Source organism: Cibotium barometz, chromosome 55 (assembly GCF_041138505.1).
Source record: "Cibotium barometz isolate CiBa-2024 chromosome 55, ASM4113850v1, whole genome shotgun sequence".
NCBI lineage: Eukaryota > Viridiplantae > Streptophyta > Polypodiopsida > Cyatheales > Cibotiaceae > Cibotium > Cibotium barometz.
The window spans coordinates 4,945,735-5,017,823 of NC_141100.1; the positions used below are offsets into that span (position 1 = coordinate 4,945,735).

At 41.2% G+C, this 72,089-nt stretch overlaps 1 pseudogene; it reads right to left on the reverse strand.

The window, feature by feature from the left end:
- Positions 1-41,139: 41,139 nt before the first annotated feature.
- LOC147607276 (zeaxanthin 7,8(7',8')-cleavage dioxygenase, chromoplastic pseudogene) lies at positions 41,140-43,184 on the reverse strand (annotated as a pseudogene).
- Positions 43,185-72,089: the final 28,905 nt, after the last annotated feature.

Consider the following 72,089-nt stretch of genomic DNA (forward strand, 5'->3'; position numbering starts at 1 on the left):
TGTCACCCATACAAGGAAAAAAAGATTTCCTCTTTTATTTGGCTTTCTCTACATGGTGGCCTTGCCATCAACCTAGTCATTTGTGAGCTAGCACAACTTGTCCAAGATGTGTAGGAGCTTCAGAGACAAATTACCATTGCTTATGGGAGTGTAAGAAGGCATAGAGGATTTGGAGTGCAATAGCATACCTTTTTGGAAGGATGAGGAGGGATGCCTAAATTTGCTTTGGTGGTATTGTTCGGTTTACACAATTGGGCCCACAAATCATGTTTATAAAGGGAACGACAAAGATATGATCATGCACACTTTCCTACTACACCATTCCCACATCCTAATGGTACCCACTAAAAAATAGAGTTGGAATGCTTGATTATGTAAGATGTGTCCTTAAAAAAAATAAGAAAATGGAAAAATGAAGGTAGAGAGAAGAAGGGCATGCTCACGTGTGCTCATATGGAGCACAAATATTTAGTACCTAGAATCCCTCATTGGTTCCCACAATAATCATTTCCATTCATCTCTCTCTCTCTCTCTCTCTCTCTCTCTCTCTCTCTCTCGTGTTTGCTCATTCTCTCTCGCATTCACTCACTCTCTCTCTCACACATACAAACACACACACACACGCACATTTGCGCATGTGCACAAACGCACACACATGCACACACATTGTATTACATGTAACAATGATATTGTAGAACTATACACCTTATTTTTTTAATCTTTTCTTCTCCTACTTAACGAGATGCCTTAAATTTAGCAGCAACACAACAACATTATGTAGATAAGATGAATTTCACTACAAGAGAATCATTGTTTTTCGACGCTTAGATTCCACGCCTGGTCACGGCATCGAAATGTGTGTCGAAATATGTGTGGAAAAAGGCATCGAAATGTACATCGAAATACTCGTGGAAAAAGTCATCGGAATAAGCATCGAAATAACAGTCAAAATTTTTCTTTAAAAAAATAAATAAATTTATATCTAATATTTCCTAGTTCCCATCTTGGGGTGTGTTTTAGCCTTCTCTTTCTACCTCTTTGCAAGCATATGTGTCTGAGAGAGAGAGAGAGAGAGAGAGAGAGAGAGAGAGAGAGATAGAGAGAGAGAGAGAGAGAGAGAGAGAGAGAGATGATCAGAGAGAAAGAGATAGATAACGAGAGAGAGAGAGGAGGGTATAACTTCCATCATGCTCTTTGAAGGATAAAAAATGCTAGCTCCTCCTCCTCATCACTAAGGTGCAATTAAGAAAGTGCTCTATTCTACAATGAAATTGAAGTTCATCATCAACTTGCTCGTCCTCAACGAGATCCATTGCTTCAAATAAATCTATTTCTAGACGCATCATTGTTGTCACTTGGTGGAACCGGTTGTCTTGTAGTAGTAGAAGGTAATTCATCCATGTCATCATCCTCTTCTACCTCTAGCATGAGAGTTGTCGATGCATCATGATTATACTCAGCTTGAATCTCTTCTTCTTTTGGATTATCTCTAGTGTCTTTTTCTTGTTCAAGATGTATTTGCTCAATGAGTACACCTTTATCCAATCCTAATCCAGTGTGAGCCTCACCTACTTCCTCAACTAGTATGTCTTCTTCTTGTTCTTCTTGTTGTTCAATAGGTGTTAGTGGTGTATGCTTAACCATCACATGATCTGGGGGGAGTTCCTTAGCATTTTGCAAACAGTCAATTGCTATTTTTAACTCTTCAAATATTTATTTTCCACATGGATTTATTTGGATCACAAACAACCATTTATGATCTATCGAGTGTCTTCCACAAAGATGACTTGCTAACAGTGCTCTCGTAGCACAAATGTGTCCCTTTGGTCAGTCCATATCTTTATGTGGTCTACTTGAAGAAATCCACAATTGTCTTTGCGTACAGTTACTTGCGCCCCTTGAGTTACCAACTTGAATCGTTTCACATCAAAAATGAACATATCAAACTTTCTAAATCCAACCTTGATAATATCTTGGATTGTTTCACAATAATCTAGCATGCTACTTCAGTGTGTTGCCATTACTTGCACTTGAACAGCTTTCTTGCATGAAATTAGCCTTCACACCACAATCAAATGTTCTATTTTTATCTATTCCTTCTACTCGAAAGTGACGTCCGCGTGACGAAATTGCCCCAAACTTACGATAGTACAAGCACAATAAATAAGTACTTTTATTGTATAAATTCACGAAAGCACAACATAAAAGACAATGCGTAGATATCTCTAACTCACATACATGGAAATCACAACCATATGCAAGCTCCTCCTCCTCATCACTTATTGATTCACCATTACGTTTAGCTTGTAGTATGGTTTGCTCGAGCCATTTATTAGAAGGAAAGTCTGGAAGAAGTGCAAGTTCTGTTGGGTACGGTAGTGTGCGGGTTGTTTGACTCCTTCCAAAACTCAAACGAGCTTGATCCCTTTAAGCATTCACCAAGTTATATCTCTCGATCCATTTCTCCATAGCATGTGAGTTTAAGATGTAAAATTTATCGATCTTCTCGTGCAATGCTACATCCATTGTTCTCTCACAAGGCCTTTCCCTTGTGGCTCTTCCCCAACCGTCGATCTTCTTCTTGTGTCCATAATCTTGGCATATCGGGATTAGACATACTGAGAAATTTAGTTATATATACAAGTGATTCTTGAACAAGCCATTATGTTGCCATAATACCTTCAGGAGATGAGCTCTTTGATGAACAAATCTTTTAAGTGTCTTCATAAATCTCTCCAAGAAAAACATCCATCGGCTATGGACTACCCCAGCCCACAGCAACTTCATCAACACATGAACTAGCAAGTGTAATTGAATGGTTAAAATACTTGTTGGAAAGTATTTCTCATCCATTGTAACAGCCTCCATTGAGTTTAACAATGTTGTTTCCAATGTGTCTCTACTAATCTCTTTCCTTGATATCCAAGGTACCACTGCACCAATTTTGTAAATTGTTGCTCTAATGTCATCGTTAAGGCAATCCTTGATGGCTATAGGAAGCACGAATTGCAAGAATTTGTGCCAATCATGACTCTTCAAGCCACTTTGTAGTAGATGCTCCCTTCAAGCAATGTATGCATCCTATAGGGGTACCAAACTCACTAATGCACTTCTTTATATGCCATTGCTCGTCCTTTGTAATGACCCAAGGTGTTTTTTATAGCTTCACCTTTCCATCTGCTCTATTTTGGGCCCATAAGTGGTGCATGTATTCAACCTCGTGGTGCATGCATTCAACCTCTTGTAAATACTCTCGTTGTGCCTTGCTCTCCTTTGCTCCTGTGATGGTTTTCCAAAGCACCTTAGCTATATTCTTGAAAATGTGCATTGGGTCAAGAAGATGGTTCACTAGAAGGTCATTCTAGTATGGAAGTTGATGGAAAATAGACAGACGCTTCATTCCTGGAGGTGTACAGGTTGGATCCAGCTCCCATAAGGTCCTCCAATCACTTCTCTTCCATATGCAAGGAGACCTCCCTAGAAATCCCTCACACAAAGGATGGTCCACTCAAAGATACTTCTTGTGGCCCTCATATACTATCTTTTTCATAGACTTTGAGTATCGAGCCTCAAGTTGCGGCCCACATAATGGACATCCATTATACCCTGACACTAAAAGCCCTATAGAACATCAAAAAAGATTGTAGTACGTAAGTTTGGATGATAATCATGACTTAATATAATATGTTAACAAGCTATAGTTTTACCTAAGCACTCTCCATAGCCAGGCCAATCATGCATAGTCCACATAAGTATTCCTCTCAATGTTAGCACACGTTGTCCAATCCTTTTGGAAATATCATGAACTTCAATGCCCTCCCATAGAACAGGAAGCTCCTCAACTAAAGGGGCTAAATACACATCCATGTTCTTCACCTTGTACTTTCCAGGAGCTATCAAAGACAATAAAAGATGCCCTTTTTTTATCGCTAGCCATGGTGGTGGAAGATTATAGTTAGCTAGACAAACATGCCATGTACTCCATGAACTTCATTCCTGGAGGTGTACAGGTTGGATCTAGCTCCCATAAGGTCCTCCAATCACTTCTCTTCCATATGCAAGGAGACCTCCCATAAATCCCTCACACAAAGGATGGTCCACTCAGAGATACTTCTTATGGCCCTCGTATACTACCTTCTTCATAGACTTTGAGTATCGAGCCTCAAGTTGCAGCCCGCATAATGGACATCCATTATACCCTGACACTGAAAGCCCTTAGAACATAAAAAAAGATTGTAGTAGGTAAGTCTGGATGATAATCATGACTTAATATAATATGTTAACAAGCTACAGTTTTACCTGAGCACTCTCCATATCCAGGCCAATCATGCATAGTCCACATAAGTATTCCTCTCAATGTTAGCACACGTTATCCAATCCTCTTGGAAATATCATGAACTTCAATGCCCTCCCATAGAACAGGAAGCTCCTCAACTAAAGGGGCTAAATACACATCCATGTTCTTCACCTTGTATTTTCCAGGAGCTATCAAAGACAATAAAAGATGCCCTTTTTTATTATCGCTAGCCATGGTGGAAGATTATAGTTAGCTAGACAAACATGCCATGTACTCCATGATGAACTTCGTAGACCAAATGGATTCACTCCATCCATCGCTATTCTGAGTCGAATATGGTGAGCCTCCTCCTGAAAGGCTACCCACTTCTCTTCAATGTGCTTCCATAAAGGAGAATCTGCGAGACGATGGGCACACACATAACACCATCCGTGGACCTAGTATTATGGTGCCAAGTCATCAATCCTGCAAAACAATGGATTTGCACTTGAACATTGTTTTAATCCGAGGGATGATGGGAAAGTGTCGTAAAATTTTTTCTCGTACCCTTTCTCCTTGCACATCTTGTATCTCGATGTACCATAATGTAGACATTGTAGTACATTGTTATAAAGATTACAATGATTTGGACAAGCATGGTGTGTGTTGTAGTCCATGCCAATCGAGTGCAACATTGCTTAATAGTCAGGCTAAGAAAATGCATATAAAGGTACTACATAACTCGCTAATTGCATATGATATCATCACTTATGCAAAAAGTTTTTATGGCGCAGGTTTTTATAGTAAAATAGAACTTGTCTTTTTTCTACGTTTTTTTTCGTGCGCATGTGTTTTGCTTGCTTCCTCACTAGGTAAGCCTCCTTTTCCCTGTTGAGATATCGAGCTCGTCTAGTGAGGCGGTGGCCACTGATGACCCGCCTGGGAGATAGGCCCCACACTTACACCACTGGCATGGTTGGTGAGATCTTGGGTGATATGCAGCCAGTGGGATGACAGGCTGTGTGACTGCCATTCTAGAGACTGGCATAGTTATAGCGCCAGCTCATTTAGTCGGGTTCACACTATAGAGAACCCGTGTATGTATTTGGTTGAGTACCTTTCATATTGTGTGTACTCTCATTCTTGTATATGGTGTGTTGAGTGTTGAGTAGAGATGAAGAAGATTTTCAGCCTCTCACCTTGTGTGTTCTCTATTAGGGTTTTGTGAGTGTGTGTGTGTGCTTGCAAGAGCTCAAACTCTCTTCCCCCCTGCATCTTTTCATGGTATCAGAGCCTGGTTCGTGCTAAGGGCTAAGCTGCAAGCAAGAGAACCACAAGAAGTGGTACAAGGGTAAGAGCTTCAACTACTCTTCCCTATTGTGTTGGTGACTACACCCTTGTCGGGAGCTCTACGGGAGGCACCGGCAAACGGTCTCTGATTGAGGAGCTTTCTTCGCGGGAGTAAAGCTAAAGGGCAACTATACTGTCCTATTGGATAGCTATCGGACAGAATTTTATGGGCCGAAAATGCGTTTCGGGCGCGTCTAGACCTCCGTTTTTTCAGAAAAAAGCAGGCGATTTCGAGCACTACGGGTAAGTCATCGATTCTCTGCAGAACTCTGTTTTAAGAACTATAGGAAGACAGATTAACTGTGTAGACACTGTGGGTGCTGCAAAGAGATCTACAGTTGCTATTGGGTGTATGTATGCACATTGAAGTCACTGGTTGTGACATTTGAGAGTACTACAGTACCGTTGTGCAGGAAATACAGCATTTGTGCAGGAAAAACCAGAGTGCAGTTTTTGGTAAAATTGTGTGTTTGGCAAGACGTCTAATGATGGCATAACACAGATTGTGGCTGAGAAGCTGGATAAGAATAACTTCCATGCTTGGAGGTTCAAGTTGACGAATTTCCTGATGGGAAAAGGCTATTGGGACTACATAGAAGGTGAGCATGAAGAGGCACCGGAGATACTAGATATAAATCTGACTGCTGCAGATGTGAAAGAGTTTAAAGACTAGAACCAAGGAGCCAAGAAGGTTATGTATTGGCTCTCCATTAGTATACAGGACACCATGATTGGGCACATTCAGGATGCCAAGTCCCCCAAGGAGGCGTGGGACACCTTGGTAAAGCTTTATGAAACAAATACCAAGGCACACAAGATACAGTTGAATGACTATGCGTTGAAGATAAAGGGTATTGTGGAATCCCTTGCATCTATTGGTGTGTCAGTAGTAGATGATGATGATAAGGTGGAGGTCTGTCTACGTGGTCTCGGGCCACAATACAAGGCGTTCAAGACATCTATTCAGACTCGGGAAAACATTCCCAACTTTACAGATTTGGTGTCTATGCTGATTATCGAAGAGAAGAGCTTGGGTGAAGACCAACAGTCTTCACAAAGCAAAAACAGTTCAGAGCAACATGCCTTCTACATGAGTTCAAGAAGAGGTAGAGGAGGCCGTGGACGCGGTCAAGGAGGTGGCCGAACAGGTAATCAGAATTATGGTCAGCAGCAGCAACAACAACAGTCCAAGAATCAACAACAACAACAACAACACGCAGGTGGAAGAGGCAAATTCAGAGGCAGGGGGAGTCAAAGAGGCCGTGGAAATTGGCAAAGGCAATATAATGATGCACGTGAATGCTATTATTGTGGTAATCCTGGACATGTGCAGGCAGAATGTTATAAGAAGCAGGCTGACATGCAAAATGGGAAAGTGCAGCAAAACAACTATGCATCCTCAAGCAGAAATAATGAGGATAATGAAAGGTTGTTTGTTATGCAGCATGTCGTGAATGCCATGTCTGAAAATGTTGATGCAGCACAAAAAGATAATGTATGGTATGTGGATTCAGGTGCTTTGAATCACATGACGAGTCATGGGGAGTGGTTCAAGGAGATGAAAAACCTGGAAAGATCAGGTTTCGTGGAAACAGGGGATGACACTGCTCATCCAATTGCCCACGTTGGAGATGTGCCATTGTCTATGCAGGATGGCAAAGTGAAGTACCTTGCAGATGTACATGTATCGAACATAACAAAGAATCTGGTTTCAGTTGGTCAGATGATTGAGCAGGGTTTGCAGGTTCGGTTTAACCCTGATGGATGTTATGTTGAAGATTTTAAAGACAAGTGCAGGTTGGTTGCAAAAGGCAACAGAGTGGGCAGAATGTTTACGTTGGATGTAGACATGCCTGAGATGAGTGCTGCGGTGTTTGCAAATGGTTCAGGAATTGTTGCAGACACAGACATATGGCATAAAAGAATTGGACATATGAATGTGCAGAGATTGAAGTCTATGCAGACAAAAGGAATTGTGACAGGGCTGCCAAAATTTAAAGTGGAAGGTATGCATAAAATCTGTGAAGCATGCCAATTTGGGAAGCAAACAAAGCATGTGTTTCCACGTAACAGATATGTGAGTAGAAATGCACTAGATGTTGTGCATTCAGATGTATGGGGTCCTACGAAGACCATATCTATGGGAGGCTACAGGTATTATGTGACTTTCATTCATGACCACACAAGGAAAGTGTGGGTATATTTCATGAAGGAGAAGAGTGAGGTGTTCACTCACTTTCAGAATTTCAGAGTTTTGGTTGAAAAGCAAACAGGGAAATATGTAAAGTGCCTAAGGTCAGATGGAGGGGGAGATTACTTCTCCAATGAGTTCTCTGAATTTTTGAAGAAGAATGGTATTCGGAGACAGTTTACATGCAGATACACTCCACGCCAGCAAAATGGAGTTGCTGAGCAGAAAAACAGGCACATTGCTGAGATTACACGAGCATTGATGGAAGAGAAGAGTATGCCGCATTGCTATTGGGCTGAGGTTGTTTCTACAATAGTATACATTATGAATAGGACTCCAACTGCAGCCATACATGATGTAACTCCAGAGGAGAGGTTTACTGGCAGAAAACCAGATTTGTCTCATCTGAAAGTCTTTGGATGCATTGCATATGTGCATGTGCCAGATGAGCTGAGAACTAAGCTGGATCCAAAAGCTGAAAAATGTGTGTTTATTGGATACTCCCTTGAGCAAAAGGGATACAGGTGTTATAACCCTGCTACACATGAGTTGAGGGTAAGCAGGGATGTTGTCTTTGATGAGATGAGCAGCTGGTATGCTGCTGAAAAAGAAGCTGTTTGGGGCTGATGTGAGTGGAAGTGTGGTTGCACAGAATGCAGGTCAGCAATCACAGTCTTTGAGTGGACCAGGAGAGTCCTCATCTAGTGGGTCTATTGATAGACCATGGAGTGGCAGGCTGCGTCATAATACCAGTCCTGCAAATGTGATTAGTACATCATGTAAAGGAAAAGAGAAAGTGGTTGAGCCCCTTGGTATGCCTGACATTTTTGCAGGGCATTCTCATGTTGATGGAGAGTTTAGTGGCTCAGATATGAGCCTTGATGAGGAGCTTGGGATCTCAGCTATGAGAACACCTGGTGTAAAGAAGGCTATGGAAGCCATGAATGAAAAGCTGCGAAGATCTGGGAGAGTGAAGAACCCTATGCAGAGGTTTACTTATGATGGTTATGTGGCACATCACTATGCATATATAGCAACGGTTGTGCAGGTTGTTGAGCCCACATGCATTGATGAGGCTGTTGGAAATGTGTGTTGGGAGAAAGCTATGGATGAGGAGATGGATGCACTATATGGAAATGAAACTTGGGATTTAGTGCAATTGCCTGAAGGCAAGAAAGCCATTGGATGCAAGTGGATATACAAAGTTAAACATAACAGTGATGGAAGCATAAACAGGCACAAGGCTAGCCAAAGGATATGCGCAGACATATGGGATTGATTATGAGGAAACTTTCAGCCCAGTTGCCAAGATGGCAACAGTGAGAGTTGTGATAGTAGTGGCTGCGTCAAAGCAATGGTCTTTACATCAGATGGATGTAAAGAATGCATTCTTGCATGGGGATTTGCAAGAAGAGGTGTATATGTTGCAGCCACCTGGTTATGAGGATGTGAGTCACCCCGAGCATGTTTGCAGGTTGAAGAAAGCTTGTATGGCTTAAAACAAGCACCAAGAGCATGGTCTGATAAGATTTATGAATATCTTGTCACTATTGGCTTTCATGTAGCCAATGCAGATTTCTCATTGTATGTGAGACATGGTGATAGAGGGGTTGTGCTTGTTGTCATCTATGTAGATGACTTGATCATTATGGGGAACCATGATGCAGAGATCTTTGATGTAAAGATCTTGCTTAGATAGAAGTTCGAGATGAAGGATCTGGGGGAGCTCAGATATTTCTTGGGCATTGAGGTGATTAGGTCACCACATGGTATTGGATTACTGCAGAGACAGTATGGCTTGGACATGTCCTGATAGGCTGTAAGCCTATTTCTGTGCCATTGGATCAGAATGGCAAGTTGAGTGCAGATTCAGGAGAGATCTTGGAGGATCCTACTATGTACAGGAGCATAGTAGGAAGTTTGATCTACATGACGATCACCAGACCAGATTTGAGGTATGCTGTTGGGTTGGTGAGTCAGTTTATGCAGGTTCCACAGAAATCGCATTTGGATGTAGTGAGATGCATACTGAGGTATGTGAAGTCTACTTTGCATTGTGGACTATTCTATGAGACTGGGACAGAGATATGTGTACATGGGTACACAGATGCTGATTGGGCTGGTAGTATCTCAGATAGAAGATCTACCAGTGGATTCATGTTTTCTTTGGGGAGTGCTGCTGTGACTTGGAGTAGCAAGAAGCAGCCTACGGTTGCTCTATCCAGTATAGAGGCCAAGTACAGAGGAGCTGCTATGGCAGCATGTGAGGTAGCTTGGTTGAGAAAGCTACTTGCATATTTGGGTCTATCAGTGGATAGACAAGTTGTCATTTTCTGTGACAACATTAGCAGTATACAGTTGGCCAGGAACCCAGTCTTTCATGCTCGTACGAAGCACATATAGGTTCACTACCACTTCATCAGAGAGAAGGTCTTAGCAGGAGACCTTGACCTTGTTTATGTCAGCACAGAGGATCAGGTAGCTGACATCTTCACCAAAGCATTGGGTACAGAGAAGCTCCGCAGATTCAGAGCTTCGCTTGGTGTACATGAGATGGAGTTGAGCTCGAGGGGGAGTGTTGAGATATCGAGCTCGTCTAGTGAGGCGGTGGCCATTGATGACCCGCCTGGGGAATAGGCCCCACACTTACACCACTGGCATGGTTGGTGAGATCTTGGATGATATGCGGCCAGTGGGATGACAGGCTGTGTGACAGCGCACTTTCATTTGTAGTGATGATGCTAGATACCAAAATAGCGGAAATCCACGAGAATGTATTGCGCTACTTACCAGTAGGTGGTACTGGCATAGTTATAGCGCCAGCTCATTTAGTCGGGTTCACACTATAGAGAATCCATGCATGTATTTGGTTGAGTACCTTTTATATTGTGTGTACTCTCATTCTTGTATATGGTGTGTTGAGTGTTGAGTAGGGATGAATAAGATTTTTAGACTCTCACCTTGTGTGTTCTCTATTAGGGTTTTGTGAGTGTGTGTGTGTGTGCTTGTAAGAGCTCAAGCTCTCTTCCCCCCTGCATCTTTTCATTCCCTCACTCCCATCTCCTTCTTTGCCCTCCCTCCTCTCCCCTCCCCTCCCCTCCCCTCCCTTCCTCTTTCCTCTCCTCTTCTCTTGGTGGTTAAATTGGTGTGTGTGTGTGTGTTGAAGGATAAACCTCCTTGTGTATCCATGCTATTCACACTTTTAGGGTTTTGTATTACTAATTCTTTTCTCAACTTTTTGTTTTGTTTTATAGGTTTTTTAATCTTCTCTTTCAACTTCATCAAAAAGAGGTAAATTCTTTTCTTTTTTTCCTCTCTTTTTGATTTTGTATGTATGAATTAGGTTCTTAGGGCTTTTGTATGTATGCATTACTAATCCTTTCCTCATCCTTTTGTTGGTTTTGTAGGTCTTCTAATCTTCTCTTTCAACATCACCAAAAAGAGGTAAGTGCTTTCCTCTCTTTCCTATCTTTTTATCCTCTCTTATAGGGATAGCAGCCCTCCTAGCGTATTCGACTTGGACTCGGGAAAACTTCTCTCTCTGTTCTTCACAACCCTCAAGTACCGCAGCACCCTTGTCTCCAAAGCCTACACCACTGCACCTTCCACTGCCCACCACCACAGATATCTACCACCTTGGAGTGCCAGTGCATCCACCAATGCAAGACTTCAACACCGACCACCTCATGGAGTGCAAATGATGTCCTCAATGTGAGGCTTTGTCACCAACCATGCTTCAGCTCTCCGACCACGTCTCTGATTCTTTGACGGCCTTTTACTCAAAGTTACCTCACTTTAGAGGGTCTTTTTTATAGGATTTCATTCACCATCATACATACACTCATTCATATATTTCATGCTATGTTTATTTGCTCTGATCTCTCCCACATCTGGTCCTTTTGTCCTAGGCCAATGTACCACATGGTTTACCACCACCACTTGATCGACCTTGATATGACCAAGTAGTGAAGTGGTTGACTTATAACAAAAGTTATTGCAATAATAAATTCTCCACTCCCTTACATCAAGCTCATTATCTTGTGATCATTCCACACAGTTGTATTTTCTTACACACCATTGTTGACCATTGAACATTTTTTTAATGCTATTCCTGTGGATCTCTATCATCACTACCATGTGTGATTTCTCTTGTGATCCTAATCTACTCTCCCAAAAAATAACTTTATTCTACACTATTCCATGTGTGTGTGCACCCAATGCTTATTTGAATGGATTTATAATGAGAGATGAGTCCTTTTTGTGTTGAAATTATTGAATCAAATTAATGTACGATTATAAGGGTATCATTATCTAATCTTTATCATGGCATATTTCACTTGCCTTTGAACCTCCCTAGTTTCATTTGCCTTTGAGCGTAAAAGACATGTTAAAAAAATCCTTAAGTGCACTACCCTTTCAATAACAAAGGATCACATAGGAGCTATGCCAAACAAAAAGGATGAGGTAGAGACTTTCTTGTCTTATTGAAGGTAGAGATTTTATATTGTTTTAGAATAAATGAGCATACATAGACATTTCGATGAACCAAAATTCATGGATCTTTCGTTTCCCACTTGATATATTGTTATTCTAAAAAGTTATAGATGGTTAGTGTAGAGCTTGTTTTATTTTTTATCTCATTTGTTCTTGATTAAAATTAGACCTTTCGGAGTCTATCACTAAGTCATTCAATCTCTCTCTCTCTCTCTCTCTCTCTCTCTCACACACACACACACACACACACACACACACACAAACACTACAAGAGGCGGGGCCATTTATCCATGTTTTTTTCGATGGTTTAGAACTAGGCTTAAAATCCTCTAAACATTGAAATATGTGTTGAAGAAAGCGTCGAAATGGAAACATTGAAATAGTCGCCGAAATAAGCGTCGAAATAAGTTATTTTACCATGCATTTTTTGACAATTATTTTGACTGGCATTTCGACTCTGATTCTGACTGATATTTCAACTAGCATTTTGACACTTATTTGGACTATCATTTCGATGCTATTTTTGACAGATGACGGATGTAGGAAACTTTTGATGCTATTTTTGACGGATGCAAGAAACTTTTTTGACGCTTATTTTGACGTGTGCAGGTATTAAATTTTTTTTGGCGCATAATGGTGCATCCATAGCTGTAGTCTTGTAGCTGGATGCACCATTATGCCAAATTTATAGAGTACCAATGGCAACTGTATTTTGATCTAAAGAACAAAGTCAATTTATTAAAAAAGTTAGAGTGCCATAATTCACAAAGTAGGTACACAATTCACACAAGTGCAAACAATAGCCAAATTATATTGTAAGATGTGAAATTTACATACCAAGTTCTGACGAGATAAGCCAAAATTTGCATACAATCTATACAAGCTGAAACAAAGATGTGAGCTGACCAAAATGTGTATGTACAAGGGGAAAGAGACATGGGCAAGGCCACTCTATGCGGAGCCCTCACTCTCAGGAGGCATTGGTCCCTGCAAAAACCATACAAGACGCTTTTTTTGGTATACCAAAACAATGATCTAACATGATAAGGTATACAAATCATAAGGTTAAGGCTTGCCGCACTTACCATATCTGCAATGCATTCCCAATTGAGGTTGGCGCCTTCTCGCTCAAGCTTCTCCAAAATAAAGTATTTGTTATGGGGACAAGCAATGTCCTCCTCTTCTCCCATTTGTCGAACGACCAACCACTTGATTCTAAAAGTACCAAAACAACAAGATAAGCATTAATACTTACAAAGTCGACATAACATTAAATGAAACATACAAGATAAATGTTGATACTTACAAAGTAAACATGGAATGCGTCCCAACTGTCGCTTCCAAGGTGAGAGCTTCCTACGCTCTTTATTCGGGCTTTGGCCGCATCCTCTTGTTGCTTGTCTCTTGCCCTACATTATCCAAAACCACATTGCCATTGACAATGGTGTAGAATTTTTCTCCATCCATGGTGGATGTGGACTGTGTGTCGAAACATCGCGATGATCGCGTGCATGGAGTGCTTTTGGTGCTAGATGGGGAAGGACACTCACATTGGTGCGTAGACCCATCCGTGCCCCCACTTGGACAACAACTGCCTCCACCTCCACTACTCGAGCATTGTCCTCGGACGAGCGACCTGAGGGAGGGGTTCTAGCAGCTCTTTGTGGGGTTTGTTTTACAGGTGAACTAGGGTGGTGCCCGATGGTGCGGCCGAAGTGCCCGCCCCTCTCCCAAAATATTATTGTCCCAACACTCTTTTCTCGGGTGCAAAAAGTGGGCTACTATGTCAATGTCGAAGGACGACGAGAAGAGATGGTTGTGGTCCCAAGTCGAAGGAGGATGCTCAGTATAGCAAGTTGGTTATTGTCCTAATGTGAGATGTAAGAGAAAAACACAGATGTGATCAAGATCGAGGCTGCTATCCCAAGGTATGCTGCATATCAATGAAGAGGTCCAAGTTCCTCGTGAGAGGTAGGCCGAAAGCAATAGATGGTGATGTTGTGTGTTGTGAGTATGAAACGATGTATATATAGATATGGGGTTTGGTTGCTATGGGCCTAGAGGGGTTGTTGGGCCAACAACACAAAACCAAAATCCAAATAAAACCCCTTCTAGGGCTCGTAAAATACCATTTTCACACACCCCCTCTCATGCCAAAAGGGGTCCATGAGAGAAGATGAGATAAGATGAAAGATACCAAGTTCCCACACACTAGCACAATGGAAGAAGGAATGTATCCCCCTTTAGAAGAGAAGTTTGATAAGTTTTGAGAGGAAGATTGTGATGGCAAAGGTGTAGATGGTGAGTAGGTGTAGACAGGTTAATCGTCTCCCAATGTCAGACCTTGAACGTGGCTCTGTTTTCAATGTTTTTGATGTTATAGACATTAGGAAAAATTTGAGCATAAAAAGGTCCTTGTAAGGATCCCTAATTTTAAGGAATTAAGACTAATTTTATTGAGCCTTAAGGAGATAAAACTCATAAAATGAAGCCTACTTTTGGGCCTGAAAGTAGGGGATCTCTCTAATTTTTGAACTAGGATTTTCTTTCTAGCTATTAGAACCCCTACTAGCATGATCACTGATATCTACACTTTCAATCTTATTTACTCCACTTTAATAGTTGTATTTGAAATTCCCCCACATTTTGTTTCTTTTAGTCATTATTACTATTATTCATCATGTTTCCTACCAACATGTGCAATAAGATTCTCTCTTTCTTTCTCAATCTCTCTCTCTCTCTCTCTCTCTCTCTCTCTCTCTCTCTCTCTCTCTCTCTCTCTCTCTCTCTCTTCCCCAAGCTCCCATTGTGATACAATAGGATAGCCCTATTGTGAATACAATAGGATAGCCTTGAGTCACTTCATAATAGTCTCTTCCATAATTGGAATGGCAAAAATTTCAGATTCAACAAGAGTGCGGAAGGTGGACTTGTATGTTCATATATTGAATGTATATGCACCACTCAAGAAATAACATCTGAATGCACATGAGATGCATGCAAGAAGACAACAGGGTCAGACTAATGTGGATCTTTCGGTTGATAGATATTTATATCCTAATGATCCTTCTTTGCATTGTCCTCCACTCTTCACTGATCTCCCTTTCTTTATTCAGTTTGTTGGAGAGGGTGTGACAATGGGGGCTGCTTGGGTACTAGAGAAGGTTAAGCATGAGTGATGCATGGAGAGTCCAATTCCTCCACTCACAAACACAAAGCTTACAAAGCACTTTGAGTAGTGCGCAACATGCACTACAAGATGCACAAAATAATATTGTAGAGCCGGAGAAAAGAGACAAAGAGAAAGAGGCTCGCGTTATGAAGCTACAAGACATAATCTCTTGCATGAAGAGAACCCTCGTGGGAGCAAGAGAGTGAAAGAGGACAATCAATAACATTCAAAAACTTGTAGTTGGTGGTGGTGCTCACAAGCGAAGAATCCATGCAGCAAGGTTTGTTTTTTGTTCTTTGTCTATTATTGTTGCAAGTAATTTTGGTTGTTGTGGTTGTTAAGCAATAGATTAAGATGTTTTTGGTAATCTTCATTGGTTTGTGAGGACAAGAACATTTTGAAAGAAGCATGTGGTGATAATAGTCCGCATCAAGATTACGTAGTTATGTGAGGATGCGTGACGTTCTTTCCATCATTCAAGACCTGCACCACAAGAAGATAGGTCAGGTACTCGCAAATGAGATAATGGATGAAATTACCAATCTTCTAAGCATCGAGGAGGTTCAGAATGCATGTGATGAGGTGGGAATCAGCACAAAAGGATATCAAGCCTTGCATCAATTTCTAAAAGATACACTCCATAAACAAGGCATCACAAGGAATATTTTCTTGTGCCTAGAAAGATAAGATTAGCAAGCACTCCACAAACAAGGCATCACAAGAAATTCTTGTGCCTAGAGGACATGCAATGATGATGTGCAATGCAAAATTGGAGAATACTATTGCATTAATGATACATTAACCATTGGATCTTGGGAGAAAAAGCGAGGCACAAATGGTAAGATCATGTATCCGTACAATGAGTTTAACAATATATTTGTTGACCTACAATGTCTTTAGAGAGCTATTATCTTATTCTATGGACTGCCTAAACAATGTAAGTATTTTTTACATTCCTTGTGAGCTAATAGAAAAATCTTTTAAGTACTAAAACTTATCTACTTTTGTTTGTCATGCAAGGTGACAAGGTAAGTTTTGTGTTGAAAGTGGATGAGTGTCATATTGTGAAACGTAAGAGGCTAGAACAAATGAGTATCACACTTATAAATGAGGAAATGGCATATGCAAAATAGGGAGATCAACATGAGTAAGGAGACTGAGTTTCCTTTGAAAGGTTCTAACGAAAACCTAGATAATCAGACGAGCAATAGGAAGAGGGTTTGCAAGTCACGTTTTTCCTCTTTTAGTGTCCAATCTAAGAGGAGATATGGTGGCTTGGGTCGTTTGAAGTACCGAAGGAGACACATGAAGTGCTGGCTTGGATGTTTGATAGGATTCCATGGATTACCAATGTCATTAAAGCACATATTCAGGTGAAAATTTTAGAAGTGGAGGGTAAGGGCACTTATAGAGTAGATTGGTATTTAGGAGGTGACTTGAAGACAATAAAGTGCCCTGGGGCCTCCACCTTCCAAAAAAGTTTTTATCACGTGCGTTCAAAGGCATATTTTAAAACCCCTTTGTAGCCTGATTTCCCCTATTTTATGCATACCTCCTATTACTTTTGCAATATATTATTATAACCCTCTTGTACTTTTCAAATTTCCAGCTCATAGAAATTTTTCCCCCCTCTAGTAAATTTAAATTTAAAGATATCACGCCCCTTACAATTATTGAAAAAGGTGATCACAAGAATAATCGATAAGCCTTTGTCAACTTGCATATACTACTACATCTAGAAGGATGCCGTCATGTTGTACACATTCTCACCTTGACCTTATCTTGGAATTTGTACATTCCAAGAGAAAACAAGGGAGATCCTTAAGAACATGTCCTTTCTAAATGCCTTGAAAGAAGGCCAGCATGCAGACTTAGTGAGATTATCAAGGTCTTCCTAGAAAGTAGGAATGCAAGTTTATTGAAACAAAGAATTGAATACTGATGTCGGGAGTGGAGAGTTGACGGGAGAGTAGGAGACGAGTGTCCATCTTAGGACCCCTAGCAACAACCATGGAGCCCTTTACTATCTTCCACTTCTGAGCACCAAAGGTGGTGTGATATCCCATATCATCAAGCTGTCCCGTACTAATGAGATTCTTCTTAAGTTCAGGGATGTAGCGAACATCATGAAGCATGAAAGCTGAACCATCATAGAGCTGCAATTTCACATCACCCATTCCCTCTATGAGGCATGCATGATTATCTCCCAAATACACATATTGAAGCTTTCGAACATGGCACTTGCTGAAGCTATCCTTAAAAGGAGTAACATGGAAAGAAGCTCCTGAATCAATCAGCCATGTGTTAAGATCTGAGAGACATCCCGCATGTAGAGAGTGTGCACTGATAGTAGAGGTAAAAAGAAGATCTGAAGAGCAGTGGCTGCCATCAGACACATAATTCAGCTCCTCTATCTTGACAGAAGACTTCTTAGAATGAGGCACAATGGCCTTCGAATCATCACTTGCATCTGCCTTTTGCTTGCCCTCTTTCTTTTCTGCTTTCAACTTCCAACATTGTTTTTTAAGATGTCCCTTTTTGCCACAATGATCGCATTCAACATCCTTTTTGGAGTAGGACTTGCTCCTACCATTTCTGTCCTGACTCTTGCCTCTATTCTTGGTTCGGCCACGTGCTTGCAATGCATTCCCTTTCCCACTTGAGCTGTTCTTTCGATTCATATCTTCCTGCAGGATGGCACCCTCCACATCTACCACATTTAAGAGAGGATTGGAGTTGCTTGTGGCTGTCCTGAAAGTGTCCCAAGATTCTGGCAATGAACCTAAGAGAATTACAGCCTGTACCTCCTCATCTAGTTTCAACCCTTGTGCAAGCACTTGGCTGAAGATGCTTTTAAACTCATTTATGTGTGCACTGACTGATGTTCCCTCTTTCATCTCGAGGCTTGTAAGCTTCTTGAGCCAATAAACCTTGCCTGTGGCACTCTTTTGAGAGTAAGTGTTCTCTAACCGCTGCCACATTGCCCATGCATTGGGCATATCTCGTATCCCAGGAAGAAGAGTATCCACAACTGATAGCATGAGTGTGGAACGCGTAAGCTCATCACCGTTGAGCCACTGCTCATCACTAATGGCGGAGGGCTTGACACTGTTTTCCCTTATAGGGAGATGCTGACTCTTTTGCAACAAAACATTGTACACCTGGGTCCTCCAGATGTCGTAGTTCTTAGCACCCTCAAGCTTCCGGATGTGGAGCAAAGATGAGCTCTCTCCTGATGAAGCCATATCAGCAAATAGAACCGAGAAATAAAGTGTATGACTCCCTACAAGCACTTAGAAGTGCTCAGCAAAGTATCTCCAAAGCGCAGAAACACTCCCAGATAAATAACACTTGTCTACTCAATGTCTGTCAAGCATCCAAAGATGCTCCCATTGGCACAAAAGCTGTATGTACGAGCTCAAAAGCTCAACCAATGAGTAAGAAGCAATGTTGAACTCTCTTCCAATCCCCGATGGTCAATACCTCAAAGCATGTACCCAAGACATAACCCGAATAGCATAGGCATAAGCATACATGAGTGAAATAGCTTCAGCCCACTGTATGTCTCAGCAGTGATTCACTACTCAAAACCGAGTATTCTCAGTCCTAAATCAGGGCCAAAATGATGGCAAACCATTAACATAGCATCTCCATACATGTAGACATCATACGGGCATCAATATGCATCAAGTGATCAATCCCGGTAAGCATAGACTTCAAGAGATAAGTGCTGCCCTGTTTTTGGCCTGTTTGTAGACTATTTACATAGTCCCAAACCTGAAGCAAAAAGCTTCAATGTTCAATGCCAAGTCCGGGGGTTGTTGGCAAGTGTTTAACCAAGCCAAATGGAGCCATGAAGGTTGCTTCTGAATGCTAGGAAGGAGGGTGGGCTGTAAAACAAATTTGTCACAGCCTGTAAGGCTGGCGCAATCTGCGCTGCTGCTCCTTGATGGCCTACAGCCCACGTGGCACAAGGGAGGGTGAAGGGGGGCTCAATAGGGAGCCAATGAAGCCACAAGTCAAGCCTTAGTGCCCCTTAAGAGGCCCAAGTGGAGATATGAAGCAATGAAGCTTCAATGGTGGCTGCCCCTTCTTTTCTCAGACCTGCAGACTGAAAAACTGAAGTAAAACCCTATGGGGGATGAAGCAATACCTCTGTGTGAATGCCGTGAGGGTGCCCAAAGGGGCCGGGAAGGTGCTCGAGAAGCCGGGGAGTGACGGGAGCTCGAAGGAGTCGGATATGGCTGCCGGGAAGGAGACCCAATGCGAGTAGGGAGTCGATGGGAAGCTAAACAATTTGACTACAGATTTATCATCATCATCATACTCCACAGTCCACAGTGCATTCGACTTTGAACCATCCTTGCTCTATGACACCGTGCACTCATCATCATCTGCACAAAGGTATTTCTGATGGCGGCTTCTCAATCGTACTGTGAACATTAGATTTCTTAAAGAAGTCCATCCTGCAAAGAACCCAACATCCAAGGTTGTCATTGAGCAATACAAAATGACTTATGAAAGTTTATTATATGCATCTATGTGCATCACCCATGATGCCTTTACAAATGTTTTACACATCATCACTGTATATGCATTAAAATGGTGACTGCCTAGCACCCAGTGGTGAGGTTGAGGCTCCCAGGGTAGAGCCCAAAAATCAAAACTCTTCTAACCTACCACTGTGGTGCACTCTATGTCTATATATAAGTACACATGTATATATGTCTGCATATATGTAAGTATAATGCATCCATGAATGAGTGGATGTATGTGTGCATACTGCATGCATGAATGAGTGGATGTATGTGTGCATAGTGCATGCATGAATGGATGTAGCATGTGTACGTAGACCAACCAGTCCACGTCCCAACCCACCACACCGACACCAAGTAGCCCAACCCCAATGCCACCTGAACCCACAACCCACCAATTCCACCCAAACCTTCATCAATAACAGCGTCTTTCATCCATCATGGTAGCTGACCCCAACTATGACTTTGTGGCCCAGTAAATCAGCGATGAGTACACCACACTTGGCTAGACCAGTAGATCTCCAAGTACACCAAATTTTCCATGCATGTTGCCCACAGTAGTTCCAAGCACACATCATTTTCCAGCAGCCCCTGTCAGCTTCTCCCAAAAAAACTATGAGAAAACCACAAAGCTCAATTTCTCATCACATCCAAATAAACTGAACTGGAGTGACTACATGCATTGGGAACACAAAAAAAAATTGGTTTCATCTGGAGAGATGCCCTCACATTACATCCATTGGAAACAACCCAGAGCTTCCGCAACCAGCCCTTGCTTTGCATATCCTCCTATGAGTGCATTCAGGAAAATGTGTTTGAAAAGATGTCTTGGGTTTGCATCAATGCTCTGAAAAGAGCTTGTCTAAGAGCATCAATCCATTGACTACAATAAAATGAACGAGAGCGTAAACATCGTCGAAAGAGCTTGTCTCTCAACAACAAAGCTAGTGTGGAATTTCATAGCAGACATACAATCAAGATGACACATTTTACGTATGGTTGACATCCAAATTGTGAAGCAGACAACACCAACAACTCTCATGCCTATCAAAATAAAATTGGGCAACAGCTGCAACACAAATAAAAACATATGCATGCACATAAGAACTGGTCTAACAAGGAATCAAAAAAGACATGCATATGCTTTTTAGTAACCTATTCTTGGATTAAACACCTACTCATCATACATTCATATCATTGAACTTCATATACTGTCCTTGACTAGAGCTGCTCAAATGTATATTATACTCAAGCTACCCACATTATAGAAGGGATATACATGACATTTAACAAAAATCTACAATATGTATAAGTGTTTGTGATTCTTTCTTTAGCCATTATTGTAGGTCCCATTGCCTGCTGCCAAAATGGATTGCCTTAGGAATGAATTGGATCTGCAAAACAATCTGATAGCAATCAAAAGAGAAATTTTGTATAAGTGAGCTAAAGATGTTCCTCTATTCTCTTGAATTAAAGCAATAACTAAGACTTACTTTCTCTCACAAAAACTGTCCTTGAATATATGCTTAGACATGTCGTTATACATAGTCATGCATACCACGGCTACAAAAAGCATGAGTCTACATAAGTCACAGTCACACCCAAAAAACTTCAGCCCCACCAAAATTCAGCCCATGTCAAATCAGCTTCTTGCCTCCCTATGTGTTTGATGACCTGCTGCCTACAATCAAAATGAAAATGAGAAAAATGATGCAAAAATCTGATATAACATGACTTAAAAATACAATTAAATGCTTCAACACTTACGTGAATCACATGAAAAGCTAACCTGAAGTATTTACAAAATCATTAAAAAGCTTGTAGTCATTTTGATGTAGTTTTGTATTGTATGTTAAATGTGCCAATGCAATAACTGACTCTATATCGACCATGTTCAAGTCTGTCAAGTCATAAGTAAATGTTCGACGCCCTTTCACCTTTTGATACCAACCAAGCTAAATCTCTACCCCTTGAGGCCGGTCCGTCAAGTCAAAACCTCGCTTATAATCCACATACCTACCACCTACCTTCTTTCTCATCTTTTGAACTCTTCCAGGGTACCAAGTGCTATGAAGTGTGTCCATCTTCTTCAGATTTGTAGCTTTTCCAATTCTCTTTGACCTTTTTTGTCCCTCTCCATGTGTCACATCATGGAAATAAATTGCACAATCAGACCCTATTCCAAAAAAATTGCCATTACTAGATGACACTTCTTTTTCCTTGTGGCTGAAATACACTCCTTGCTTCACCCTAGTCAACCTATCCTTTGACAATGTAGAGTTTCCATTGAGTTGGCTTACCAAAGTAGATTTGAAGATGAATTTCCATCAACCTCTACCACCGGTGAGATACTCTTCTTCTCAGCTTCATTGCTTGCCTCATCAAGAAGCCCATCGATCTCATGTCGAATCTCACTCAAAGATATGACCTCGTCATCTTCATTGCTCTCGTCGCCAATGAGGCTATCATCACCACATGGCTCCGCAAAGTCATCATGCTCATCTGCCCCTCCCATTTCAGTATCTAGCTTTGACCACATTGATTCTGTATCTAACCAAGGCTCTTTCCACCATTTAAGACCCTCACTTGTGCAAGGTTTGAGGCCCCATGTCTCACATAAAGTTTGTGCCTGCTTCAATCCCTCTTTTAATGCATCTATCATCTTTGTGTCAGAGGAAACACTTTCGTAGTTCCCAAGATCTGCTTCCAAAACACCTTCATGCTTGTTCAAGTCCTTCCAAATGTGTTCTTGTTTCTTATGGGCCCTTGAAAAAGTCACCCAATTTGAGCTATACTCATGCATGGCAACCTGATTCAAACTACCAACACAATGCAAAAGATCTCCAAAATCAAATGCTCTTTCCTGCCCAACCATACCGCCAATCTTGCTGAAATAGATCTCCGCTGCATCAGATCCTGTGAGATGTAGAGGACATTTGAAATTTGGATAGAACTCTCAAAACATCTTTATAAGTAGAACAACAAAATGGCAAGAAAGTTGAATGTCTATGTATGCCTCTTTGCTAATGAAGTTTTCCTTTAGTTTGTATGTAGGATGGTGATGTAGCCATAATCTCCACAGCTTGAAGAAGAAGACCACTTTACCTGCAAGCACCACACGCTATCCCAAGTCTAAATATGGTGATAAGAATATGTCTATGTAGTCAGCAACAACCTGCAAATATGCCTCGGTCCCTTGCATGCTCCTCTCTTTCTTTCACATTTCCCTCATACATTTTTGCACTTGTCTAGAGACAATCCTTTGGGCTGCCCCCCAGTTTTGACGATCATTTCGTTGTATGTCCCCATCTCACAACCTGTGCTGATCAACAGAGAAAGTGTTGTAGACCATAGCAACGTGATTGAGTGTAATCCACACACGCCCAACTGCAAGCTGTCGGGTAGGACTGTCAAGAGGACTCACAAGCTTCTTTCCACAATGGACAAAATCTTGATCATGTAAACCATACACATCTCCTCTCACAAATATTCCTTTCAACTTCCATCCAGGCCAATCAATGAAAAATTACCTATCTCTCTTTCCTAGGTAGTCTTCAACCATGAGCTTTCGACGTCTACTGTCACCATCTGATGCATGCCCAATTATTGGACCTATCACGTCTTTGAACTTTGCATTCCACATCTACTCCACAAGCATCCATTGGGTTCTGATGAAATCACTATCAAAGCGGTTGCATGTGCAATGCACAACTAGAGCCAATCTTGGAAGACTCTCATGAAGAGGGTTGACAATGAGGGGGCCTTGCATAGTGTCCCACCACGTGGTTTTGGAAGGCATCTACTATTGTCTCATATCCTTGTGCTCCATCTCCAACGATGATGGCATCATTTGAAGAGCATTGATGATCCTCTCCTTCTCTTCCACAAAACCCAGTCAAAGCATCATCTTTTGCATGCCATCTACATAAAGAGAAAGATGTGCTTTCATATTTTTATTTCAGCCCGCTTCTTGCACAAAGAACTTTATATTTACAATCAAAGAAAGGAAGAGATATTGAAAAAAGCTTACCTAATGCGCCGCTTGATAGTTGTCTCATCTTCAACAATGATAATTGGCACTCGTGATGTTATTCCATGTTTTCTCTTTGCTTCAACATATGTCTTCCCGATTGCATCAAAGATATATTCATGCTCCCCTGACTGAAAGTAAGTTGATTTTCTTCGGTGTCTCCTAGTGGTTGACATGGATGGCCCTCCAAGGTTTACACTCAAAAACTCATGTAAGCGTGGCCCACCCCATAGCTTCACGACTTCAAAAATGGTCTTTGTTGATTTTGTGAATCTTTGACCCTTTTCGGATCTTAATGCATTCTTTGCAATGTCTTGAAGAAAGTCCCATAAAGCTGATTTGCCTCCAAATTTACCTTGCCTGCAAGCCTCAATGATGTTATTGCAAAATCGCCTCACATCCTTTCTATTAATGCTTTCATAGTTGGCCTCTTTCAAGGGTCTGATTCTCATGGAAAGCACCACAATCTTTGCCTTCAGCCACCATAAATTTCTACCTGCTTCTCGTAATTTCTTCTTGGTCCCAACTGAGACACTTTTCAGCTCTTCAATTCCAAGGTAATCTAGCCGCATTCCTTTGCCCGTTTGCCTTTCTCCTCTCTTCTCAATGGAAATACTCTCCCGATACACTCTCATGCAAAAATCACCACATGATGGAATTGTCTTGCAATGCTTGCATGTAAAACTTTGAAAAGGCATTCCAATGCTTGAGATACGAAGGCAATGTATATGCCTAAAGCATCCATCTACCATGTACTCCATATCTCCATCATGCAAAGATGCTTTTGTATATGGCTCACAAAACCACTCTCGTCCCATCTTTAGATCTTGTAGGAGAGGTTTTATATCAACCTCACGACCACTAACATGAATTGTATGCTGCCATAATCCCCAACACAAGATAGTAAGATTGGATGAAGGCAAGCATGATGTACCTGTGGGGATAGAAGGTGCTTTTGAACGCTCTTTTGTTGATGTGAGAAAAGAACCCAAGGTTTGTTGGCATGGATCTTTGTCAAAATGCTTTTTAGGTCGCCCACAAGATCCAGTCAAGAGTGAAGAAGACTGATGTGGTGTGGTCTTGCTCCATGCAATGGTGTGAGACTTTCCATTAATATGTTCCATTAGAATTGTTGGCAAATCTGAACCACGAGGACATAAGTGCAACCACTTCCCATCATACTTACACACCACTCTGACAGTGCTTCTATCTTTGTAATCATGCAAGGTGGCTTCAACCAACTGAAAATCAGCCCCTAAATGAAGAAACAAGATCTTGAGAGAAGAAAAGAAAAGAAAAATCAGCTGAAAATTAACACTAAAAAGAACAAGCAAAAATCCTTTAAAAAAACCAATACAAGGGGCTGAAATTAGTGTCTTGCATGAGCTTAACAAAGGTGTTACATAAAGAAGATAATAGTTTGGTTGCAAAGAATTAAGAAATAAGTTGATACTTACCTTCATGAGTGTTATTGAAATTATTCATCTCCTCGATAGCCGCCAAAATTGCCACCGCATCATCACAATCATCTTCTTTGTCCTTTGTACTACTTCCTTGAGTGTCTATTGCATCGATCTTTAGCCCTCGATTGGAAAGGTACCGTTTTGTATGGGATTGTCCTTGAAGAATGTGAAATCTTAAGAAGTTTGATAAGCATGAGTATGCGGTCTGCTTGCCTCCAGTCATTCCCGATCCATAAAAGCTTTTACATTCATCACACCAAATTCGAATCAAAGGCTTGTCATTGACATCTTCGGTTGTAAGCAGAAAATTGTCATCTCTAGGTGGATTTCTGTTCCTCAAATTCTTACGAGTCTTGTCACATTGGACCTCCCAAAGGTCAAGAGTTTCTTTTGGTAGTAAAGAACTCTTGAGCATGTTGACCTTGCTACCATGAACATTCTCACCCTCTTCCCTTGCATTCATGTCACTAGTTTCTAAGGCAACATTTAAGCTTCTACAAATGCGCTTTGTGGGCCCGCCACCATCAGCCATGCTTAAACACCTCTTTATGCCAACACTTTTGTTGCTCTCCACTTGCCAACACTCTTCTTGTGTGGCATTCAATGTGCACACTCCATCATCATCTTCATCTTCAATAACAAACTCAAAAGATTCACTTACAATGCCATCTTGCACAATCTCTTTGCGTATGGCACTATAGGTATAATCTCCCATCACTCTAACATAACCCAACAACTTCTTTTCACTATCCCCATGGTCAAACACCTTAATGCGAGCCTTGGATGCCATGAATGATCGATCCTACATTCAAAAGAACCATAAAAGAGAAAATATCAAACATTATGAGGGATGCCAATAAATAGTTTAATGGGCATAAAATATCTACAAGGTCTCTATTTATTGAAAAAATATGAAAGAAAAATTAAAAGAAATTTCTTCTCTCTTGCAATAGGACCACACTCATTTTCTTTGATTTCAACCATAAAGCTTGAGAGCGCTTGCAAAAAATAAGGCAAATCTACTTTACTTGAGAGCTACATAAAATTCTATTGGAAAAAAATGCATGAGGATTACTACTAGATTGAATTCTTAGTATTCTAAAACACTATAAAAATCCTACTCTATAAATTTATATAATCCTTCTCTATTAGTTTATATGAAAGAAAAAATCATGAACTCTAAAGCACACTCACCTTCTCTTTGAGTTGTAAAATTTGTAGATAATAAACTTCTTCTTTGCTTGTAGCTGTTCTTTGTATCAACCAATAACTCATTTGTTTTTTAAATAACAGGTGAAGGACTATGGTCATGAGCCCGCTCCTTCTCAAGAGATAGAGCCGGCCACCTATTAGGATTATAGGCATCTGAAGACCTAGATACCTCCACTAGCTACTTTTGTAAGTAATCTAGATTAAATGTCATTCAACTTTTAATTGAAGTATTCAAACATCATATAATTAAGTGTTATAAACGGTAGGAGTTGCACTGCGGCGATGAGGACATGATGGAGGCACATCAACAAAGTGCCATTGGGCACAAATCTACTTTGACGGAGTAGCCTACATCAGAGGACGATGATCATGTTGGAATTAGGGTTGCAGGAATGCACACACAACTTCAAGAAGATGAGGAAGCTTGAGCACAACACAGTAGTGTATTATGAGTGCCAAAAATGAAAAGATAACAAGCCCTAGAAGATAATGGGCGTATATACAATGCACGGGGGAAAAAACCTCCTAGTGAGGGAAAAAGTGCCCCGGCGGTCCTAAGTGTGTTCACACACATCACTACTATAATATGGTAACAAATCCCCCCTGGAGTGATGCGGTGAACAAGAGCTAGCACTCATGTATAGGGAAGTGTCTAGCTATGTGGACGAATCCACAAAAGGGAGTAAGCCCAAAGCTTTGCGAAAAGCTTCGAACTTCTCACGAGGCAGAGCCTTTGTGAAAAGGTCTGCAAGGTTATCCTGTGTTGGCACATAAGCCAAACTGATCTCTCCTGCAGAGAGTCTCTCCCTGACATAATGGTAGTGCACCTCAATGTGCTTCGTACGAGCATGGAACACTGGGTTCCGCGCAACTGCCAATGCGCTCTGACTGTCAGTGAAGATGGTGGTGGCAGATGGTTGCCCAACACCCAAATCAGCCATAAGGCGTCTGAGCCACACACACTCAACCGTAGCTGTGAAAGCTGCCCTGTACTCAGCTTCACAACTAGAAGTGGCCACAGTAGGCTGCTTCTTGCTCAACCATGATATGCATGAGCTTCCAAGCATGAAGCAAAAACCACTCGTGGACACGCGTGTGTCATAACAACCAGCCCAGTCAGAATCTGAAAAAGCATGTAAATCTGGCGACAATGATCCCCCCTTGGGATAAAACAACCCAAGATGCCGAGTACCACTCAAATAGCGAAAGATACGCTTCACTGCCTGCCAATGCTTAATGCCTGGGCTATGCATAAATCTGCTCACCTGTGAGACTGCAAACTGAATGTCTGGCCTCGTAATGCATACATAAATGAGGCAACCAACAGCTGTCTGATAGAGTGTGACATCAAAGTGATCTCCAGCATCATGAAGACTCAACTTCAAACCTGTCTCCATTGGAGTAGCAATAGGCTTGCAGTCTTCAAGGCCAAATCTCCGCAACAATGTTTCAATATACTTTGTCTGACACAAAGCAATACCTCCATCACACTGCTTAAATTGTATCCCCAAATAATGATGCAAATGCCCCAAATCTGACATCTCAAAAGAGGCATTCAAATCAGCCTTAAAATCAGCAATATGACTCTCATTTGGTCCTGTGAGCAGCATGTCATCGACATAGAGAGCAATGATTAGATGTACACCATCCACACGTTTAACATACAAAGTGCTTTCTGTTGGACTATTCTGAAACCCATGTGCAGTCAAATATGCATGTATTTTTTCATACCAAGCTCGTGGAGCTTGCTTTAAACCATATAAAGCCTTTTTTAACCTGCACACTTTGTTTTCGTGCCCTCTTTGAACAAAACCACGAGGCTGCGATACATACACCTCCTCATGCAAATCTCCATTTAAGAACGCAGTCTTTATGTCCAGCTGATGTACATTCCAACCATTATGAGCTGCTAATGCACAGATGCTACGAACAGTGGTCATACGACATGTGGGAGCAAAAGTCTCATCAAAATCAATGCCCTTCTCTTGAGCATAACCTTTTGCAACAAGCCTAGCCTTATGGCGATCCACTGTGCCATCAGGCTTACGCTTCAATTTGTATACCCACTTAGTGCCAATGGCCTTCTTGCCAGGGGGCAAGTCACATAAAGACCATGTACCATTCTTCATAATAGCATCGTATTCTGCTTGCATAGCAGCCATCCAATTTTCTGAACTTTGTGCCTCATCAAATGAAACAGGCTCACTTTCATCGCACATACTAGAAACAGCCAATGCATAACAATCTGACGCATAAGAGGCATCATGAGAGCCAGAACGAGTGCGACTAGACAAAGGGGCATCCAACTTGCTGTCACGCAAAGTCTGCACCAGCCATCTAGGCATGTTCCTAGAGCCCTCAATCTCTTGTCTCTCATCCTCAAGTGCATCATGCACATCTGCATCAGATATAGGCTGATCTGTGCCATCATTTAAAACCTGCATAGGCTGAAAAACTGCCTCATGAGGTATTGCACTTGACTGTGCACCACTGAAAAGAGGCAACAATGTATCATAGACATCACGTGAGCTGATATCTGTCTCCTTAGTACATGAAACCAAGGGCTGAACTGCATCTTCCACAAATACAACATCACGGCTAACCAAAATGCGCTTTGTCTGTGGATGATACAAACGATAGCCTTTGCTCTCAGCACTATATCCAACAAAAATACATTTGACAGCTTTGTCATCCAATTTTCTGCGATGTTGCACAGGCACTAATGCATATGCCAGGCAACCAAAAACACGTAAATGGCCAACAGATGGCTTGCGGCCATGCCAAGCCTCATATGGAGTGACAACCTGTAATGCTTTGGTGGGACACCTGTTTAGTACATAAGTGGCACACATGACAGCCTCAAGCCAAAAACCATGTGGTAGACTTTGACTCTTAACCATACATCTTGCCATTTCCATGAGAGACCTGTTTTTTCTCTCAGCCACACCATTTTGCTGTGGTGTATACGGCACTGTACATTGGTGTTTTATCCCACGCTCAGCCAGAAATGCATTAAATTCTGAAGACATATACTCCCCCCCTCGATCTGAACGGAGGGTGCCCATCTTACTTTCTGACACATTTTCAGCCATAACCAAAAACTGTTTGAAGCACAAAAACACTTCGGACTTTGCCTTCAAAGGATATACCCATGCATGCCTGGTAAAATCATCAATGAAAGTCACGAAGTAAAGGTAGTTTCCAAATGATGGAGTTTGCATGGGACCACAAACATCACTGTGAACAAGCTGCAATCTGCGTTCAGCTCTCACTGATCCATCTTTGGGAAAGGAAGCACGCTGCATTTTACCCAATATGCAGCCCTCACAAACATGCTTGACAGGTGCCTCAAGCTTAGGCAAAGAAGACACCATTTCAGATTTCTGCAGGCGCAGCAAACTTGCAAAATTCAGATGACCAAAACGTGCATGCCACAGTTTTGCATTTGAAATAGCCTGCGTATCCATAATAGCACATGCTGAATCCTTTACACATTTGCCATCCATATTGAGCTTATACAGCCCTCGACATAGTGAACCAGATGCTACAATGATGTCACCACAAGAGAGATCATGAACAGTACATCTGTCATCCACAAATTTTATAACCAAACCTGTTTTGGCAAATGCGGAGACTGACAGCAGATTCTTTTTGATCCCTGGCACATACAATGCATCAAAAAGTGTAAAGGTGTTGCCATTTGCAACATTCAGCACAATCTGTCCAACTCCTTCAACGGGATAAGAGGAGTTATTGGCACAAGTGACAGTATTCCCTGTGGGAGCAAACTCAAGGAAGGTGAATAAACTGCGCTGCGAGGTGATATGCTTAGTGGCACCACTGTCAAAGTACCATACATCTGAATCTATTGCAGACATACATGTGTCATGCAAAGATGGGTCATAACTGCACTGCGCATTGAATGCCCATTCTGTATCTAGCACAACATTAGCAGATTCATTGTTAGAAGGAGAGGCATCTGCAACAACAGCCATACCAGCCTCTTTCTTCTTAGCCTCTTTCGCAGCCAGCTTAGGACACGCTTTGATGACATGATCATTTCCCTTACAGTACTTGCAAAATGTCTTCTGTTTGTCACCCTTCTTCTCATCTTTGTCTTCCTTCTTTGGTTGCGCAGCATTTGCAGATTTCTGCTTACTAGAAGAAAAGCCAGCTTTACCTTTCCCGCTTCTCTGACTAGCAACAAAAGCTTGATCTGCGACACGCATAATATTCCTGTTTTGCCTTGACTGGTCTTCTTGCAGCAAAACAGAAACTAACTCCTCAAATGATAAGGCATTGGGATTGCCTTTCATCATCAAGCGAAGAGTGGAAGCAAAACCCTGATAAGAATCTGGTAAACCATTCAAAACAGTCTGCACAAGTGAACTGTCTGACAGGATTTCATCTGCAGAAATGAGCTGCTCTTTGAAATCCTTGATCTTTGTCAAAAAGCTATCCATAGAATCACCTTCGTTCATATGCTCACTCTCCAACTGTTTTCGGAGGTAAGCAACACGAGCCTCATTTCTTGCCTGATACAATGTGGCAAGTACATCCCAAGCATCCTTAGAAGTCCTGCAAGAGCGAATATGTGGGATAATGGTACGTTTGACAGACAGCGCAATCAAGGCATGAGCCTGCGCATCTCTACCATCCCACCGAATCTGCTCTGCTGAAAGTGGTGGTTCTCGAACAGCTGCTACAGCACTTGTGCCTGCACCATCATCAACAGTACCTGTTTCTGATGTGTTTGCAGCATTCCCAGCCACAATAGGACGTGCATCAATACCCTGCACAATATTCCATAACCCCTTTGCTACCAATACATGTCGCATCATATATGCCCACAATGGATAGTTGGTGCCATCCAACTTATCCTCAGCAGCCAACATGCGGAATACATCATTGTTGTCAGCCATGGCCAATGACTGTACTACTAGATGTAAATGCTGTCTGTAAGAGGTAAACCTGTATAAAATCGACCTGTGCTATGTAGCACAGCCCAAAACAGACGAATGGGCACCTGTCCTGCAGATTTTAATCTTGACAGAAAATCTGCACAGTAGGACGATTTTGCCTGCGCAGTACTTGGAATGCAAAAACGGAGGGCGAAATGACCTCAGATCAAAATTCTGAAATGACCAAGCCCTACGGGCTTTCCCACGGCATATACTAACCTGCAGACGCTCGTGAAACCTCGTTGCAATCGGAGGAGATGAAGCGGCAGGTGCCGGTGATGCTGCCCGGGAGGAGGAAGCCTGCTCTGATACCAATTGTTGGAATTAGGGTTGCAGGAATGCACACACAACTTCAAGAAGATGAGGAAGCTTGAGCACAACACAGTAGTGTATTATGAGTGCCAAAAATGAAAAGATAACAAGCCCTAGAAGATAATGGGCGTATATACAATGCACGGGGGAAAAAACCTCCTAGTGAGGGAAAAAGTGCCCCGGCGGTCCTAAGTGTGTTCACACACATCACTACTATAATATGGTAACAGATCATGAGGACGATGAGGGTATAGATCATGAAGACTAGAGGACCCTCCTCCTTCTTGCTATAGATCCCTAGCAGACCCATTTTGTATTTGGAGGTGTTGTACATAGTTATACATACTATTACCCATAGACATTTGTGTAGAAATACATAGACTATGTCGGCCTCACATTCATCGACCATTTGTACTCATTATATTTTACATTCGTAGACATATGATCACTTTATCTACTTTGTGCTCTTGTGCACTTATATATATTTACATGAGCTTTTATTCTTTGTTCAACTTTATGCACAAATGTAAATTGTTGAACGATAATTATATGCTTACCGATATTAAAATATGTCCTATTGAACTGATCTTTGCTCACTTGTGTGCTTGACCTTCGAGATAGATAGAGTTCTTTAATTTGTGCTCAATCCAATTCGAGGAGAGCGAGAGAGAGAGAGAGAGAGAGAGAGAGAGAGAGAGAGAGAGAGAGAGAGAGAGAGAAAAGAAGTACTATGGTATTGTATGTATGTGTGAGGGAGAGAGATAAGTACTGTAATGAGAGAGACAAAGAGAATCATCACACTTTACTATGTATACGTGAGAGAAACTAACAGAACCATCACACTGTTATGCCAATTTTTAACTGTTTAAATTATTCATTGAGTGTTGCTCATACGTTGCTCATCATTCTTTAAGTGACTCATTGGGACAACCATCTTTAAGCAACAGCCAAGCAGTAGGCATCGCGTAAGCCATGCTATAGGCATCGCATAAGCAATGTATTTGTGATGCTTAAGTGACAGCCAGCCGTCACTATTGGCATCTCATTAGTGATGCACCATAGCGATGCCTACAGCGACTCCCATTGTGACACACTACAAGACAATGCTGCCATACACGCGTTTCATACACGCGATAAATTACGAACGCGTGTATGGTCGCGCTTGTATTTGAATAGAATCGGGCGCGTGTATTTTTGCATTTAAATTCGCGTGTATGTTTGCATTAATCAACGCGTGTATAAACGCGTCTATATACACGCAGTAATACACGCATCTATACACGATAATATTCACGGGGTAATACTCGCTATTATACACGGATAAATACACGCTACTATACACGGATTAATACACGCATGGCAGAGAAAAACTGAAAAAAAACTGAATTCCTTTACAAAATTAAAAACTATTTTCCTTAAACCATCTCATAGTACATTACAGTATACATCATTACACAATCCCACTACATGCATTTACAACAATGAAATATATTCAAAAATAAATCATATTGCATATGAGATGATGGAAATGTCATCAATTTAGAACATACAGTGACGGATTGGTTAGGGTTCGATCTCATCTTCAATAAGATCCATCCTTGCCAAACGATCAACATCAATATCCATTTGATCAATTGGTAAGGCTACGATTAAATTTATTCCACTATCGATATTCTGTACTCCATTGATAATGGTATCGATGTCCTGATCATCCTCATCAACATCACCATCATCCTCAATGGTAGGGTCATTCTCATGATCATGAGAAATGGCATGCTCATCCTCATTATCACGATCATCTCTTATTTCTTGATCATCGATCACAACATCTTCAATGGCATGTTCGACGTCATCTTCATTGCGGCTTGTTACATCCTCCATATGCTCCATATCAGTGAATGTATTATACATCACTTTGGAACGTGGTGCAATAGGGATGACGTACCACCATTTGATGTCATGCACCATTGGTAGATAGATAACCTACTCAAATACACACAGTACAGTAATTAATTAGCATATCAAAAGTCAAGGGGTACGCGAGCTTAGATATATATGTACATGAAACACATTAGTAAAAAAATGCATACCTGCTCACATTGTTGTGGCAATACGAGCCTATCTTTCTTTGTTTGCCAGAACTTTGTAGAGTCAATAGTTACATATCCACTTGCATGGCGTTTTATCGTTGCATCAGGCCCTTTTTCCACCACGTTCATTTGCCATTTGACATCCAAAACATACACAAAGAAGCGACGAAAGTCAAGCCTAAATATGTCTTGGATTATGCCACAATAATCATCCATTTTTCCATTAGCTCCCTCAAAGCTACTAATGACACCGCAATCTTGTGTATTTCTCTTTTCATCAATTCTTTGTGTTCGAAAATGCTTGCCTTCACACCATATAGCATTGAACATAGTGCACTGGACCAAAATAGAAACAATATTTGTGTAAGCAATGTGAACAAATATTAAAAGAAAATCACTTACAACTAATGCAAAACATTAGTTCTATGTACCTTTGACATGCATCCTCGTGCATACTCCCATTCTTCCGCCGTGATATGCAGCCCCTCGTCACTCTCTGCTCTCTCCATTTCCTCATGCAACCAATCAACATGGATATCATTCGGAAGTGTTGCTAGATGCTTAGGGTACGCCTTCCGAGAGCCATGTTGCCTCCGAAAGAGAGCTCTTTCTGCTTGCGTTTTTGTCTTTGCATCCTCATATCTTGTAACCCATCTGCTCATCACATCACTATTAAGGATACAAGTGAAATTGAGATCATCAATCAACGTTCTGTCAATTACTTTACTCTGTCCTTTTCCTTGAGGCACAATAGAGGTCATCCTCAAGTCCTCTTCATTGCTCCATAGTCGTGGCAAAGAGCTGTCCACCTGACCAAGAAATTCTGAAATATATACAAGCGACTCTTGTATCAACCAGCCCTCGGCCATGCTTCCTTCGACGTGCTCGTACAATGCATCCTTGACATCGATTACACATACATTTGATCCGTTGTCCCAACCACACATCGCGATTACGATGACGCATTGTCTCATCTTCCTCAGAACTGCTTGAAGAGGTTGATGACATCCTGTGTGCAAACCAGAAAACACAAACTCATTATATATTTTTAATGAAAGCACAAAAATGCGTGTATTCACGCGGCTATCTCCTAAACTTCGCGTGTATAAACGCGGCTACTTCCTAAACAACGCGTGTATTCACGCGGCTAATTTCTGCAAAACGCGTGTATAAACGCAGCTAAAATCATGTAGACGCGAATATACCTGCGTTTATAAACGCGAACATAAACGCAACCATAAACGCGGCGGCATATTTAAACTAAACATAGCCCGCCTTCCCCAAATATAGATTTTGAACTTAGAAATCAACAGTGCGCCTGTTTTCGCCTCTTCCAACAGCAAAGAAGGAGCAGAGAAAGGAGCACACACACGGGAGAAAGAGGGAGCAGAGAAGGAGCAGAGAGGACTCACTTTTTCAGAGGTGAGTCACTTTGTCCTGTGCCTTGTCTCTTTTGTCAGATTTGTTTACTTTGCTCTTTGCTCTTTGGGTTTGTCTTTTTGCACACGATTGGGTTGCTGCATCTTGACAGGGGCGACAATGGCTGGTCCTTTTATAAGGACATTCTGTTTTTGTCGGGGGTCGGTCTTTTCGAGAAATTTTTTTCGCAGGTCGCGTGTAAGAACGCGTGTAGGAGCGCGTGTAACCTGTCTGCAGAGTTTTTCCACGCGCATATACACGCGTTTGTTGCCGGGTATATACACGCATTTTTTGACGGGTGTATACACGCGTTTCTGCAGACAAAAAACTACGGCGTTTCAGATTTCATGGTTTGCAGGCATTTGACTTGTGTAATGACAATGTGTGAGTAAAGAGACAGCCCATGATGTACATGATGATGTTTGTTGCAGGTTCTTTATGGATATTCCAGGTTCTTCATCCGATCCATTTGCGTACAGCAATTGGTTGATGGAGATGATGAATCACTTTGGGCGCCAACCTGGTCCGGTTGAGCTTACAGAGTATATGTATGTCCATCCCCCTCCTTCCCTGCCTGGTGTCTATACCCCTATCGCGAGTATCCAGGGCACTCCAGTGCCGTCTATTCCTCCGAGTCCGACGAGACGGCATGCAGCTTCTCCTCTTCCACGTCCACCGAGGAGACATACCTCGTCCCAGACACACTCACGTACACCCTCACAGCCACCATCACGTGCTCCCTCAGAGCCACCGTCACGTCAGGGCTCACAGCCACTGTCACGTAGACAATCCCCCAGTCGTGACTCCACCCGCAGCAGTAGGAAGAGTGGGAGTGGGGGAGGATGCGGCGGGTGCTTTGGTGGGGGAGGTGGGGGAGGTGGGGGAGGTAGTAGGGCACGGGGTGAGAGAGGAGATAGAGGGAGAAGAGTTAGAGGAGACAGTTCGGAAGAGGAGGAGATGAGAGAGATGGAGAGAGTGGTTTGCTATGATGTGACGGATAGGGGCGGGATAGTGATGGATGCGAGGGGGAGGGAGGTAATGGAATACATGCGTGGGGTAGTATCAAACTCATATAGAAATTGTTTTATTAAATTTAAAGATCAAAATAGCCGATTAGTTGGGGAGGTGATAGAGGCTGTACACAGTCGGTACCCCAATCCCCCACATGCTACATTCTCGGATGTATGGGGAAGGACGCGAATAAGGGAGATCTTAAGTAATAAAAGATCTCACCTTAAAAAACTCGCGTACGATGACCGGCTAAATGTAGCTGCGGGTGGCTATCCTGCCGAGAAACCTGCCACTGCGCACAAACGCGAGTGGAAGGAGGCAAAGAAACGAGCAGAGGGTGGCGTGAAGAGCAGGCAGCATGTGGAGGCACGACGGATCCAGATGGAGACCGTTGGATCTTCGCATTTCGGATCTGGCGGCGTCGAGTCATGGGAGGCAAAGTTCGTAAGTATCCTGTCACTTTATTTGATTGTTTACTTAATTCATTGATTCTATGAATTGTTTTAATCTTACAAATTGTGTTGATTATGATACAGCGACGGGTTACGGGGAGGAAGCCCACAACCCACGATACTGCGTATGCTCGCCGGCATAGCAGACGTGACACGTGGGCCATCTTCAGAGCCGAGGGACGTATTACGGACGCGCAGTTTGAGTTGGCCATGAGACCATACGGTCGACAGGTACTTGAAAATTCGTAACGAATGGTTTTGGTTTATTGAATTGCATATATATATATATATATACTTATAAACTATAATTTACTTGAACAGGCACAAGCTGCTGATGATCCACCGGCCGCCGCTGCAGAGGGTGGACGTGAGCACTACTCCTCGGACATTCCGACCGATGCGAGCTCATCTGAGCATGAGGGGAGCACCGAGTCATCATCTGGGTCTGAGTAGTACTCAGATTTGTAGTATCACATTCCATATTTAGGATGTGATTGTATATATTTTTTTGTAAACTCAAGCCATGGGCTACTTCGAGATATGGACTCCCTTGTATACATGTATGAAATTTTGATAGTAATATTGAATTGATTGATCGATAGTATTACATTCATGGCTGTCTTGAATCGTGTAATGACAATGTATGCATTCATGTCGTTCTTGTCTTAATCTCCCTCGTGCATATGTTCTTCGTGGATGGTCTAATGGGATGGTCTAATGCACCAAAAACCCTAAACCAGAGAGTGCTATTGGGTGCTGGAATGCTGGAACAGTATTCAGGCACCAAATAGCACTCTCTGGATTATTTTTTTTGCTCTCTGTTCGCGTGTATAAACGCGTCAAAACTGCTAAAAATTGCGTGTATCTGCGCGGATACACTGGAAATAACGCGTGTATACACGCGTATAAACTGGCAGTAACGCGTGTATAAGCGCATCTACATAAAAGGAACGCGTGTACAGACGCAAGTACAAACGCGGCTGGGACATTGGAATTGAACAGGACGCGGCTATACACCCGTGTATAACCGCGTCTAATGGAACAAGATGCGTGTATACTAGCGTGTATTAGCGCGTCTGAAAAAAAAAACGCGGCTATCCACCCGTGTATACACGCGTCTGAGAGGCACTGTACACGCGTTTTTACACGCATGTCTCTGGCCGCGAGAATACACGCGCTGATACACGGGCCCGCTACTTTTTTTCACAAGTCATTTTTAGCGGCTAAGAGCGCGGGTATGAGCCCAATCCCTTGTAGTGACACAAATTGGTGTCGCTACATGCGGGTACTGTTGTAGTATTCAGTGGTCCTAAATACACTATGGCACTAGCAAGCAGAGGCCTGCCTCACATGACGATATGTAGCTCTAGCTCTCCTCGAATGACAGTGCTTCCAAACACACTTTGACAAGTCGAGGACGAAGGCTTGTTGGCTCTTGGACACATTACTCCCCCCCAACCTTGATGTATGGTGCACCCTTTTGGGGTCGAAAGATTTCAAGGAGATGTGGAAGAAGATTGAGAGACCCTAGGTCGTCATGATTTTGGGGGGTCCACTATGTAAACTCTCTATATCACATGTGTTCAAGGCCTAATTTAAAAATCCCTTATCTGTAAATTTTTCATGAATAAAACACACCCTTTTTCTATTCAATCTATAAATACCCCCGGTAAATGGTACCCTTTTGTATGTAAAAAATGTGTAAAAAAGGGATTAAAAAGCCCCTTTTGTTGAACCCACTGCTATGCTTACATATTTATGAGTGACCCCCCAGTAGAGCTGATGATGTTCTCTTGTATGATCCGAGGCAAACCATTAGTACCATATACTATCATTAGGGAAGAGTTTGCAGCACCACCAATGGTGGTGGATACTCTCTTTCAGACCATCACATACATCAGCTAAGAACAAGAGAAAAGCCCATCTAGATACCCTAGATTAGCCATGGAGTCCTCATCGCAATCGGTACAACAGGGAGATTGGTCTTGGTTTGTTAGTATCTCTCAATGTTTCACATTACATGGTCTATAGATGCACTAGCTTCCACCTTTGGAATATGATCTTACCTCCCCATTTTTGTGGAACACACATGGGGAGATCAACATGGCCACCTGGCTAGACCTCTTTAAGCAACACATATAGGAGATCACACCAGCAGAGGAGTTGGGCACTAAGATGGACATCTATAGAGATCAATTTCTCAAGCTCGCTGCTGAGGATGGCTTCATCCGCAGATCCATCTACATGGATGTCTACATATCACATGCCATGAGGATTGCTATGGAGGTGCACACACATAAGGAGCTTCGTCTCAGCCCCCTTGTACCCCACCCCCATGAGGACATGATCACTAGCTTTTTCGATGCCCTTAGCCACCACCCACGACAAAGGAATTCCTCTAGGCAACAAAGCTAGATTAGAGACATACTATGGCAGTGGTACCAGGCTTTTCTCTCTCAGCAGCCACCACTGGATCCGATGGACCTAGGAGGCATCATTGTAGTAGCCTTAGATTGCCTCATGGGGCTTTCTACATGGTTTGTCACCTACATGGAATACATCAACGTGATCACACATCACCAAAATCAGATGTTATACCTAATTAGTCTAGATTTGTATTTCAAGTATGCTATTTGTATTGTCCATGATCAAATATAACATGGATATCATTGTAACAGTTTGGTCTCATAGGCTAATTTGGCCTTTGAAGACATTTTTCTTTCTCACTCTCGCACACACACACAGTACATCACGGACTCATACCTCACACACACAAATCTTCCTCTCTCTCTCTCACTCTCACACACACTCTCTCTCTCTCTCTCTCACACACACACACATACACACGCATGCACACTCATCCCTCTCTCACTGTCACTCTCACACACATCACACACCTCTCTCTCTCTCTCTCTCTCTCTCTCTCTCTCACACACACACACACACGCACGCACACTCATCCGTCTCTCACTGTCACTCTCACACACATCACCTCTCTCTCTCTCTCTCTCTCTCTCTCTCTCTCTCTCTCTCTCTCTCTCTCACGCACACACACACATCCCTCTCTCACTCTCTCTGTCTCTCTCACACACACACATCACACACCCACTTCTCTCTCTCTCTCTCTCTCTCTCTCTCTCTCTCTCTCTCTCTCTCTCTCTCTCTCTCTCACACACACACACACACACACACACACACACACACCCCCACTGACCTATCGTGTAGGAAGGTAGCATGGATGGGTTGAGGAAGGCGACATGGACGAGCATGATCTAAAGCACAGATGGCTCCAATGATTTCACAAGAGTCATCTATTTTGGGATTTCTTATAATACTAGAGGTCGTCCCTTAACCGACGTTTGTCAAGTAGCATCGTTTATGCAACTCGTTGCAGTTTGCAAGCGTCGCTATGAGTATCATATCAGCAACATAAAAAGTTAGATGTAAAAAAATGATGGTTCATGCGATGTAGTGTTTTCATGCTCAAATAAACGTCGTTTATACGACATTCATCATCACATAAATGATGCTTTTGTAAAAACCCGTCATTTCGGGCCTGTCACTAAGGGGAGGGTTGTGTTATAGTCCTTTCCCATTAAAAGGAAGATTACAATGATTGTGACACCTATGTTATTGATGTTGCCATCCATAACATGGGTTTCACAATCATTGGAATATGGGGAAGGCACAACTTGACCATATAAACAAAATTTGTCGGAGATGGTAGATTTAGAGTCTACTTTTCATCAACGGTGTGCCACATGTGGAGGTTTTGGCATAAGGTATATAAGGTCCACCACCCCCTTGTTTCTAGAAAAGTGATGACATTGCTCTTCTCGAAGGGCCCTTTTTTAGTCCAAAATAATCCTAAGGGAGAGAGAGAGAGAGAGAGAGAGAGAGAGAGAGAGAGCAAAGCTTTGCAAGATAATCGTGTAGGAAGATTATATTCTCACTCATCAATACTCTGCCAATACCTCGAGTATTCCTTTATACTCTCAAGCCAAATGAAGATAATTCAAAGACACATAAAAGGAAAATGTAGCTTCTTTGTGCTAAATTAATATGATTGGTTTAATTTTTGAAGAGGAGGAGGGGCATTACAAAGGTATAAGAACTCTCTCCCGCTCTTTCTCTCTCAACAATAGATTGACCCACCAATGAATTGTGTAGCTTTGTGTGATGTACCATCATAAAGCACACCATTTGTTGGAGATCGGTCTTGTTTTGAAAATCATGCAAATGCTCAATACATTTAAACTTCACCCATGAATAGCTTTGTGTGATGTACCATCACTGCTACTGGAGATTTGGACCTAGCTGGACTTGATCTGCTGCTGCGGCACAAAGAGACCATGGAAGCCATACGGCACCCTGCGCGGGATCTTCACGGAGGCCACCACGTCGAGGGAAGGCGACCGGGGGTTGAGAATCAGCAGCCTGGAGGTACAGCTTGGTTCGTCGTGCACTAGGCACACCAGACAGCCGTCGTCCTCAGCTTCTTCTTCTGCATGGCTCTTGCTGCTGCCAGTTGAGCAGGAGTCGCATTTGGGCACAAAGAAGGGCTCGCTTGCAAAACAGCCTTCACCGAAGCTTCTGCTAGCCACCACCTTTCGCTGGGGCAGGTCGACCTTAACCACTCCAGAGAGATTGGGGAATTGCCCTGCCACGCCCATGTAGAGGAACCTGTTCCTCACGCCAAGCAGGTTGCGGTTTAAGCTGCCCATTATGGGTGTCTGCGTGGAGGTGCCCGAGGCCAGGTTCAGGCGCACCTCCGTCAGGGTGACCTCAAAGTTCTGTAGATCCCCGCCGAGTACATGGTCTACCCTCGCGACAACGGGGACGATGAGCACCAGCTGGTCATTATCCTCGTCCCAGCAGTTGAGGAAGTGGAAGCAGTTGCAGCCGGGGACCTCAAACCAGCGCATGGCGGATTCGTCTTGGGCGTAGCGCGGCAGCACGCCAAAGCGAGGCGTCTTGCTGCGGTCGCACACAATGGGTGACTTCCCTCGAAGGAGGCGGAGCGGCCTGAACACCACCTGAACGTCAGGGAAGATCACGTAACGGCTCGTGAGCCCGAAGTCGTGCATCATGGATGGCTCCCGCAGGGTGATGGCAACGTCCTTGGATTTGACGCCATCCTTCGAAACTCGGAAGTAGGTGAGGTGTGGGGCGAAGAGTGGATTGTAGCCGAAAGCGAACATCTCGCCGGTGGCGGGATCAATCTTTGGGTGGCTCGTCATGGCCCAAGGCAGTTCTGCTGCTGCTGCATTGCAAGGCTGTACTGAGCCTTCAGAGCGGTCAAACCCGTACCTCCCACGGCTCTGCAGGTCTCCGTTGGGCTTGATGTCGACGGCATGCGGCAGGTCGTCCTCCGACAACGCAAGCAGCGTGCCGTGGTGGAATACCAGACCGCTGTTAGCCAGCCCGATGCCCTGGGATAGGTCAGTCACTCCCAGCGCGTGTCGGAGGAGCGCCAGCCCTATTCGCGCTATGCCAACCAGGCCGCTGCCCGAGGTCGCAAACACCTTGGGGAAGAGCGCCCGCCCGGCGGCATCTTCTTGGGTGAAGCGGCTGGTGCGGGTGAAGCGGCAGCTGTAGGTGGCCTTGCCGTTCCGGATGCTCACAGCGTGAAGCATGCCGTCGCCGTCAAAGAAGTGGTGCGCCGCCGCGACGCCTCCATCATGACCGTAGCGCTGGTTGGGCCCATTGCGGAGGTACAATCCCTCCAGGAACTCCGGCAGCGAGCCCTCGGCCACCTCCTCGACGACGCAAGCCACCGGGGGGCACTCCGAGGCGACCGGCACGAAGTTGCCGCGGCGGAGCGGGTCGTCTTGTGTCTGCTGGTAGCTGCCGAGCCGGGAGCGTGATTCGAAAAGGTTGATCATCGACTCCACAGCATTGCACATCCCAGAAGCCACATCGCGAGGAAACCATGACGTACTCTCTACAGCAGAGGCGGCCCTAATCTTGAGTGTGTTATGGTGGCTATTGTGAACTATGATCCCTGAAGAATGCATGCTGGTTTGAACGCTGCCAAAGAGCAAAGGGTTGTGAATAGAGGAGATCAGCAGGAGGCTGCGGGCCATGGCAATGGACAGAATTAAGCTGCCTAAGTAGTGTTTAGAAGGGTGGAAGTTCTTCTGGGGGCTAGGCAGAAGGCTTGATGGATTGAATGGGAGTTCTGATCCTCGGGCAGACCCTTTTTATGCAGAAAGGGTTGGCTGGATATGCATGAACATGACCAACGTGCATGAGTCTGTCTCCGAACTGTGAGGGTGGTGGCGACTATGCGAAAAAGGTCATTGTACGAACGAGCCGATGACTTGGGTGGTCGGCGTGACAGATTTTGTTTCCGAAGGCAGCCGGCCACTCGGCAATGACATAACCAGAGAGAATCGCAATGGCATAACCAGAGAGATCTGGCGAACTACAGCCCACATAAGTGGTCGGCATGAATGGATTAAAGGCTAGAAATAGAGTCACATGGTACCCGGATGGCTACATAAACGTGCGATATATTAATACGACAAAAACAGAAAAGGCGGCCACATTAGAAATTATCTATAAAGTAGTAAAACCTGATATCAGACCATCTCGCAAAAAAATTTGTAGGAAATTTCAATCGAAAGCTTTTCTGTCAAAACCTTCCAAACAAAAAAAGAAGCAATTTCAAAACTTTCAAGTTTAACATTATTACAAAATATTTGTAGATCGGGGTTTTTTTCGTTCACTATTGTAAACATATCCGGTCTTTTTTTTTTCTTTGAAAATTATAAAGTTCTACGAAAAGAGACCTTTGACGCCCATAAAATTTGGACAATGCGATCTCAAATAATTCAATCATTGAAGACTCAAAGACATGTGTGAAATGTATGGCATCATGAATCGTTGTCATACATAGTAAGTGTTGAAAATTTGCATGATTTTCAAAACATGATCTATCTCCAAGAAATGATGTGCTTTAAATTTTATGATAAAGCACATGACCTAACTTCGATTTGAAGGTCCTATTACACTATAGTCGTTTTTTTCCGGTCACTATTGTAAATCGTCTTTTTCTTTTTAAAATTTCTAAAGTTTCGCTTCAATTCTACGAAAAGAGATGCTTGATGTAGTGTTGATGTAAATGAGGCCATACCAAATTTGGACAAGGCAATCTCAAATTCAATCATTGAAGAATGAAAGACATGTGCATTAAAATATGTGGTATCATGAATCGTTGTCATAATACATATAAGTCAAGCAGTCGTCGCAATAATGCTAGAGGCATTTTACTCTAGGATTGTGAAGTTTAAATGTGTTGAGTATTTGCATGATTTTCAAACACATGGCCTATCTCCTCCCTATCTCCAATGAATGGCATTGTGCTTTATGATGGTACACCACACAAGGTTATTGAATATGGATGATGCCACAATCGATTGTTGAGGGAGAAAGAGAAATGGAGTTCTAATACCTTCCTAACGCCCTTTCTTTTCAAAAATTAATATTGATTTAGCACGAAGAAGTTAAATTTTCTTTTTATGTGCCGTATATATTTTTTTGGCTTGTTTTTAGAACATTTCAAAACTCCCATCATGTTCCTCACTATGATTCTTCTCACGAGATGTTAGAGAGTTCTTGTACCTTTCTAATGCTCCTTCTCTTCAAAGATAAAATCAACCATATTAATTTTGGCACGTAGAAGATAATTTTCCTTTTTATAATAAAAAATTATCGCGTTCGGGATCTTTGCAACCATTTAAGCAAATGATATAGTAGCATGGAAACTAACTTTCCCATGAAGTTAATACATGTCCTTAGCCTTCGATGAAAAGTGTGCACATGGCTGACAACTTCCGAGAATATGCTCCAGTAATTGTCGAAAGTCACTCAAGGCTGAACAAAGTTGATAAGAGTTGTCCATCTTCCTACTCTTGGTAGAGTTTTTCGAGGTAGAGATTTTTGATAAGAGTGTTGGAAATCACCAAGTGACTTGTAGTCACTATCTAGATTGCCAAGCCTAGAGTAGTCATACTGATGCTCTCGCTCTCAAGTCTTACTCTCATTTTTGGTCACTCAAACAGGTTCTCACTCAAGACAAACAACAATAGATGGATGATAAACATGAGTAAACAAGGCAATCAAAATATGCTTTATATTATATTACGATGGATTACTCGTGCAATGGCTTGCACGAATGCTTGCTTGCTTATTATAAAGTTGTACAATCACAATGTATTCAAGACACACACACACTCAAAATCTAAACAATGAGAACCTTGCCTACTACCAATGAGTGGAACACTATTTACTCTGTGTTACATAAAACTTGTGCTCATAGGATCCAGTCCACTCTTCTTGGATGTCTCTTCTTGCATTTTTACCTTTTGGATTGGTTATTGTGATGCTGGTGCTTGGATCGTGTCAACTATGCTTCCTTATGTACTTTTTATGTTTATGTGTCCTTCTTGTGCTGCTTTCGTAGGCTTTAGAACCTTAAGTCCAATGTCTAATTAAGACACTCATTGTAGGCCTCTAGTTTCTTTGAAGCCCGTCTTGTTTTTCACGTACACTTCTTGTGGATAATCTAGTTATTTCCAGCTAACCATTCAGTCTCGGGTCATTAGCTCTAATCCAAGCTTCCGTTATCTCCTTTGTTTGTCACCTTTAGCTCTCACTTTCTTGAGAGGCTGAAAAGAAATGTGAAAAAGGCCCGAGAGTATAAAGGAATGCTTGGGGTGTTGGCAGAGTATTAAGGAACTTTGTGAGAATTTCATTTTCCTCCTACTTGCAAAGCTTTGCTACCCCCTCTCTCTCTCTCTCTCTCTCTCTCTCTCTCGCTCTCTCTCTCTCTCCATTACAATTATTTTGGAGTAAAAAGTGCCTCCAAGTAGAGCCATGTCATCACTTTTCTAGAAAAAAGGGAGTGGTGGTGGACTTTATGTATCTTACATCAAAACCCCCACATGTGGCAATCCAAGTAGAGCCATGTCATCACTTTTCTAGAAAAAAGGGAGTGGTGGTGGACTTTATGTATCTTACATCAAAACCCCCACTTGTGGCAATCCTTTGGAAATCACTTGAAAAATAGACTCTAAATCTAAAGTAGAAATTATGTAGGATATGATATAAAGTAATATAACCTGATATGAATTTTGTTATAAATCAGACGTTTTTCTTTCATAGGTTGAAAAGCTTCATCTCACAAAAGTGTAAGAATTTACAGGAAATTTCAAAGTTTTTCTATAAAAACCTTCCAAAAGAAGAAATTTTAAAATTTTCGAGTTTAAAATTTGAAGGTCCTATTACAAAATATTGTAAATCGGGTTTTTTTCGGTCACAATTGTAAATCGTTTTTTTTTTCAAAGTTTTAAAGTTCCGTTTCATTTCTACGAAAAGACACCTTTGACATATTGTTGATGTAAATGAGGCCTTGGTTGGGGATCCATAAAATTCAATGACAAGTGAAAGACATGTGCAAAATGTATGGCATCATGAATCATTGTCATAGTATGTGTTGAGTATTTGCATAGTTTTTAAAACATGACCTATCTCCAACAAATGGTCTGCTTTATGATGGTACACCATAAAGCACATGACCTATCTTCAATTTGAAGCTCCTATTACAATGTACTCGGTTTTTATTCAGAATGCTATTGTAAATTGATTTTTTCGAGTTATTATACCTTAGTTACGCTCCTTTTTAAAAATTAAATCAATCATAGTAATTTATTGTTGAGGGAGAGTTCTTATACCTTTGTTACGCTCCTTTTTAAAAATTAAATCAATCATAGTAATTTATTGTTGAGGGAGAAAGATAAATAGAGTTCTTACACCTTTGTTACGCTCCTTTTTAAAAATTAAATCAATCATAGTAATTTAGCACGAGGAAGCTAAATTTTCTTTTTATGTGCCCTATAATTTTTTTTTGGCCTGTTTTCACACAAGATTTCAAAACTATCATGTTCCTCACTCTAATTCTTCTCACGAGACATTAGAGAGTTTCTAATGCACCTTTTTCTAATGCACCTTCTCTTCAAAAATCAACCATATGAAATTTTCACGTAGAAGATAATTTTCCGTTTTAAAATAAAAAATTATCACGTGCGAGATCGTTGCAACATTTTGAGCAAATGATATAGTAGCATGGAAACTGAATTTCCCATGAAGTTAATACGCGTCGTTAGCCTTCGATAAGTGCTGAACACTTTCTAAAATATGTCCCAGTAATCGTCGATCGTCGTCACTCAAGGCTTAACAAAGTTGATAAGAGTTGTCCATCTTCTTACTCTTGGTAAGAGTTATTTTATAAGAGTTTTGGGAATCACTAATCACTATCTAGGTTGCCAAGCCTAGACAGTGGCTAGTGGTCATCGTCTAGATTGCCAAGCCTAGAGTAGTCAGACTCATGCTCTCGCTCTCAAGTCTTACTATCGTTTTTCGTTACTCAAGCGCTCAAGACTAACAACAATAGATGATAAACATGAGTAAACAAGGAAATCAAAATAGGCTTTCTATTATATTATGATGGATTAGTAGTGAAATGGCTTTGACCAATCTTATAAAGTTGTACAATGACAATTTATTCATGAAGATGCACGCTCAGAATCTAAACAACCAAAACTTGTCTATCACTTAGTACATTATTTACATGCATTTAATGATGTATAACAGTCGTGCTTATTGGATCCACTCCAGTCTTCTTAGATGCCTCTTCTTACATTTTTACCTTTTAAATTGGTTCTTGATGTTGGTGCAGTTGGATCGCTTCAACTATGTTTCCTTCTATACTTTTTATGTCCTTCTTGTAATGTTATGTTAGGCTTTAGAACCTTAAGTCTAATTTTTTATTAAGACGCTCGTTAATGTAGGCCTCTAGTTTCTTTGACGCCCATCTTGTTTACCACATACAATTCTCGTGCATAATCTAGTTGTTTCCCGCTAGCCATTCGGTCTCGAGTTATTAGCTCTAATCTGAGCTTCCGTGAGCTCCTCTTCTTCTCACCTTTTCTTGAAAGATTGAAAAGAAATGTGCAAAAATATCTTCATCCAAATCGATAGTATAAAGGAATGCTTGGGGTGTTGGAAGAGTATTGATGACCTTTGTGATGAGAATATCATTTTCATGTTGCTTTCAAAGCTTTGCTAACCCTCCTCTCTCTCTCTCTCTCTCTCTCTCTCTCTCCCCATTAGAATTAATTTGGACTAAACAGGGCCTCCAAGTAGATCCATGTCATCACTTTTCTAGAAAAAAGGGCTCAGTGGTGGTGGTGAACCTTATGTATCTTACATCAAAACTCCCAAATGTGACATACTGTTCAAAATCCCTTTTGAAAAATAGACTCTAAATCTATCACCTTCAACAAATTTAGAGTTTATATGCTTAAGTTATGCCTTTCCCATTAAAAAGTAGATTCCAACAATTCTAGCATGCATAACATGGGTGTCACAATCATTGAAATCTTCCTTTTAGTAACTTGAGTATATCAACTTCAAAATTATCACAGGTAGCAGATTTAGTGTCTACCCAACGACATGTCACATATGGGGGTTTTGACGTAAGATACATAAGGTTCACCACCCACCCCTTTTTTTCAAAAGTTGATGACATGTATTTTCTTGGATGACCCTTTTGTAGTCCAAAATTTTTTTAAGGTCTCTCTCTCTCTCTCTCTCTCTCTCATGGTAGAAGCACGGGTGGAATGAGCGCTAGGGGTAGTGTAACAGGGTCTAGTGCGAGAGGCAAGAAAATCTACACCAATGAATTATAACCCCTCTTCTTTTCTTATTTTCATTATCCCTTAATCATGGGATATGTCTTTGCTATTCTTCTTTACAACTGCAGATAGACATGTTTAATTTATTTCTTCTTATCGTACATTCTCAACATTTTACTAGCATTTTTTGGTGATTATACTAACTTTCTGCACTACCATCTAGGACTCTCATTACTGTGATGACCTTTGCAGTGACTGGTAGTAATGTTGGAAAGCTTAATGGAACCCATTATCCTCTATAAAAGGTCAAGCTTAAGGCTATTCTTTTCTCTTATGATATTTAGGACACCATCGTTGCTATTGATGTTCATCTACCACCAACAAGATATGTATACCACCTCATATGCTCTTTGTGCTAGCATTCGAGTATGGAAGAAGATAGTGTACTAACCATGGCTTAACATGTTTCCATAGTTGCAGAAGCATGGATCTTGTTATAGAGAACTAGTAAGAGACTACAAATCCCTCAAGGATTTAGAATGTAGAAAACCATATACCACCTATGCTACTGACCTTATCCAAGCTTGAGATGAAATGATTCAAATTCTCTCTATGCCATCATATGGGCATGGAAGGTAGTGCGCTAACCACGGTTCAACACGTCTCCATAACTGTAGAAGCATGAACCTTGTTGTAGAGTCCTATTAAGAGACCACAAATCTCTCAAGGATTTAGAATGTTGAACATCAACTTCAATAAGAGAAGATGAATCAAGGTGAAATAGTGGAAGTGTTTCTCACACCAGAATCAAATTTCTCTCCATGAGTTACCAGCAGATGGCTACAATCGGCATGAGCGTGCTCTCTTTGAATCTTACATGTTGTTGTCTAAGAGTATTGCTACCTAAGGATGATAGTTTTGTTACATCTTTGAATGTTGTTGTCAATCCTACTCCTCTCACATTTGAGGAGTTTAGCTCATTACTTTGGGATGAGGAGATGAGGATGTAGAGTCAAAATGGTAGGGACCAGTCTTTCTTCTCTAACACAAAAAGAAGAATTGTAAGGATTCTAGCTCTTCAAATCAAAAGAAAAAGTCTAAAAGGTTTTACTGTGACAAGAAAGGGCACATACCATAAAATATTTATCTTTTATGCATGCCTCTATGCACAAAATTCAATTATCCTAAATGTAACACTTTTATAATAAAATATTCATCTTTTATGTATACCTCTTATGCATAAAATTTAATTATGCTAAAAGTAACACTTTTAATATAAAAATTTATCCATTATGCATACTTCTATGCATAAAATAAAAATGATAAAAGTAATACTTTTGATATAAAATTTATCCTTTATGCATAATATAAAAATTCAATTTCCTCATGATTCTAATGAAATTCTTTCAATTAATCTAGGATGATAATTCCTAGAATATGGTAGGAAATCCTCTTTTCATGCTTTGAAATGAAATTATTTTATGTGTAAATTTTTATAAAATTTTGCCATAGCTCCGCTACTATAACTAATAAATCTTAATTATTTTAAAAGATAGGTTATCTTTAAGGGAATGATTAGAATGATCCCTAATTGAATCATTAACTCTTAATGGATTAAATTAAAATTATCATAAACTAAAAGCATAGATTAAAAAAACTATTAATTTATTCTCAAGCATAGATTAATCTTGGATTAAGAAAAAGCTTTATGAAAAGCTTCATTTAGATTGAGAATGGGTCATGAGTATGACCATTTCTTAAGTGAGAGAGAGAAAAAACCATTAGAATTAAACATAAATGAAAATTTATGTAATTCTTTACTATCATTAATTAATTAACTTCAATAGCATTTCAAAAACCATACCAATTAAGCTTCTCAAGCTTGAGAGGGGTTGAGAAGAGAGAAACATTGAGAAATTATAGAAAAGATCAAAATTCACCATACTTACCTTACAATTTGCTTGATTCTTTGTTCACGGTAGAGGCCCCCAACCAATCAATTGGTTTAGTATGTTGATGGAGCCACCAATGGGGATTGAAGAAAGAGAGAAGTGTCAAAAACTAGTGAATTATTAAAGAATTCACAGTTCTTGGCTTAGGTGGAGTAGAGTAACAAAGCATAAGACACTATATTTTTTTCAACAAGTGAAGGCTTCTATTTATAGGAAAAATTGAGCTCCTAACCAAACAAACTGATTCTAGAATTTTCCAAGTCAGTTTGGTCACTTTTTGACCATTTTTAGGTCAGTTAAGCTAACTTTTTGGAACTAGACTTGAATGAGGAGAGAGGAGAGATGAAATATCTCAATTTTTATGAGTTTAAAACTCATTCAAGCATGTGAAATATGCACCTCCTTTAAAGAACTCCCCTTCCTTACATATGTGTCAAAATGGAATCATTATACCCAAAATATCTCATATTTTTAATATTATCTTGATTAGTCGAGATGTTGTTTTTGTGGAAGATGCTGTGCAGCCTTTGTTATCATGTACCAAAGAGACAGGTGTGAGCTCACGGGATGTATTTGATACATTGTTGCCTCTGTTTACAGGTGGGAATTCAAATGTAAGTCCTAATGAGGCAAATATTCAGCCTATGCAGATTTCAAACGACATCATAGATCAGCCTATTTCTGATGCAGATTTACAGGATGTAATTCATGAGGATAGGGCTGAAAATGAGCAGGCTAGAGGTATGCCTAAATGGCTGGTGCAAACCTTGCGTGATAGTAAGATTGATGCACCTATGACTAGTCGTACTCGTTCAGGTTTTCAGCATGCCTCTTATGCATCAGATTGTTATGCTTTGGCTGTGTCTAGTATGTGTGAAGAGGCAGAACCTCTTTCATTTGAAGAGGCACAAAATTCAGAAAATTGGTTGGCTACAATGCAAAGTGAATATGATGCTATAATGAAGAATGGTACATGGTCTTTGTGTGATTTGCCTATTGGTAAAAAGGCCATTGGATGTAAGTGGGTTTTTAAGTTGAAACGAAAGCCAGATGGCAGTGTTGATCGCTATAAGGCTAGACTTGTTGCAAAGGGTTATGCTCAAGAAAAGGGCATTGATTTTGATGAGACCTTTGCTCCCACTTGTCGTATGACTACCATTCGTAGCATTTGTGCATTGGCAGCTCATAATGGTTGGAATGTACATCAGTTGGACATAAAGACTGCGTTCTTAAATGGAGATTTGCATGAGGAGGTGTATGTATCGCAGCCTCGTGGTTTTGTTCAAAGAGGGCAGGAAAACAAAGTGTGCAGGTTGAAAAAGGCTTTATATGGTTTAAAGCAAGCTCCACGAGCTTGGTATGAAAAGATACATGCATATTTGACTGCACATGGGTTTCAGAATAGTCCAACAGAAAGCACTTTGTACGTTAAACGTGTGGATGGTGTACATCTAATCATTGCTCTCTATGTCGATGACATGCTGCTCACAGGACCAAATGAGAGTCATATTGCTGATTTTAAGGCTGATTTGAATGCCTCTTTTGAGATGTCAGATTTGAGGCATTTGCATCATTATTTGGGGATACAATTTAAGCAGTGTGATGGAGGTATTGCTTTGTGTCAGACAAAGTATATTGAGACATTGTTGCGGAGATTTGGCCTTAAAGACTGCAAGCCTATTGCTACTCCAATGGAGACAGGTTTGAAGTTGAGTCTTCATGATGCTGGAGATCATTTTGATGTCACACTTTATCAGACAGCTGTTAGTTGCCTCATTTATGTATGCATTACGAGGCCTGACATTTAGTTTGCAGTCTCACAGGTGAGCAGGTTTATGCATAGACCAGGGTCTCAGCATTGGAAGGCAGTTAAACGCATCTTTCGCTATTTGAGTGGCACCATACATCTTGGGTTGTTTTATCCCAAGGGGGGATCGTTGCTGCCAGATTTACATGCTTTTTCGGACTCAGATTGGGCTGGTTGCTATGACACAAGAGTGTCCACAAGTGGTTTTTGTTTCATGCTCGGTAGCTCATGCATATCTTGGTTAAGCAAGAAGCAACCTACTGTGGCCACTTCTAGTTGTCAAGCTGAGTACAGGGCAGCTTTCACAGCTACGGTTGAGTGTGTGTGGCTCAGACGGCTTATGGGGCTGACTTGGGTGTTGGACAGGAGTCTGCCACCTCTATCTTCACTGACAGTCAAAGTGCATTGGCAGTTGCGAGAAACCCAGTTTTTCATGCTCGCACAAAGCACATTGAGGTGCATTATCACTATGTCAGGGAGAGACTCTCAGCAGGAGAGATCAGCTTGGCCTATGTGCCAACACAAGACAACCTCGCCGATCTTTTCACAAAGGCGCTTCCTAGTGAGAAGTTCGAAGCTTTCCGCAAAGCTTTGGGCTTGCTCCCCTTTGTGGACTGATCTACTTCGGGCATGGCACTCCCCTATACATGAGTGCCAGCTCTCGTTCACACCATCACTCCCAGGGGGGATTTGTTGCCATATATATATAGGCAGTGATGTGTATGAACACACTTAGGACCGTCGGGGCACTTTTTCCCTCTTTAGGAGGTTTTTTTCCCCGGCTTGTATATACGCCCATCACTTTGAAGGACGATGTATTAACGTCTGTACCAGTCAGGTCGTCAGAGGCTCAGGCAAAATATTTCCTTAGCTTTCTGATAAGGCTAGGGCTTGTTCAGCATGTACAACTCTTTGATCATTCACCCAAGAACTTCAGAATTTCATGCCGAGTTTTTAGGCTTCTTAGTCCCTTTATCCCTAGAAGTAGAATTATAGCACCTCTTTCTGTAATGAATCGTGTGTACCATGGTATGTCTTCTTTGCAGTTTCACTTCTTTATGTGTACGCGATTGAGGCAGTGATTTTGGGAGCCTTGATGCTCTATGTATATGTCACTTTTGATAATAAATGATGTTTTGCAAAAAAAATCCAAATTGTTTTCATGATTGTGAAAAATTATGAGAGAATCTTGTTTTATGAAGTATGATGAAATAGTTATCTGTTTAAAGAATAAATCGTAAAAATTAAACAATCATAAATCTGTTGTCAAAGTTAAGTTGACGAAAATCTCGTTTTATCAAAATTATGAGGCGCACGGCCCGTGCAAGGCAACCGGATCCTCTAACCGATAACGAAGAGTTAGATCCGGATGTTCGAAAAGCCCTGCACAGATCCCAACCTGGTTCCTTTAAGGGTGAAGGGGAGCAGTTAGGTGAAGTAGTAAAGAAGTGGATTGAGGCTATGGAAGAATACTTTGATGTAACTGGCTACGATGAGAGAAGCAAGATGGCTCTCGCCAGGTTAAAGATTGTGGAAACGGCCAGGGTCGCTTGGAGGAATCACTGCGAGACTAACTGTCTCAACCGGAATACCCAGACCTGGACCGATCTTAAAGCTTACCTCAGAAAGAGGGTTTGTCTCCTCCAGGCTTCCTTGAAACTAAAATGAATGAGTTCTTGGAACTAAAGCAAGATAGCCGGACAATTGAAGAGTACCATCAAGCTTTTGCCCTTCTCCTCAAATATTCCTGGCAATTGGATGAAGAGCAGTTGATGGCCAGATTCATTCGAGGAATGAACGAGCCATTAGACACCTTAGTGAAGAATGCCAAACCTGTCTCAATGGCCGAAGCAGTAAGAATGGCAACAACGGACTTTGCCAAAGCCTTTATTGTTAAGGTCTCGCCAAAGCCTGCACCCTCTAACTTTAAAAGATTCCAAACCCCGGGAAGTACTTCAAAATTTCCTCCTCCCCCAAAGAGGCAGCAAGGCCCAAATCAGAATCAGGATACTGGGAGATTCAGAATTGAAGGAAGTCCCTTCCCATAGAACACTTTCTCGGGAGCCCCACCTCTTTCAAGGATTTAGAGGGATGAGCTCAGAAGTGAGAACCAATATTTTGGATGCCAGGGTTTTGGTCACCAGCTGAAAGATTGCCCGACTCCTGCCATGTCAAGAGGACAGGGAAGTCAAGGACCGAGAGTGCAGAGACCACCCCCTTCCTATCAGTCAAATCAGGGTCCATCTTGTCAAAATCAGGGCAATCCCAGGAGAACTCTAGCTCTCAGCCATCTGCCTCTTTCCAGAGTAGCCTCAAAACTCCTTCCCAGAACTGGGGTAACCAAAGAGAAAGAGTTCCACCTCATACTGTAGCAACCAGAGCAGTCACAATAGCAGAAGTAGTGGAAGAGGAAAGAGGATAGATTTATGGAGCAATTGAAAACCAAGGGCCAAATTGCCAATTCTCCGTCATTCATACTCCAGCTAAGTATCAAGGTAAGCCTTTTAAGCTTTTGATTGATTCAAGCAGTACTCATTCTTTCATTTCCCCAGGATGCTTGCGTAAGCTACTCTTAGAACAAAAATCAGGGAAATCTATGCAAGTTGAATTGGCCAGTGGGAAGATTCTTTTCACTTACCTTGAGATAGATAGTATTTAGTTCAATCTAGGTGGGAATTTAACTGATTGTCAGTTCAAAGTTATACCTTTGGGAGTTTTTGATAGGATCCTTGGAATGGATTGGCTCCACAAAAATCAAGCTGACATTCACTATCATAATGGAACCATTTCCTTTCGTGACCTTCACGGAAATAAAGTTCAAGGAGCCGGAATTTCAGGATCCCCAAGTCTGTAGTTAGTAAAGGCTTCTAAGTTACTAAAAGGACTTAGAAAGAAACAGCTCATTTATGTTGTCAAAATGAATCCAGTAGACACAAAGTTAAAAGCTAAAGAACCTGAATGGTTAAGTGATTATGATGATTTATTCCCAGCAGAATTAACAGAGATTCCTCCAATTCAAGAAGTAGATCATGTGATAGAATTGACTCCCAGAGCTCAGCCAGTAGCCTTGTGCACGTACAAAATGCCAGTTCCTGAAGCCATCGAACTCAAGGAATAGCTTAGACAGTTGTTAGAACAAGGGTTTGTAAGACCCAGTGTTTCACCTTGGGGTGTGCCAGTTCTCTTTCGAAAAATAAAGATGGAACGCTAAGACTCTGTGTGGACTACAGAGGCCTCAATCAGTTGATAGTTAAGAATAAGTATCCTATCCCCAAAATTAATGAGCTTCTGGATAGGCTAAGTGGAGCCCAGATCTTCACAAAGATAGATCTCAAATCAGGGTATTATCAGATCAGGATTAATGAGCAAGATATCCCGAAGACAGCCATCAATACTCGGTGTAGGCATTATGAATTCACTATCATGCCGTTTGGATTGACAAATTCCCCAGCTACATTCAATCGCTTAATGCAGTGAAAAGATGCAGGGGGGAAGAGAGCTTGAGCTCTTGCAAGCACACATACACTCACAAAACCCTAATAGAGAACACACAAGGTGAAAGGCTGAAAATCTTCTTCTTCTTCACTCAACACTCAACACACCATATACAAGATAAGAGTACACACAATATGAAAGGTACTCAACCAAATACAAGATAAGAGTACACACAATATGAAAGGTACTCAACCAGATACATACAAGGGTTCTCTATAGTGTGAACCCAACTAAATGAGCTGGCGCTATAACTATGCCAGTCTCTAGAATGGCTGTCACATAGCCTGTCATCCCACTGGCCGCATATCACCCAAGATCTCACCAACCATGCCAGTGGTGTAAGTGTGGGGCCTACACAGTGATGACCCGCCTATCCCCCAGGCGGGTGATCAGTGTCCACCGCCTCACTAGACGAGCTCGATATCTCAACACTCCCCCTCGAGCTCAACTCCATCTCATGTACACCAAGTGAAGCTCTGAATCTGCGGAGCTTCTCTGTACCCAATGCTTTGGTGAAGATGTCAGCTACCTGATCCTGTGTGGTGTTGACATAAACAAGGTCAAGGTCTCCTGCCAAGACCTTCTCTCTGACAAAATGGTAGTGGACCTCTATATGCTTCATGCAAGCATGAAAAACTGGGTTCCTGGCCAACTGTATACTGCTAATGTTGTCACAAAAAATGACAACTTGTCTATCCACCACTGATAGACCCGAATCTGCAAGTAGCTTTCTCAACCAAGCTACCTCACATGCTGCCATAGCTGTACTCGGCCTCTGTACAGGATAGAGCAACCGTAGGCTGCTTCTTGCTGCTCCAAGTCATAGCAGTACTCCCCAAAGAAAACATGAAGCCACTAGTAGATCTTCTATCTGAGATACTACCAGCCCAATCAGCATCTGTGTACCCATGTACACATATCTCTGTCCCAGTCTCACATACCTTAGTATGCGTCTCAATGCATCCAAATACGGTTTTCGTGGAACCTGCATAAACTGACTCACCAATCCAACAGCATAGCTCAAATAATCTGGTCTGGTGATCATCATGTAGATCAAGCTTCCTACTATGCGCCTATACATAGTAGGATCCTCCAAGATCTCTCCTGAATCTGCACTCAACTTGCCATTTTGATCCAATGGCACAGAAATATGCTTACAGCCTGTCATACCATACTTAGACAACATGTCCAAGCCATACTGTCTCTGCAGTAATCCAACACCGTGTGGTGACCTAATCACCTCAACGCCCAAGAAATATCTGAGCTCCCCCAGATCCTTTATCTCGAACTTCTGTCTAAGCAAGATCTTTACATCAAAGATCTCTGCATCATGGTCCCCCGTAATGATCAAGTCATCTACATAGACGACAACAAGCATAACCCCTCTATCACCATGTCTCACATAGAGCGAGAAATCTGCATTGGCTACATGAAAGCCAATAGTGACAATATATTCAAAAATCTTGTCAGACCATGCTCTTGGTGCTTGTTTTAAGCCATACAAGGCTTTCTTCAACCTACAAACATGCTCGGGGTGACTCACATCCTCATAACTAGGTGGCTGCAACATATACACCTCTTCTTGCAAATCCCCATGCAAGAATGCATTCTTTACATCCATCTGATGTAAAGACCATTGCTTTGACGCAGGCACTGCTATCACAACTCTCACTGTTGCCATCTTGGCAACTGGGCTGAAAGTTTCCTCATAATCAATGCCATATGTCTGCACATATCCTTTGGCTACTAATCTAGCCTTATACCTGTTTATGCTTCCATCACTGTTATGTTTTACTTTGTACACCCACTTGCACCCAATGGCTTTCTTGCCTTCAGGCAATTGCACTAAATCCCAAGTCTCATTTCCATATAGTGCATTCATCTCCTCATCCATAGCTTTCTCCCAACACACATTTCCAACAACCTCATCAATGCATGTGGGCTCTACAACCTGCACAACCTTTGCCATATATGCATAGCATTAGGAACTCAATGGAGTCTTTTTGGGCCCTTTAATTTGCCATGAGGTTATGGAAACGTTTAACTTTTTGACAAATAGGAGCCCGCCATGTAAGCAAAAACCATGGGTGATTAAGAGAGGTGTAAGAGTGGTCAAAGGGTGCACTTTTCTCCCCAAAAAGGGGAGCAATTTTACAATTTTCAAACCTCCATAACTTCTACATACAAGCTCCGATTTGAGCGGAGATTACAGATCTGTGATCTACGCATCAAGAGCTTTCCATAGATATGTTGCATGATATGGTTTTATCCCCCGCTAGATTTTAAATTCCATTTTCCCCCCAAAATTCAAATTTGAATAAAGTAGCCGTTTTGAAGCTTCAAATTAGAAAATGTTTCTTCTTAAGAGAAAAGGTTTGACTCCCTTAAACTGCCAAATAAAAGGGCCCAAGAAGACTCCATTGAGGTCCTAATGTGATGTGCCACATAACCATCATAAGTAAACCTCTGCATTGGATTCTTCACTCTCCCAGATCTTCGCAGCTTTTCATTCACGGCTTCCATAGCCTTCTTTACACAAGGTGTTCTCATAGCTGGGATCCCAAGCTCCTCATCAAGGCTCATATCTGAGCCACTAGACTCTCCCATCAACATGAGAATGCCCTATAGAAATGTCAGGCATACTAAGGGGCTCAACCACTTTCTCTTTGCCTTTACGTGATATACTAATCACATTTGCGGGACTAGTATTATGACGCTGCCTGCCACTCCATGGTCTAAACAGACCCACTAGATGAGGACTCTCCTGGTCCACTCAAAGACTGTGATTGCTGACCTGCATTCTGTGCAACCACACTTCCACTCACATCCGCCCCTACAGCTTCTTTTTCAGCAGCATACAAGCTGCTCATCTCATCAAAGACAACATCTCGTCTTACCCTCAACTCACGTGTAGCAGGGTTATAACACCTGTATCCCTTTTGCTCAAGGGAATATCCAATAAACACACATTTTTCAGCTTTCGGATCCAGCTTAGTTCTCAGGTCATCTGGCACATGCACATATGCAATGCATCCAAAGACTTTCAGATGAGACAAATCTGGTTTTCTGCCAGTAAACCTCTCCTCTGGAGTTACATCATGTATGGCTGCAGTTGGAGTCCTGTTCATGATGTATACTGCTGTAGAAACAGCCTCAGCCCAATAGCTATGCAGCATATTCTTCTCTTCCATCAATGCTCGCGCAATCTCAGCAATGTGCCTGTTTTTTCACGTAAACTGTCTCCGAATACCATTCTTCTTCAAAAATTCAGAGAACTCATTGGAGAAGTACTCTCCCCCTCCATCTGATCTTAGGCACTTTACATATTTCCCTGTTTGCTTTTCAACCAAAACTCTGAAATTTTGAAAGTGAGTGAACACCTCACTCTTCTCCTTCATGAAATATACCCACACTTTCCTTGTGTGGTCATCAATGAATGTCACATAATACTTGCAGCCTCCCACACTTTCCTTGTGTGGTCATCAATGAATGTCACATAATACCTGCAGCCTCCCATAGACATGGTCTTCGTAGGACCCCATACATCTGAATGCACAACATCTAGTGCATTTCTACTCACATATCTGTTACGTGGAAATACATGCTTTGTTTGCTTTCCAAATTAGCATGCTTCACATATTCTCTCTGCATACCTTCCACTTTAAATTTTGGCAGCCTTGTCACAATTCCTTTAATCTGCATAGACTTCATTCTCTGCACATTCACATGTCCAATTCTTTTATGCCAAATGTCTGTGTCTGCAACAATTCTTGAACCATTTGCAAACATTGCAGCACTCATTTCAGGCATGTCTACATTCAATGTAAACATTCTGCCCACTCTGTTGCCTTTTGCAACCAACCTGCACTTGTCTTTAAAGTCCTCAACATAACAACCATCAGGGTTAAACTGAACCTGCAAACCCTACTCAATCATCTGGCGGCCAACTGAAACCAGATTCTTTGTTATGTTCGGAACGTGAAGTACATCTGCAAGGTACTTCACTTTGCCATCCTGCATAGACAATGGCACATCTCCAACATGGGCAATTGGATGAGCAGTGTCATCCCCTGTTTCCACAAAACCTGGTCTTTCAAGGTTTTTCATCTCCTTGAACCACTCCCCATGACTTGTCATGTGGTTCGAAGCACCTGAATCCACATACCATACATCATCTTTTTGTGCTGCTTCAACATTTTCAGACATGGCATTCACGACATGCTGCATAACAAACAACCTTTCATTATCCTCATTGTTTCTGCTTGAGGATGCATAGTTGTTCTGCTGCACTTTTCCATTTTGCATGTCAGCCTGTTTCTTATAACATTCTGCCTGCACATGTCCAGGCTTACCACAATAAAAGCATTCACGTGCATCATTATATTGCCTTTGCAAATTTCCACGTCCTCTTTGACTCCCCCTGCCTCTGAATTTGCCTCTTCCACCTGTGTGTTGTTGATGTTGTTGTTGTGTATTCTGGGACTGTTATTGTTGCTCTGCTCTGCTGGCCATAATTCTGATTACCTATTCGGCCACTTCCTTGACCGCGTCCATGGCCTCCTCTACCTCGTCCTCTACTTAAACTTGTGTAGAAGACCTGTTGCTCTGAACTGTTTTTGTTTTGTGAAGAGACTGTTGGTCTTCACCCAAGCTCTTCTCTTCTATAATCAACATAGACACCAAATCTGTAAAGTTGGGAATGTTTTCCCGAGTCTGAATAGACGTCTTGAACGCCTTGTATTGTGGCCCGAGACCACGTAGACAGACTTCCACCTTATCATCATCATCTACTGACACACCAATAGATGCAAGGGATTCCACAATACCCTTTATTTTCAATGCATAGTCATTCACAAACATGCTCTTTTTCTCCACAGTATGAAGTTCATTCTTCAACTGTATCTTATGTGCCTTGGTATTTGTTTCATAGAGTTTTACCAAGGTGTCCCACGCCTCCTTGGGGAACTTGGCATCCTGACTGTGCCCAATCATGGTGTCCTGTATACTAATGGAGAGCCAATACATAAGTTTCCTAGCTCCTTGGTTCCAGTCTTTAAACTCTTTCACATCTGCAGCAGTCAGATTTATGTCTGGTATCTTCGGTTCCTCTTCATGGTCACCTTCTATGTAGTCCCAATAGCCCTTTCCCATCAGGAAATTCGTCAACCTGAACCTCCAAGCATGGAAGTTGTTCTTATCAAGCTTCTCTGCCACAATCTGGGTTATGCCATCATTTGACATCTTGCCAGACACACAAATTTACCAGAAACAGCACTTTGGTTTGTCCTGCACAAACTGCTGTATTTCCTGCAGAGCGGTACTGTAGTACTCTCAAATGTCACAACCAGTGACTTCAATATGCATACATACACCCAATGGCAACAACTGTTGACCTCTTTGCAGCACCCACAGTGTCTGCACAACCAATCTGTCTTCCTACAGTTCTTAAAACAAAGTTCTGCAGAGAATCGATGACTTACCCGCCGCAGTGCTCGAAATCGCCTGCTTTCTGAAAAACGAAGGTCCAGACGCGCCCGAAATGCGTTTTTGGCCTGAAAAACGTTGTCCGATAGGATACACCGATAGAACAGTATAGTTGCCCTATAGCTTTACTCCCGTGAACAAAGCTCCTCAATTAGAGATCGTTTGCCGGTGCCTCCCGTAGAGCTCCCGACGACAAGGGTGTAGTCACCAACACAAATAGGGAAGAGTAGTTGAAGCTCTTACCCTCGTACCGCTTCCTGTGGTTCTCTTGCTTGCAGCTCAACCCTTCGCACAAACCAGGCTCTGATACCATGAAAAGATGCAGGGGGGAAGAGAGCTTGAGCTCTTGCAAGCACACACACACTCACAAAACCCTAATAGAGAACACACAAGGTGAGAGGCTGAAAATCTTCTTCTTCTTCACTCAACACTCAGCACACCATATACAAGATAAGAGTACACACAATATGAAAGGTACTCAACCAAATACATACAGGGGTTCTCTATAGTGTGAACCCAACTAAATGAGCTGGTACTATAACTATGCCAGTCTCTAGAATGGCTGTCACACAGCCTGTCATCCCACTGGCCACATATCACCCAAGATCTCACCAACCATGCCAGTGGTGTAAGTGCGGGGCCTATCCCCCAGGCGGGTCATCAGTGTCCACCGCCTCACTAGATGAGCTCGATATCTCAACATGCAGGACATTCTCAGAGAATACTTGGATGATTTTGTTCTTGTTTTCTTTGATGATATTCTGATTTACTCAAAGAATGCAGCTGACCATGAAGCTCATGTCAGAAAAGTTCTTGAGATTGTAAGTAAGCACCAACTCTTTGCAAAAAAGAGCAAATGCACTTTCTCTGCCGACCATGTTGAATACTTGGGCTTTCTCGTATATCCAAAGATAGAATTTCTCCAGATTCCGCTAAAGTCCAAGCAATTCATAGATTGGCCTAAACCAAAAACAGTGAAAGAAGTCAGGGGATTTTTGGGATTGACTGGTTGGTATAGAATTTTTTTACCAAAGTATGCTCTCATAGCTTCCCCCTTGACTAATCTTCTCAAGAAGAATGTTCTGTTTCAATGGTCTGCCATGTGCTAGAGTACTTTGATAAGCTGAAGACCGCCTTGGTAACCAATCCTGTTCTGAAGCTGTCGAATTTCTCTCTACCCTTTGAGGTAGTAAACTGATGCCAGTGGTTTTGCCCTGGGAGGTGCACTCATGCAAGAAGGTCATGCAGTGGCCTATGAATCCCAAAAACGCAGAACGCATGAGAGGAATTATGTTGTCCATGACTTGGAACTACTTTCAGTAGTATATGCCCTGAAGTTATGGAGACATTACCTACTGGGTCAAAGATTCACTTTGATGACAGATCATCAAAGCTTAAAGTGGATCTTCACTCAGAAGGATCTCAACATGCGCCAAAGAAGGTGGATGCAGACCCTGCAGGAATTTGATTTTAAAATCAAGTACCGTCCAGGCAAAGAAAATGTGGTAGCAGTTGCCCTCAGCATAAAAGCCTTCTTGCTTGCAATTACTGTAGTGTCAAATCCTTTGATTATTGAAGCAAGAGAGAAGATCGTGCAGGATAGATTCTTTGGCCCTATTGCTACCCTACTTATACAGGATAGCAAAACTCCATAGGAGTTGAACTGAGTTCAAGGGTACAACCTGGATGATGGAATTATGTATTATAATTGCAGGCTATGCATTCCCAATGATGAGGGAACTAAGGGTCCAATTCTGAATGAAGCCCATGAAAGCCTTATTGCAGAACATCCAGGTTTTATCAAAACCTACATGTCTGTGAAGAAAAGCTTCTTTTGGCCTGGTCAAAAAAAAAGGATGTGCTTAATCATGTATGTCAATGTCTGACCTATCAGCAGAGAGTCAAGGCCTAGAGAGTAAAAATGCCCGGGAAGTTACATCCATTAGACATCCCCCAGATGAAGTGGGAATGTATATGTATGGATTTTATTACTGGATTACCTTCAGTGTAATCAGGTTACAACTCCATCTTCGTGGTAGTTGATAGACTAACCAAAGTTGCCCATCTGATTCCAGTAAAAGAAACCTACACTCTACAGTGGATGTGACCAAAGTGTTCCTCAAGGAAATCTTTAGATTGCATGGCCTACCCACTCATGAGAATAGTAAGTGATCGAGATCCCAAGTTCACGTCAATATTCTGGACTGCATTTTTCAAAGCAGTAGGAAGCTTCTTGGATCTTAGCACAGCTTACCACCCCGAGACCGATGTGGTCAATCAGAAAGGGTAAACCAAGTAATCTAAGATATACTTCGGTCATGCTATGGCAGGGAACTCAAGAAGTGGCTAAGTTATCTGCACCTACTAGTCGAGTTCGCCTACAATGCTTCTTATCACCGAAGTATTGGGATGAGCCCTTTCAAAGCTCTGTATGGACAAGATTGTTTAACTCCATTAACTTGGTCCGACCCATTGATTAGGGTCGAGATGTCCAGACAGATGCTTGACGACATGGAGCAGCAGATACAGTCGATTCCCAAAGATATAAAAGCTGCGCAGTATAGACAGAAGCAATATGCAGATAAGAAGAGGTAAGACAGAAAATTTGAAGAAGCAAATATGGTCCTTATTCGAGTACGCCCCAAAAGAAGTTCTCTATCTCTTGGGAAGTACAAGAAGTTATCCCCCAGATATTGTGGGCCATATCTGATTACAAAAAGAAAGTAGGTGACTTAGCCTACGAGCTTCTTCTGCCTCCTCACCTCAAAGTATATAATGTATCTCATGTCAGCCTTCTTAAAAAGTATATACCAAGCCCAAATCATGTGCTTGATGATGAAATCTTAACTTCTTCAACCCAAGGACAGATGGAACTCCAACCTGAAGAAATCCTTGATGTTCGAGAAAAGGTTCTCAGGAATAGAATTCTGAGAGAATTATTGGTTAAATGGAAGTTCTATCCTTTTGAAGATGCCACTTGGGAGAGAAAGAAGCCGAACTGTTGTGGGATTACCCCCAGTTTGCGAGATGAGGACATCTCGCATTTTTCAAGTGGGAGAGAATGTAAGATTCCTCCCCATCCCCTCAAGATGTCCAGTATCTTCCCCCTGTAATCAATTCCCTCTTCAGAATAATAAAAGATCTTGTTTCTACCTATTTTAGCTTAGAGAGAGAAAATATTCTAGAAAGAGGTTATTTAGATTTTAGATATTTTTGGATGGAAAAATATCTCTTCTTATTAAAATAAATTTCCCCGAAATAGAAGTTCAAAAAGATTTTCAGAAGGTGCATTAGAAATAAATTATAATCTGTTCAAAAGGCCTTATCCTAAGGGTCCAGATTTTGTGAAAATTTGAAATTAAGGTTCTGAGGGGCCAATCAAATTCATCCAAATGTATGGAGGAGATAAATTGAAGAAATAAAGAAAATCCCCCCAAAAATGAGTAAATACTCACATAAGGACCAAAGGAAATACTAAAAAAATAAATTTTGGACACCTCAAGAGTGGGGATTCCCCCTCATGAAGGAGGTGCCTATTTCACATGTGTGGTGGAGTTTTAAATTCTCAAATATTGAGATATTTCATCTTTCCTCTCTCCTAATTCAAGTCTAGTTTCAAAAAGTAAGCTAAACTGAGCCAAAAATGGTCAAAAGTTGACCAAACTGATCTGGAAAATTCTAGAATTAGTTTGCTTGGTTAGAAGCTCACTTTTTCCTATAAATAGAAGCCTCCCCCTTTGTATAAGCTTAATAGTGTTTTATGCACTGTTACTCTACTCCACCTAGAGCCAAAAACAGTGAATTTATTGATAATTCATTAGTTTTTGACCTTTCCCTCTTCAAAAGAATTGGTGGCCACTCTTGTTGCAAACAAGAGTAGATCCCTCAAACCGTCAGGCCAAAGGAAAGCTCACAGAAATTCAAGTAAGCTAGAAATCCTACTTTTTCTTTATTCCTTTTAATGGTTTTTTAATTTTTATTTTCTTTAAAATGAAAAAAATAATGTTATGCCTTGTTGGAAAGGCTTTCCCCCTCTCTTCATTCTTAAATTCAGCCTTTCTTTATCTAGATAAGTAATCAAATTGTTAAAAGTGGAATTTGATTAATTTAGAATGCTTTAAAATATTTGGGATAATTTTTAAGTAACTTGAGGATAGAAATAATTGAAAAATGGTCAACCATACAAAGGAGGTTATGGCAAAATTTTCTTAAATTTTGTGAAATAAGATTTATCTATTATTATTCAAAAAGAGTAATCCCCACCATTTGTGTATTCTAAAAGTGTTATTTTCATTCTAGGCATAGAAAAATGCATAGTAGAAATATTTTTATTATAAAAGTGTTATTTCCATTAAAATTTAAATTCTATGCATAATAGAAAGATGCATATTGGTTATGTTTTTATTGTAAAAGAGTGATTTTCATTAGATTTAAATTCTATGCATAGAAAGATGCATATTGAAAATAAATTTTTTATTATAAAAGTGTTAATTCATCAAAATTGATTTTTATGCATAAATAGATGCATAAAAGATTTTTTTATTATAAAAGTGTTACTTTCATCAAAATTGATTTTTATGTATAAATAGATGCATAAAAGAATTTTTTATTATTATAAAAGTGTTACTTTCATCAAAATTGATTTTTATGAATAAATAGATGCATAAAAGATTTTTTAATTATAAAAGTGTACTTTCATCAAAATTGATTTTTATGCATAAATAGATGCATAAAAGAATTTTTTGATTATAAAAGTGTTACTTTCATCAAAATTGATTTTTATGTATAAATAGATGCATAAAAGATTTTTTTATTATAGAAGTGTTATTTTCATCAAAATTGATTTTTATGCATAAATAGATGCATAAAAGTATTTTCTTTCATATAAAAGTGTTATTTCCATAGAAAATGCATTTTATGCATAAATAAATGCATAAAGAATTTTTATATGAAAATAAGAGTTCTCTTTAATCTTATGTTTAAATCCCATGAATATTGGTATATGAGAAAGTAAATATTCTGTGAGAGAAAATTCTACCGTTTCATATTCTCTAGGATAGTAATCAGAAAATTCATAAAAACTATCGAAGTCGGAATTTTAGATAAATGATTAATTTATTCCTCATAGGGATTCATGATTAGTTTTAAATTCAGTTAAGCAAAATACTCAACAATGAATAAAATTCAGTAAATTAGTAATTGAAATATTACCCTTCGAGAAAGTTAGTTCAGGGAGAACCTTTCTAGACTCAGACCCTGAATTAGACTATGACCAAGACTTAATCTCCTTCATCAGTTTCAAGAAAAGACGATGTGACCAGTTCAAGAAAGTTTCACTCAAATCACCCACCAAATCTGAAATCAAGTTAAGAACCTTAATTCTGATCTGAGGATCAAGGTTACAGAATTCAAAAAATTCTGTTGGAATTTTAGACCTATGATCTAGAAGTTTTGGGATACGGATTTAAGATATACCCATTGTATTCAAAAGAAAATCAAAATTGAAAACTTGCGTAGAAACCCTGTTTTCTTAAAGGACTGTCTTACGTTAGAATGCTGGAGGGAGCATTGGTATATGTGTTTTTCTAAGGGAAGTTCGGTTACAACAGCTGGTGGGGAGTGTTCAAAGGATGGCACACATGGTAAAAACCTGCCCAGGTCTTACGAGCCTGGGTATGGTGAAAAATATTGTGCTTCCAGTGTACGATGGGCGAGGGCCGACGAAGCGGTCCTTGAGTGAAGTGCCAGGACACCTAAGAAGGATCCTGGAGGGTTTTTACCAGGCGATGCACGGGCTCACGGTGCATAGGATACCCATGTGTATGTCGTGGAAGATATATATATGTATGATGACGAGAAAATTATTGTAATCTGTTTACTGGATCTCGTTGTTGACCTGCTGGTCTCAACGGAGAGTCCAGAGTGATACTGTTTTGTGAGAAACAAGGATTGAATGGAAATTTTGAGTTATGACATCTGTAACCAATAATTATTTATCAATGGATTGTTTTTAAAAGTTAAAGTTTAAAGAGGAGTGTGTGCGTATCTATATTCTAAAGCAAAAGTTAAGAAAGGCATTCAATTATGGGTGGGTGAGTACTTGTCTGGTTCTATCAACTCCAGTGGTTGGGCGGTGGCTACCGGATGTAGGCTGGAATCAGTAGAGTTTTAATAATAAAATTGATTAATAGGAATATGCTGAGAACTCGAATAGTTAAATAATAACCTGAAGACTTCTCAAATAAATAGATCAACGGCTCTGCCTGATTCAATTAGGAAAAAAGCGTTGATTCCTTCAAGATAAGTTTGTAATAGTTTTCCTTCTATCTGGTTTAATTAGATGAAGTTTAGTTCAGTATCTTGACATTGTTAGAAAAATTCGTTAAGAAATTCAAAATGGTGGAATTGTTCCCGTTTTCCTGGCATGGGAATTTTTCCCGATTTTGGTTTTCAGAATGACCACCAGCCTAGGCTTGTGCCCAGACATTCGAGGGCGAGGCCCCGAGTGGGAAACCCTGTCCAGCGCATGAGGGAGCTGCTTCCGCTGCCAGCTCTACCGGGAATCCGGTGTGCCGAGGGGACAGTGGGAACTCACAGTGCTTAATGAACACTCCTCTTGTCACTCTCTTACGCAAAGCTTTCTTGAAAACTGGCGAGGCATGACCCAAAAACTTTCTATCAAGGCTCTAGTGGTTCATCTAGTAGGTGATCATGCCTAGCTACATGACCACTACTCACCCACAAAAGCACCAACCTCATTGGTATCTAAACTTTGCCGTCTAATAGACCCAACTCTAAGTGCGTGTGGTGCTATGGAAAAGATGCGAGATGTGGCACTCACCTTACCCTTCATTTGGGAGCTACTTATGGCTGCCACAATAGCCCATCGAGCAGCCAAAGCGTTCACACAGTTCCTCTTCTTGTTAGCTGTATAGGAACAACAAACACTTTGTAGCACTGCCATGCCAGCTCTCCTCTCTCTTCAACCTCCAATGTCCGAAAGCGCCCTGCAGTTGGCCATGTTGGGAAGATCGACAAAGCATCAAGCACGCATGCCTGTGATGAAGGCGTGAGGTCTTTGAAATAGGAATGGAAGATTGCATAGGCACAACAATACGCCCCTAACTTTGATAGTTCTTTCCTATCCACACTATGGGCACCCAAAGGAGGGGGGGTGGATTCTTGTGGAAGACAGGGGGCTCAGGAAGGGCGAGTTCATGTGGATTATCTAAACTAAGGGGTAGTGGGGGGGAAGAGGGCGGAGGGAGAGAAAGTGGAAGAGGAGGAGCAAGGCTTGGATCATCGCTAACGGAAGGTGTTGCTCGTTGACGTGCTCTCCACTCTCTCTTTCTCTCATGAGCTACCCTTTTCCTCTCCTCCTCTTGAACTTAGTGGATGGAGGGAAGTCTAGTCCTATCACGTTTTTTGGACTCCTAGTTGCTCGTTGACGTGCTCTCCACTCTCTCTTTCTCTCACAAGCTACCCTTTTCCTCTCCTCCTCTTGAACTTGGTGGATGGGGGGAAGTCTAGTCCTATCACGTTTTTTGGACTCCTACGACTTTCAGAATCCATTCTCAAAAGGAAGCTAAGAATGTAAAATTATGAAGGCTCAATGATGGGATAATACTAGAGATAAGTGTGGGATAGTACTAGAGATGTGTGATTATATAGGAAGAATAGGTTATCCACTTTAAATCTCATTGGATTTCCTATCTAAGATTGATTGGAAAATTAAGATAAACCTAAAGATAATTAAAGATTGATTGGATAATTAAGATAAACCTAAAGATAATTAAACTATTATCCACTTAAAAATTAATATTATTATTAATATTTATTAACAAGTCTAAATATTTATCATTACTAGATATATAAATATATCTTTAAATATATCTTTTATTTTATAATTATATAACTGTATTTTCTTTTATAATATATTTTTTTAAATTTAACTCAAAGGTTTATCCTACACAAAATATTTTCAAGAAATATTAAATTTAAAATTTTATTTTTTTAAATTAAATAACATGAACTTTAAAAATAATATTATTAATCTAATTTCAAAATATAATCCTTTAAAATTAGTGATTTTAAATTCTTTTATATTAATAAGTTATATATACTTTATTATTTAAAATTTTATATTTTATTTATCTAAATTAATAAATTAACTTTTTCAAAAATATATTTTTTTTTAAAAATGGAGAGGTGAGAAGAAGGTGCCACGTGTCACATGCGTGTATGACACGTGGCATTCACTTAACATGTGGCACTATTATGGCTGATGTGGCAATTCCATGATGTGGCATACCTTGTGTGTGGCATACCTTGTCACCAAGTGCAAGATGGCATGCAAAGGTGGCAAGAAGATGTGGTATTAATGATGACTAGGATGATGAGGTGGGGAGTCAACTAGGTTGACCATGTTGACATGGAGGGTGGAGGTTGCAAGAAGGTGAGGTGGCAAGCTGCTTATGTGGATCCTCTCAAGCTTATGTGGACATAAAGTGACATGCATATATAAGATTTGTGCCTACCTAAGCCTCACACATGAAATGATATCTAGGCTTTGAAGTTTACCAAGCCTAGATTTCCAAACCTAACTAAGATTGGTTTTAGACTTGAAAAGGGGAGAGTGGACACAATATGGGAATTTTCACTTGGGAGGATTAAAAATGGACCTTCCCATACTTAAATTAAGCTAGATTATTTTTAATAAATTCATGGCAACAAGCATATTGATCCCTAGAGTTTTGAGATTGAAATATTCAATATTTGATTTTCTAGAATTAAATTACAATTGATTTAATGGACCTCTAACAATTGATTTTCTAGAATTAAATTACAATTGATTTAATGGGCCTCTAACAATCATAACAAATTTTCTAAAGTAAATCTACAAAAATCCAACCGTTAGATTTGTAATTTTACCTTATACCCACATTCTACTAATCTTTCCCAATCTAATCATCACTAGATCCATACAATTTGAGTATTTTAAATGGTAGATGAGGTGGGAGGACAAAATAGTATGTTTTTTAATAATTATAATATCTTTTAAATAATATAAAAAATAGTAGAACACATCAAAAATTACTCGATAAATCAAGTTAAGATCTATGTTATTTGTATTTGTGATATGCAAAGTGGGAACATCATATGAGTAATAATGTAAAAGTTATAGGTAATTTACTCACATTCATTGTACTTGTCTAAGCCTCTGACAGGGCCTGTATACAATTTTAGTTCTCAAAGAAACCCAAAGAAAAGGAGATTTGCAATTATTGGATTTTCGATTAGATTATAGTTTTAGGTGCCCAACTTTGCATATGATGTTTCATTAGATGACCTTGAAGTGAAACTCCTTGGCTAACTAGGAGAGATTGGCTATTCTTCTTGAAGAAATGCCTGTTTTCAGGCTAAAGCCAAGGGCGCCCACTACATGAAACTAGATAACCTCATCTTGGAACCACCCTTTACTAGATTGAATAAGAAAAAGGTGTGTTGAGATCTAGGAAATTTGTCCAAATTTTCTAGATAGGAAGTCATGTTTTGAAAATCATGAAAATACTCAACACATTTGAGTAAAATGCCTCTAACATGGAGAGTGCTTGATATATTTCTATATTATCTTAAGGAAGAGTTTCACAAAGCTGTCACATGGGCAAGGATTTGGAGGTTCAGGAAGGGGAAGAGGTGCCTCTACCATGGGGAGTGCTTGATATATCTCGATATCTTTATCTTTATATTATCTTAAGGAAGAGTTTCATGAAATTGCCACGTGGCAAGAATTCAGAGGTTCGGGAAAGAAAAGAGGAGGTTTGGGTAGAATTTGAATTTAGAGTCTCAAAAGACGTGCGAAGCATGGGTTTCCCACTAGTATCTTTGCACAAGTATCTACTATGAGAAGCATGGGTTTCCCACTAGTATCTTCAGGTTTCCTACTAGTATCTACTATGAGAAGCACTGGTTTCCCACTAGTATCTTGGCACAGGTTTCCCACTAATATCTACTATGACAACGATTCTCGACGGCTCGATGCCGCCTCCACCGACCCACGACCGTCAATCACGAAAGTAACGAGTGACTCTATTTCTAGGCTTTAATCCATTTCATTGCTGACCACTTGTGTGGGCTATCTTTCTCTCTCTCTGGTTTTGCCATTGCGATTCTAGCCGAACCAAAAGTCTCTCATGCCGACCACCCATGTCTCTCACAGTTGGGAGAGAGTTGGTGACGTTGATGCGTGTGCAGCCAATCCTTTCTGCATAAAGGGGTCCGTCCGATCAATGCATCAAGCGCCCGCTTAATTATGTGACCTGCTCATCGCCACGGAACGCCGCCTTCTGCTGATCTCCTCTATTCACAACCCTCTGCTATTCAAACAAGAATGAATTCTTCAGGGATCATAGTTAACAATAGCCCCCATAACACACCCAAGATTCGGGCTGCCTCCGCAGCAGAGAGTACGTGGTCTCCTCGCGATGTGGCTTCTGGGATGTGCAATGTTGTGGAGTCGATGATCAACCTTTTCGAAATCCTTGATCATCGACTCCACGACATTGCACATACCAGAAGTCAGACCACATACTCTCTACTGCAGAGGCCGCACTAATCGACTTGAGTGTGTTATTATGCTGGCTATTGTTAACTATAGGAATTCATTCTTGTAATTTGAACGCTG